The sequence below is a fragment of the Hoplias malabaricus genome, chromosome 2 (assembly GCF_029633855.1).
Source record: "Hoplias malabaricus isolate fHopMal1 chromosome 2, fHopMal1.hap1, whole genome shotgun sequence".
Lineage (NCBI taxonomy): Eukaryota > Metazoa > Chordata > Actinopteri > Characiformes > Erythrinidae > Hoplias > Hoplias malabaricus.
The window spans coordinates 20,697,134-20,769,222 of NC_089801.1; the positions used below are offsets into that span (position 1 = coordinate 20,697,134).

At 39.3% G+C, this 72,089-nt stretch overlaps 3 protein-coding genes and 1 long non-coding RNA gene across 7 annotated transcripts in view; 1 reads left to right on the plus strand and 3 right to left on the minus strand.

The window, feature by feature from the left end:
- Positions 1 to 5,486: 5,486 nt before the first annotated feature.
- LOC136687220 (PR domain zinc finger protein 12-like) lies at positions 5,487 to 13,425 on the minus strand. Its single transcript, XM_066661523.1, has 5 exons — positions 13,071 to 13,425; positions 9,845 to 10,035; positions 8,757 to 8,912; positions 8,252 to 8,366; positions 5,487 to 7,090 (listed from the first exon to the last, which is right to left on the minus strand). The coding sequence occupies exons 1-5, from the start codon at positions 13,318 to 13,320 to the stop codon at positions 6,639 to 6,641; spliced, it is 1,164 nt and encodes a 387-aa protein (XP_066517620.1). The 5' UTR covers positions 13,321 to 13,425; the 3' UTR covers positions 5,487 to 6,638.
- LOC136687221 (uncharacterized) lies at positions 13,301 to 17,459 on the plus strand. Its single transcript, XR_010800419.1, has 4 exons — positions 13,301 to 13,431; positions 14,536 to 14,642; positions 15,338 to 15,435; positions 17,074 to 17,459. It is a non-coding gene; the product is annotated as an uncharacterized lncRNA (long non-coding RNA).
- Positions 17,460 to 19,208: 1,749 nt separating this feature from the next.
- Positions 19,209 to 45,425, minus strand: fubp3 (far upstream element (FUSE) binding protein 3). 3 transcript variants are annotated; one of them, XM_066658190.1, is made up of 19 exons: positions 45,234 to 45,425; positions 36,316 to 36,427; positions 33,059 to 33,089; positions 32,250 to 32,299; positions 31,773 to 31,844; positions 31,432 to 31,489; positions 29,257 to 29,419; positions 28,730 to 28,828; positions 28,516 to 28,620; positions 28,324 to 28,426; positions 27,426 to 27,526; positions 27,169 to 27,310; positions 24,440 to 24,600; positions 23,381 to 23,454; positions 22,907 to 22,983; positions 22,419 to 22,487; positions 22,037 to 22,108; positions 21,377 to 21,507; positions 19,209 to 21,245 (listed from the first exon to the last, which is right to left on the minus strand). In XM_066658190.1, exons 1-19 carry the CDS (start codon positions 45,333 to 45,335, stop codon positions 21,237 to 21,239), a joined length of 1,731 nt encoding a protein of 576 aa, XP_066514287.1. In that variant the 5' UTR covers positions 45,336 to 45,425; the 3' UTR covers positions 19,209 to 21,236. The 3 variants fall into 3 exon arrangements, with proteins under 3 accessions (XP_066514287.1, XP_066514280.1, XP_066514295.1); XM_066658183.1 differs by having other exon boundaries at positions 33,059 to 33,092; positions 45,234 to 45,424; XM_066658198.1 differs by lacking the exon at positions 22,419 to 22,487 and having other exon boundaries at positions 33,059 to 33,092.
- A 12,871-nt stretch (positions 45,426 to 58,296) lies between these two features.
- The window catches only part of ass1 (argininosuccinate synthase 1), a 30,492-nt gene continuing 16,699 nt past the window's right edge, over positions 58,297 to 72,089 (minus strand). Inside the window, exons 10-15 of one of the 2 annotated variants that reach the window (XM_066660289.1) lie at positions 71,698 to 71,782; positions 71,306 to 71,370; positions 66,740 to 66,871; positions 64,648 to 64,804; positions 59,400 to 59,465; positions 58,297 to 58,963 (exon numbers count right to left, since the gene is read on the minus strand). In XM_066660289.1, the coding sequence (XP_066516386.1) occupies positions 58,915 to 58,963; positions 59,400 to 59,465; positions 64,648 to 64,804; positions 66,740 to 66,871; positions 71,306 to 71,370; positions 71,698 to 71,782 (554 nt within the window). In that variant the 3' untranslated portion in view covers positions 58,297 to 58,914. The remainder of the gene's footprint in view (positions 58,964 to 59,399; positions 59,466 to 64,647; positions 64,805 to 66,739; positions 66,872 to 71,305; positions 71,371 to 71,697; positions 71,783 to 72,089) is intronic. The other variant, XM_066660288.1, reaches the window with a different exon arrangement.

Genomic DNA, 72,089 nt, shown 5'->3' on the forward strand with positions numbered 1-72,089 from the left:
ATCGTATAGATTTCAGGAATAAATACTAAGTCCTCTGGCACATCAGGACCAGATTGTTATTAGTATCTTAAAGCCGAATCCGGTCTGTATGAACCCTAGTAATGTCACAGGATGCAATTAGAATTATCATGAAATTGATCGATCCGGAGGGAGTGGAATTATTATTTTATACTCAGATACATTAATGTTTTTTTTTTCAACGCTGTGGCCCTAAAACCCTGTCGTAAAGAAAGAACCGAGAGTTATTTGTCTCTCATGGTCTCAAAGGTGTAAATTCATAAATAATTCATCAACACATACAAGGTGCATTGAATAATTCCTCTTTATTGATATTATCTACTAATTCTGCAGGTACTTTTATGTTGGTTATATAAAGTGACACTTTCTGAGGGAATATAAAGAAAACATCAGCTTATTTTGATTTTTAGGGCGGCACGGTGGCGCAGCAGATAGTGTCGCAGTCACACAGCTCCAGGGACCTGGAGGTTGGGGGTTCGATTCCCGCTCCGGGTGACTGTCTGTGAGGAGTTGGTGTGTTCTCCCCGTGTCCGCGTGGGTTTCCTCCGGGTGCTCCGGTTTCCTCCCACAGTCCAAAAAAAACACACGTTGCAGGTGGATTGGCGACTTGAAAGTGTCCGTAGGTATGAGTGTGTGAGTGAATGTGTGTGTGTCTGTGTTGCCCTGTGAAGGACTGGCGTCCCCTCCAGGGTGTATTCCCGCCTTGCGCCCAATGATTCCAGGTAGGCTCTGGACCCCCCGCGACCCTAAATTGGATAAGCGGTACAGATAATGGATGGATGGATGGATTTTGATTTTTAGATTTTTAGTTGGGTTGCAGTTGGTAAAAAAACAAAACCATTCTGAGTAACAAAGTGTTGAGGAAACTTGAGCATCATGCTGTGTGACAGTGGACTCCAGGACTTTAGTCCTCCGCCCTAAAGCCCAGACTCATCGCTAAGATTCCTGAATTTGAAGAATGTTCTCCATGGAAAGAGATTTTTGAGGCCAAATTGCTAAAATAGCTAATTGCTATAGCACTGACAAATATATAGAGTCAGAACACAGAATAATAATAATATAATACATTTAATAAGTGTTTTATTTCACACTCCAACTGAAACTTATTGAACACCCCTTGTACATAACTTTTATCCAAAATAAAAATTAATCGATGTCCACTTTTCATGATGAAGCAGCGCATTACGTCTGAAATGAAAACGAGCAAATGTGTATGTGTCCAGATCCCCTTCAGAAAAAATTGTTTATCAATTATGGACACAAACAGCATGAATGTCTGCTTTAATTAATCTGAATATTCATGAACTGCCTCTAATAACTCATGAGTATGCAATGTGGCAGTATTTTTGTCTTTTGAGAGTTTTCCTGAACTGTTCACTTCTGACAGTCTTTTTTTGGAAGGTCCACTGTGGAACATCGTCGGGATGATTTGTGATCATTGTGTTATTGTGCATTTGTTGTTTGACCCAAGGTGAGACGAAACGTGCCGTGTTTAAAGTTTGTTCATTAAAACCAAAGTAGAACCAGTAGCTGGAATTACACACATTAAGAAGCTGCTTAAGACCTTCATCATGAAAACACAACACTATAGCGCAGGCGAACGATTCAAAAATATAATCCAAAGTCAATCTTAGAATTCAGTTCAGTGATTGGAGGAAAACTGTTTCAGTTCAGTTTCCATTTAAGGTCCTCACTGTAACCAAAAAAAATTTACAAATGCATTTTATTATTATTATTATTATTATTGTTATTTTTATTATTGGCGGCAAGTGTGGTGCAGCAGGTGGTGTCATTGTCACACAGTTCCAGGAACTGGGTGGCCGTCTGTGAAGTGTATGTTGTGTTCTCCCTGTGTCCGTGCTGGTTTCCTCCAGACACACACTCACACATTCACTCACACACTCACACCTACGGACATATTTGAGTCGCAAAAACACCTACCAACATGTGTTTTTGGACTGTGGGAGGAAACCGGAGCAACTAGAGGAAGCCCACGCAGACACAGGGAGAACACACCACATTCCTCACAGACAGTCACCCGGAGGAAACCCACGAGAACACAGGGAGAACACACCAACTCCTCACAGACAATCACCCAGATTGGATATCAAACCCACAACCTTCAAGGCCCTGGAGCTGTGTGACTGCGACACTACCTGCTGCGCCACCGTGCCGCCCCAATGAATTAATTAATAATTATTTTTTGTTTTCTTTTTCACATATTTTTGAAGTTAGAACATGTTTCCTCTGAGACCTGTGAACTCAGTCCTTCCTTTTTTCAAACTGTTGACAGCTCAACATACATGGAGGAGAACACTAACAACCCAGTTCTGTCATTTCTGCTTTCAGACACCTGCGTAAGCTAGGATCATGCTGAGGAATGTTAGGAGAGGCAGGACCATCCTAAACACACACAGACAGTGGAGAGATATCCTCTATGTGTGTTGTTTATATAATTTTGCAGTTTAGGGCAAAGCTATGTGAAGATGTACAAGTTGGTGAGGGCAAATGAACAAAGGAAGAACACGGCTCCTTCATCACAAGGGCATCTCTGACTCAAAGCGTTTAGATATTTTATTATTTTTTTAACTCTGTCCTACTTCTGAAAGAAAACACATACATTCTTATGTGTTTTTATGTGCAAAATAAAGACTGGAAAACATGGTTTTATTTAATTACAGAAAATTGGTAACACCTAAGAATTACTAATAATTCCAGAAAGAAAGATTACAGCTACATAGTTAGATATACACTGCTCAGCCACAAGATTAAAACTCCTGACTGCTGCAGTTCATTACAGTGGCACCTGTTGAGGAGGCATGCATCAGGCAGTGAGTTCACCAACAGTTCCTGAAGCTGGTGTGTTGGAAGCAGGACAAACAGGTGGGTGTAAGGTCTGAATGACTTGAGGTATGCAGTGATCTGTATGTGCCCTTTAGTGGGAATGGACCTGACATGTTAGATTTTACTCCTTGGCACATCCTTGGCCATGAGCACCCAGGACCCTGCCACCGGTTCCCTGGTTATCCTACATTGGAGCACTTTATATTAGGTACAAACCACTGAAAACCTAGAACACACCACAAAAAAATAAATAAATAAATAAATAAATAAGTTCCAAGTCATCTTGGGGCATTTCTGCTGTTCCGCACATTATTACATTTTCACACTGCACTTTTGAAGAACGCTAGGTACCTGCCCCTATTTACAACTGTAGGGAGGTTCATTAGTTAAAATATCAAATCTAACTTAGTGTTCTTTTAATGATCCAAGTAAAAGCCTGAATGAAACGTTAAAATAGTGTAATATTAGGTCTCTATTCTTTCCACCTCCTGCTGCAACAACCTCACCATAAGCTCCACAGTAGCTGGAATAACAGGGTGTTATATGTTATATTTGTATTTCTGTGATATTTTATGTGGGTCAGCAGAATGCGTCAGTGGTGGACCATGTTTTTTCAGCCCACACACCTTCAGAACTAGCAGAAATGAGAAAAACAAGACAGGAACTCTGAGAGGACGGCCTCCATTAAAGCCTTGTACAGTGTTATATCGTCAGCTGTAGGCTGTAGTTTGTCATTTTTGCTGAGTTCTCATCTTGTTCCATTGTGTGGACTCTTGATGTTCTTTTAAAAAGCCTTGAGCTCCAGAAAGAAAAGCTGAAACACTGATGTGAAGTGTTTCCTGAGATTCATTCAAGATTCTTATTTTCTGAAGGTCAGCACAGTGTGACCTCTAGGCTGTGAACAGATGAATGAACAGATGAGTGTTTAAGGATGAACATAAATGTTGGGGGAAATAATTTAAAAAGTAAAAAGGCCAGTTTTTCAAAGGAAAGGGTAAAGCTCAAGGTTCATTTATAGAAATGTAAAAACTTCGCTCACATCAGATACACTCTTCACAAACAGTGACTTGGGACAAGGATTGAACCCAGGAGAGGTCACTGGAGCACCTTGGAGTGGACAGAACCACTGTGCTACCTTTGTGGACACATACAAGCAAAACTTTTAATAGTAAATCAAATATAGGGTGACCAGACGTCCTCTTTTACCCGGACATTTCCTCTTTTTAGACTTAAAAAATGTCCGGGTGGAATTTCACAAACGTCTGGGATTTTGTTTTTCTAGAGCTTACATAGAACTTCGAGAAGTTTCGTTCACAAACTAGTCCCGCCCCTACTCCGATTGGTTCGCTTGAGTGAGAAGGGGGCGTGGTGAAGTAGCCTGAAATCTTCTGATTGGACGGTCTGACTGTAGAGCTACCGTTATTGGTCGATAACCTTCTCTGTAAACATTTAATTGGTCAGTCTGCACGTCAGTAGTCCTTGTTTACGTCAGACAAAGCTCCTGTACCCACCCTCATCTCGAGCAGCGATGCCGAAACGTAAATGTAAGTTCTCGGATGAATTAAAAAAGAAACTCCCATGTTTTGTGTAGCAAATAAAGGTGTAAAGGACCTAAAAGCACACATAAGTTCAGCTAAGCATACAACGGCAGCGAGGGCCGAGAGCTCATCACCGTGCTTCCTCCCAGCGGACACCAACGGGAATTACACTTTAAAAAATTATATTAAGCACAATTTCCGGTTTTTAAAATGTGACAAAAGAACAGCATGAAAAATGATTCTAGACCAGCATTCATTCTCTGAACTATAATACTGTTTACAGTCTGAGAATGAGCATATAATTATGAATGAAAATTAAAAAGAGTTTCAAAAGTTATAGATAATATAAAAATGAGCCAAATTAAAGTTGAGTGTTCATTAAAAATATCTGTTTTAAACTGTCCTTTAAAAAGAGAGAATGAAAAAAGTATGTTAGGTTAAGACTAAAATTAAACACAAATGTATACAATCTGGCAAAATGCTTGAGTTTGATGTGTAAGTAAAAGATTTACATTTTATCTGCTGTGTATTTTGAAATATGAAGGATCAAGTAATAATAATAATAATAATAATAATAATAATAATAATAATAATAACTGTTTAAGTTCAGTATTATAAACCTGCACGATATGTGATCAAGTTTAACCTATTTCAAGTTTTTTGGCGTCGCCTTGTGGATAAAACCTGTAACTGCACCTTGGGTGCTGTGTCAGCACAAGAGACGCAGTACCTCTTTATTGGGACTCGGTGACTGTTATTGATTTCTCATTCTGCTATTTTCCCCTGACACCTGGGAAAATGCACATTTAATATTATAAACTTTATAAAGTCAATAAAGTGACAAATAACCTCACTTTAATCACCTTTTTTCAGCGTTCAGTCTGAGCTCTCAATCTTTCAAACTTTCCTGTTTAATATAATTATTTTTATTTTATTAATTATTATTAATATAATTATTTAAAATTATTTGTAACGAAGGCAAACTAAATGGAAGAAATTTTGCGCAACAAAAATGAACATGAAGACAGAAGATTCATTAATTTTTATTAACAATAACGAAACCATACAAACATATTTACATCTGATACACTGTGATACAGAACAATGCCTCACAGTTTAATCTACACCATGAGTTTATGTGATGAGTCGTGTATATTTACATCAATAAACTCTCCACCTGTTGCTTCATAGGCTTGGATACATATTCACAACATATTTACAGGGTTTACGTCATTTTGTGGTCGTATTTATTTCTAACTTTCCTCATCCCTGAATTAATTAACTATGAATGTACCTTTGTTAGCGGCTGAATATGTTCCACGCAGATTTAATGATTTACATCTTTGTTCTTTTAGGGCAAATCTGTTAAATCTGGAAAAGCATTGACATAAAATGACCATTAAAAAGCTGGAAATTGCGACCACACACAAAAAAAGGAATGTAGACACCCGGTTCACAAATATCCACAAATGTGAACCGATACACTCTGGAGATTTCACAGGACAAAGCCATAAGTGTGCTCAATGCCAAGTGTAAACTCGAGGGGCATAAAGCCCCCATCTTTGCATTTTGAAGTGTATTGGAACTGTATTCTCTGAAATATTTTTTTTATCCAAAAATAATCATTACCTGACCCTTACTATTGCTCTCATGGCTGAATGCCATCAAATCCTCACAGCAGTGTTCAGTATTTAAGTTGCCACTGGGGACAAATGACCACATTATGACCACAACCAAAGGACCCAAAGGTGTTCTCCCAGCAACTATGTACCTCTCACATCACAGCTTTACTGCTCAGTTGCTCTACAGTTTTGTTTGATGTTTCTCCATTGTTTCTCATTACAGTCTGTAAATATGTCTAATGTAAACTAGATGTTCTATATGTAAACAATCCTGGGAGACATATGAAACACCACTGTATCTTTTCAATCTAATGCAACGTCAGAGGACATCAGCGTGCTTGGAGGAGGACACTAACTGTCCCCAGGGATTTAACTCACAACCTCCCAATGCCAGCAATAGGGCTGAAACTGCAGTGTGCTCTGTCTGACCCTCGGACATTACATTTCTGTGGGATTGAGGATTAACTGATGCATAATTATGTGTTAAAACAACTGAGAGATACATAAACAGATGTAGGCACTAAGCATAAAGGCCCAGTGCGTCACATGTTGCTGGGGGGTTTAGGAGGTTAAAGTGCAGTGTTTTTTTGAGCGTCCAGGCTCAAGCCCCGACTCCTCAGAGCACCATGGTTGCAATGTGGTGCACCAGCGGCAGCGGCGGGGCCATGGAGCTCATGTTGCTGATCTGCGGTGGAGAGGGGGCAGGGTTCGCTTCAGTGTTGGCTGGACGGTGCCTGGCGCTCTTCTGGTGGGCCCGCAGCCCTGCAAGCTGCGAGTATGCGCTCTGGCACACGTGGCACTTGTACGGCCGCTCGCCTGTGTGCAGGCGGACGTGGTTGCGCAGCGTGGACGACTGGCTGAAGCGCCGGCTGCAGAAGCGGCAGACGAAGGGCTTGTCCAAGGTGTGGATGCGCATGTGTGAGCGCAGGTTGCTGCGCGAGTTGAAGCCTCGGTGGCAGATGACGCAACGCATGCGGCTTGTGGCAGACAAGGAAGAGGAGGAGGAGGTGGATGAAGAGGAGGAGGAAGGAGAGGAAGAAGGGATGCCATCACATGGGTGGAGTTCATCTGAGAAGAAAGACAGAGGGAAATCTGTAATGTTTGACATGGTCTTTAGTGATATTCTCAATATTTGCATTTATGGCATTTGGGGGGGACTTGGTAGACGTCCTACCCTCCTCCAAAAGTTACACAGTGCAGTTTCTGCAGTGCTGAGCCCCAGGGAGCAATGACAGAGGGTCTATTCTCACTAATACAGGTCAGTGGAGCAGCACAGTGATTTTGAAGCTGTGATTTTAAGGTAAAAATACTATCAAGTGTTGATTTAAAATCTATATTTTACCCTCATTTTCATGGCCCACCTGAGGGGACCACTCATCTTGGACCACTTCTGATTCTACCTTGTTTGACAAGACCAGTACCGCCTTATCTTCGCCAGAACTGGACCAGGTCTGGGTTTTTTATACATGTGGCCTAATAAGAATTTTTAATACGTGGGCCACTTTCTTTTTGTTCACATGCAGTGTGCAGCCCGACAATGGACCTGCTGTATCTTTACAGAAAGTGGCCCACACCTGCATGATGTCTGGGATGGTAACTATAAAGGACCAAATACAATTGACCAAATCAGTGTCCTTTAAATTATTTAAAATAATTTAAAATGTCCACAGTATGGTATGCTATGATGTGTCATAATACACAAGTATTACTATATTGCTCTTTATCTACATTTTATTTACATATCTGGTTCAGAAAATACTGTCCAAATGACCACAGTGAACTATTCACCACTAGAGGGAGCTAGGGTACAGATTTCTGAGAAAAAAAAAAGGAGTCTTCTGTCACAGCGTAAACAGCTCAGGGTAATTATGTAATTATCGGGCAATTAAAAAACACTAATGACTATAGTTCCTAAAATGCCCACTGATTATTATCAGCTCAGTACCCACACAAGAGCTGAATATTTCAGTTTCTCTCTCTCTCTTTCTCTCTCTCTCTCTCATGGAAATAAATAATTGTATGAATTGAACACGTCATAATTAACTGAATTATGACGTGTATTTATTCAATCACAGCAATTGTACATTTTCTAAAATGCATCTGCGATCAATATCCATTATAATATATATATATATATATATATATATATATATATATATATATATATTTTTTTTTTTTTTTTTTTTTTTTTATGGACAACCCCCACAAACACTTTGTTAGATGTCTCACCATTTCTGTTCTTCTTCTGATGTTCCTCTTCAGTTCCTGGAACTCCAGGAATACCCAGGAATGTGTTGTGAGTATTTCCGTACCAAACCAGCAGCTCCTGGTCCGGAGGAATGGTCTAAATCAAAGCAAAGGACGCAAAGTCCTTTCTCACTAATAAAGTTTCTCACTAATAAATAACAGTCTTAAAATGATCAAACATTGTGTATCAAATTCCAAGTCAAACTGTTTTGTAGAGAGTTTTACAGCTGATGATGTCACAAAGCAGCTTCACAGAAGTTCACTCAAGATAAAGTTTTAAAATGAAATGTAAAAGTGTAAAGAATGTATATGAAGTAAATTCTGTATTTTCCTTTTTTAACGTGGCCTTACAGGTGGGCCACAGTAAGTAAATGTAAACCTACAAAGACGTGTACTGATATGGAAAGTGTTTTGACATGTAGGGCAATGCAATGGTATGTATACCATTATATATGTGCAATTAATTATATTTTTGTTTGAGTCTGACCTCCACGGCTTTGTAGAAGATGCTGCTGCCAATCTGCACCACCTCCAGGTTCTGCTCCTGTTCATTTCGGGCACATTTGATGTAAGTCATCCAGCTGCGTTGGTCTTCCTGACTGGCATCGACAAAGCAGCGCACCGTCCCATCCTCATTAAACACCTGGACACACAGAGGAGGAATACTGTGGTGAATTTACAATTACAATTGTAAATTCTCTGCTTCACAGTCTCAATATGAGATTAATAATAGGGCTTTTACACAAAGGTGATTTCGCAGACTATTTACACAATCATTTTAGTGAATGATATATGTGTGAGAATGAATGATACATGAAAGATATGTGAGAACCATTATTCTGCATAATCTAAGCATATAATATACTTGGACCATACTGTCACTTCGCAAACAAAAACATGTATCTCCATCTCCAGCAGCTGATATCGTGTGGAAATTTCATGATGAACGAACCAATAGAAATGCTCCAAAATTACATGGAATCATTTTTACTTTGTCTTTCTTTGGACAGCGACAATATATGATTATTTATTATATGATTATTTATTGTAAGAATATTTGTCAATGATCTTAAACAGCCCATGATTTTGGCACAATCACAACTGGAATTAGGTGCCGTCTTTATAGTTTAATTTCAGATGCATTGAATGTTAAAACAGAAACAGATATGTAAGCAATGTGGAAAGTGTCCAATACTGAACTGAACAAACAATTCAAAAAGTAATTCAAGAATCAAAACTGACCACTTATTAACTTCATTCGATAACACTATTTTAAAAGTAAGTTACAAAAAATGTTTTCAAAGATGTTTAAAAAGTTCTTAAGATAATAAATGTGGTTCTTATACAGCTTTGATCCAAAAATCCTTTTGTGGCCCCTTTAATTTTTAAGGTGTAACTTACTACAAGTTTACTGTAGAGATCGTATAAGGTACCTGTAGATTTTCTGAAAAGCTTTTTGAGCAGGAAAGTGCCCTGAAACGTTTCTATGACTCTGGAGAATGGACTATGAGTGAGGTTTTCATTTTGAAGAACTAATATAAGAGACATTTTTTTGTGTTTAACGTATTTTCTCACCTCCCACATGAGGTTGTTGTTCTTGAGCAAATCTATGTTTTCGGGGGAGATGATGCGGCCAGTGAAGGGTCCCATCTCTGTGCCAGCTTTAATCCAGGTTTTAGAGAAAATCCCCAGACCCTCACCTGGGATAGAGCTTTGAGCAATGATTACTTCACTGGGCAGCACCAGACTGGACAGCTTCTGCACTTCTGTAACAGGCACAATGCAATAAATAAATAAATAAATAAATAAAACCATAAATATTGGGTTTAATAAAATAATGATTTTTAAAAATACCTCAGGTTTAAGCTGAGGTATTACAGAGCCCAGCACCAATCATCACAATTCTTCCTCATTGTTAAAGTAATTAATTTAATACGTTTATTTAAGGTTAAAGTGCAGTGAATTAAAAAAAAGTATTTGTTTAAAAAAGAGGAGTTATTTCAATATTATTAAAATATACATATTGCTTTTGAAAGGATTTTGGTCACACATTTTTTGTCTGTTTTAATGAATATTAACAATTATATTTCTAAATGAACACATTGTGTAAGTATTAAACACTATTTGTTTTTACTTTTTTGCACATTTTAGCAGTAGTGGAGTGCGTTTCTCATTTTCGTGTTCGTTAAGGATTATTATTTTAAAACTTGAAACACTGAAACCTTAAGAAAGTTATTATTGTTGTTGTTATTATTATTATTACTATTATTATCATTGTTATTGTTATATTTCTGAGAGGAGTGGGAGCTGGGAGAGGTTAAACGGTCTCAGTGCAAAGATTAGTTCAGCTTCCCCAAGATATTCATTACCCTCCGGTGGAAAAAATAAAAAAGCGAGCGGCTAATTCCAAATTCATTATCCTTTTTAAGGACTTTGTAGCAATAAATTTGCTGTGAATGAAACGGGAGCTTGTTTAAAAGACCAGGGAATTTCACAAGAAAACAAAAGTGAAAAGAAAGACAAGAAAAGAATAAAGAAAAGACGAGAGAAAAAGAAAGTGGCAAGGCGATTAGCCGCCTGCCATAGAGTGAATGGCACTAGCATTAGCCTTCACGGTACGTTATAGGAGGAACAGGGAGCTTTATTTTATAAATATGAGAGAGAGAGAGAGAGAGAGAGAGAGAGAGAGAGAGAGAGAGAGAATGAAGAGCCTGAGAAAGAGAACAAACTCAGAACGAGAGATTTCATTAAAAAGGAGAGATACGCAGAGAGAGAGAGAGAGAGAGGCCTTCAAAAGACAAAGTAAGAGAAAGAAAAAGAGAAAGGCCTCAGCGCAGCCAGAGGAGGAAAAGAGACTGTCCAGAGATGGATGAATACCAGATAAAAAATGAAAAAAGGGGGAAAGAAAAAGGCTGGGGACATCTCAAAGAAAAGGTGGGTGTTGGTTAAGGAGGGGGGTCTTTTTTCTTTTTTTTTTCTCCTTCTTTCCCTAAGCCCTTTCCCCTCCCCTCCCGTATTTTAAGTGGAAACTTTTTCTCAGGTCAAGCACAAAGTTAACCAAATGAATTTAATGCCCTCCTTTCTTTGGTCAGCAGCAGTTACACGCCTAACAGGCCTGGAAACGGAGGGGGTCAGAGCACTAAACGCCTTAAAGGGGCTCAATGGGCCTCGAAGAAAAGAGACAAAGTGGGAGAAATGGTGGAGAAACAGTAATGCCCCAAGTCACAGAGACACTGAGACCTTGGGAAAGAAACTGAGTCCCCTCTCTCTCTCTCTCTCTCTCTCTCTCTCTCTCTGCTCACCATGAAAAAAGGTGAACCTACTCCACAGAGACCACATTTCTCTGCAGTTTACTTTTTTATATCCAGATAAATAAATCGTTGAGATATTACATGTCTTTTAGTCAGGCACTGTGATTAAATGGTTAATTTAATGTTTTGGCTGAGGACACATATAAACCTTATTACATTTATAGTTCACATTCACTATGTTCTATATTAAAGATTCAATTATATGTTAAATAAATGTATCTAGATTAGGCTCAGTGCTTTAAACAATATCATATATTACACTGTTTGTACATCATGCTCCTTTAGGTAAAAAATAACAAACATCTGATCTAAAACATGTATATAATACATATACCAGGCCCCTCCATTCTTAGTGTTTATAATCATTTTATAATATATAAGATAGAGATGGATGACGTTGTAGAGTAATAGTGTAGAATAATACACTATTTAATATTGAATTACCTATATTTAGTAAAATATTTAATAAATTAATTAAATTGTAATAACAAATGATTATTAGACGTTCAGAAACACTTGCACAGTTGATGAAGGACCTCTGTCTGAAATTTCCTTTTCTTTTGGAAACACTGTGCTACTCTACAACATTAGTACATCTACCGCTACGCTACTTTGCAGTTACTCCATTGGAATTGCCTTCACATATATGTATGTATGTATGTATTTGCCAGGAAAATGTACAGCAAAGCATTCTAAACTTATTAAACTACAGAAACCTGTAACATTTTAACCGCAGTATTGAAGCTTCATGGTCTGCTGTGATACGCAACCTGCCTTTTCCATACAGGACACATTTAAACACAGAGCTGATTATAAAACATCGAGGCTATTATATGCAGCTGAAAATAGCAAAGATGCAATGAACGTCTATTTAAATTAATATACATTTAAGATGACAAGTAGTTCAAAATGCTCAAAAATACACATACACAGTCAAAATAAAAGCAGAACTAACAAGCATAACAGACGCAGGAAAATTAATAGAACTTAATAAGACATGTATTAGACAGAAATATAAATATGCAAGACACTTAAAGGAAGTAAGTACAGATAAGTGCTGACATTTAAGAGGAATATAAAGTTAATACCACATGTGTATAACACTTAAAGGAATATTTGTTGAACTAAAGATACATATAAGAGATACAAACATTAGATCATAGATATTATTGGCAGCAGTTTGTTGTAGATTATATATACAAATATATTTAAAGCAAGGATAACTTATGATGGGACTTTTCAATAGAAATATTAATTGAAAGTTAATGAAGGTAGATACCAATATGGAATGGAAATGTAAAAACCCAAATATAGACATAAATATAGGTTTGTGATGTGAATAGAATTAGAAAGTTGACATCTATAAATAAGGGATGCTAAGTTAATAGACATTATTATGGGATGTCATTATAACAAAAGTTTAACAGAAGGAGATACAGGCATGTCATGACTTTAGAAGTGGGTTAAACTCTGTCTGTATGTGATCTCACCTCCACTGAAGGACTGTGCAAGGACCTCTGCGGTGAAGGCCGTTTTGGGGCTGATGTTGCTGTGGTGGTGGTGGTGATGATGATGTAGATGTTGTTTATCTTCGGGCAGATGTTCTCCGAGCACGTTCCTCCAGCGTCCGTACAGGAAGCTGTGCAGAATGTCGGAGGTGATGATGTCGCAGAGAGAGTGAGTCTGAGGTTTGAAGCCACACTTCATCATCAGAGCTTCAGCCGGGAAAACCGAGCCCATAGCCGGGGACTTGCGGAAAACACCTGGATGCGGACGGAGAATAAAGAGGGAAAGTGATCAGCCCTGCTCCTCTCCTATCTTCACCTCTCCTCTTCTCGGGACAAGACGAAAGTAAGTGCCCCGCTCTGAGAAGCCGCTCTTATATTGGGGTTCAGCCCCCTCACTAATGAGTTATTAATGGCCCTGCCCTCCTCCCTCTGCTGAACTGTTTCCCTTTGAAAGAGAAACTCTCTGTGGAGGGGACAGCCCCCTCTACGAGTCCACGAATAGAGGGTGAGCAAGTGTCTGTATGTGTTTGTGTGTGAGAGAGTGAGAGAGAGAGAGAGATTGTGTATGGAGAGAGGGAGGCAGAGAGAGAGAGAGAGAGAGTGAGTTGCTCAACAGATGAATCTCACTCATGAGGTGTCACAAGAATAAAAAGAATAGCTTGAGTTCATTTACACTAGTATGCAAAAGTTTGGACCCCCCCCCCCTAGTCTTGATCTTCTAAAAGAAAATAAGTAGCCTTCACTAATCTAAAAAACAAACCTATTTATGTCATTTTATTCGCTATTAATTAATTAACATATTAGGGGAAATAAAACAAATGTGAAGTTATGTTTTATAGATTTTTTTCATTTTTTTTGCAGCAGTGTTCTCGAAAGCTGCAGAGAAAGTGTTTTTTTATTTATTGGCTGAGAAAAGCAGGAAATAATGTAACTTTAAAGTAAATGAAATGTTTTATTAGTCAATCCAGTTGTAGCAAAGTCTTGGATTCTTTGTATAAAAACAATTATTGTTTTATTGTTTAAACCTGGTCAAGGTTTCATTCTGAGGGAGAATCTTTTTTTCTCATTGAGAAAGTGCCTTGTTATCACTACTGTTGTTAAAACTGTATATGTCAACCTTTCCAGTTTGTCTCCTTATGCAAATAATTAGGGAAATAAAAGGAGGTAATTCCCCGCCTGGCTGTGTCTAGTGGTGTAATGGGAATGGTTTGGGTGAAAAAAAAATACGTTTCTCTGTGCTGCATTGTTCTGCTCCTCTTTTCTCTGAGGAGATTCATATTCATAGGGTTTTGTATGAAGCCCTCACATTGTGTCAGCGTGTTTCAGCTGTGTATGTATTCATCTTTTCTTCACCTCTGCTGTGATTCTGTCCATTCCTCTGCCTCTGCTGGGCTGGTTTTCAGTGCTCCAGCGTGGGGTGAACATCTTTATTTTGTACTATTCACAGCTGCTGCAGGAAAATCAATCCTGCACGCTGTTCCTGAGGACAGACTCACTGCCCAGCACTGGAATCTGACTGACCAGGAGAAAAGAGGATGGAAAAGTGGACTTACGGTGAGTTTAAAAACACACACGAGAAAAAAAAAAGAAGAAAAAAAAACACTCCCCACTAACTTCAACAGAAATGCTTTAACTAATTAAACTACTTTAAATCTGCTACTTTAAATCTACTACTTTAAATCTACTGTTTGTTGACATTTTTAACAGCAGCAGACCTTACACTTTCTGAATTTAACCTTTAATAATAATTTTGAATGAACAGTTATTAGTTGAATTTATTACTTAAAGAATATCTTTATTGTATCACCACAATTGTAACTTTCAAGAAAATGCCCAGGAAAAACAATAAAATTAAGTTCTTAAAACTACGAATTATTGAGAAATCCTGGACTTTCGGTTTCTATTGGTTCGTGCATCACATGTTTTTAAAATATGCAAATAATAAATAATCACTGTCAGAACAAAACGTATTTCAGGAACCTGAGGAACGAAACATTCTGAAGATAATGGAAAAATAATTAATTTCTGTTTATTTCACAATGTAAAGTGCAGCTGGAACTTTTATTAAATTAAATGTTCTTAATGTCAAAAACTGTACATTCAATCATCTAGGTCTTGTTTTCCATACAGACGTTATATGTATGATAGTGAAAACGTTAAAAATCACCATTCAAACATATATTGCTCAAAGTCTACAATATAACTGGCACAATTTGGTATAATTTGAATAATTATGGTCATATGTGCAGGAGCAGAGATGACCCTCTGTCCTCTGGGAGCGCTTCTTTTTGTTCGAGCCGAAGGTGGACCTCTCAGCATGGAAGATGGGCTTAAATCCGCAGGAAAGGTGAGTGCGGCTCCGCAACACCTGCTTAACTCCACAGGACACTTCAGACGCGACTTTTTCTTCATAATCCAACAATAAATTATACAGGAATTGTCCACTGTTCATGTAGAATTGACTTTACTATTCAACCAGACATATCGCCTATAGCAGATAATAGTATTTAAAGAAAAGCTTTAAGCTTTAAGACAAGATATAACACCTTATTGATCTTGGGAGGAAATTGCAGTGTGGCTGTAGCAAGAAATATTATTTAAAATTACAGAAGCGATTGGTTACAAGGCAGTGCTGAAGGATACGTGTATAATAAGTATATACCTGAGAAATAGCAATAGATAGATAAAAAAAATTGAACCTATTACTTCCTTGTGATAGTGAGCAATTTAACAAAGTTGAAACATCCCTGCAACAATAAGTGAAATTAAAGAAACACACTATTCAGACAAAACCCGTTATATATTGTTCTTTGTAGATGTTTTCACTTAAATATAAATTTAAAAACACCGATTTTTGCATATGTCAGTAAGTTAAGTTCATTTTAAATCAGGTTTATTAAAGCATTTGTTTGCTGAAGTAACTTAATGTTACAAAAAAAAAATTAACATAAGAAATTACCTATATTTGCGCTATAAACACACCCCACCTAACAACACACACACACACACACACATACACATTCTGTGGATCTGACAGGTAGCTTTAATCCTGCAAGTGATTAAACCAACTAAGACATGTTACATCCTCCATGGATTTTATCGGAAAGGGTCATGTATAACATTAAAACACACAAGAGGATGGAAAGCAAGGCTGGATCTGTGAGCAGCTGCTTTAGAGTGGGGGGGCCTTCCACTGAAGCCCCCTGCTGCTGTGTGCACATATTCACAATGCAATGCCCAGAGATAGTGTGAATATTGCAAATCCTCCAGTACACGGTCCTCTGGGACGCTTTCAAGAGAGCATGCAGCATGAAATCAGTAGTGAGTGATAGTGAAATTCAATACAGAATAAAACAGGAGACGAGACTCATCGTTTTGCTCCATGACTGATGTATTTCAAGAGCCAAATATATGTGGCTGAAGCTTCCTACGGCTACAATATCATGTCATATAATACACATATTTTACGCTGATAACTAACTTTCCATCTCTTATCCCTTGACTTTTTAAAACACCTTTCTCTGCCGTGATTATAACACTGTGTACATAAGGTACAGTCAATTGTATGGAAGGCTTAGTTAACTTATGTGAACACAGAAGCTGGAATTCACTTAGAATTCAATGCTGTTATTTTTAATCTGTGCTCATGTGGATGCATTGTTGGCTTTAGGAAAGGAGCGTGTCCGAGTCTGTTTAAACACGCAGCCCCTAAAGGGCTATCAAACTCAGCCCTGTTGAGATTAGGGCTCTACTTTTCCCACTTCTCACACACCCAGTTTAAATCCTTCAGGCTTTGGGAGCTAGCTGAGAGTTAGAGTTGAATGTGTTGAATGAGGTAGAGGAAAGATCTGAATTATTCAGTTTGCTTGTCCCTTTAATTTTACTGTGCTTTACTCCTTTTTAAAACTGTTAAGGTTTATCAGTTGGATGTTTTTGATGATACATTGTGCATTGATAAAACTCATGGTTTTTATTTCATTAACAGGACGATCTACAAGATGAATGAGCTTCTAGTGTGTTGTGTTATCACTAAATCTTTAAGGAATTCACATCAATACTAGTAAGTAATTACTTACTGAGCAGCCTATGGTTTTGGTGAATTTTCTTTCCAGAAAAAGGAAGTGATTCAGTGACACTTCTTAAGCATCTATTAGATCTATATTGAGGTTTGGAAGCAGGTTTAGTGGATCCACACACTGAGACTAAATACAGATAGTAGCAGTGGCCAAACCCCCCTCCCCAATGGAAAAATTGTAGTGGATTGTATCCAAGTGGAATTGAAATGATCAGATGAGCTCTGAGTTAGGTGTAATACAAAAAACAGCCTGTTGTTTTTCTCAGGGTAGGAGGGAGAAAAAAAAACAATCTGTAAAAGAATTAATGACACCAGGACCATCCCGTTGGAATAGGTTTTAGTGTTAATTAAAAAGCCCATGCTATACATTTTTATTTATTTAATTTTCCCTGTCCTCTACTTTTAAAGTACGTATGTAAATGACCTCTGTTCTAATTGGCTGTTGTCTACTGTGCCTTAATTAATACGCACTTGAGCTTTGAAGGTAAATAGCTACAGTGTGCTTCAGGCAAATATGTAAATCTACCAAAATAATAAGTCACATTTATAAAGATGTTAAACCTTCAAGAATTTAGTGGTGTGGCCCTCCAGGAAAAAGATGGATGGACACACGCACACACACTAATCCAGGCAAAGCAGCCATGCTTTCCTCAGTTCTCAGTTATCCTCTTATATGCCCAGGAGCCTTCAGCTCCTTCAGGCTTCCATTCCTCATTCCTATAACTTAAGAATATCTTGGGCAGTCTCCCTTGTTTTCCATGTAATTATCACGTAATGATGTAATTGAGTAATTAACACACAATAATCCTGTTATTTTAAATAGTTAAATCCTTTAATCGCAGGCATTAATTAGTCAGGGATGCCCTCGTTTCTTGGTGATCAAGAGACAATGCTCTTGTCCTTTGTAATCATTCTCCACACAAGTTGTATGTCCTCTGTTTGTATAACAATGTTTTGTCTGTCCTCTTTGCATCTATTTACATTAGTCTTGTAATGGCAGTTTTACAATATGTAACCTTTTTATATTATGCCAAACAAACATTAAATGTCAGCATGTGTTGATTGTAACCAGCCCTTGGATGTCTAGAAAGGTTCTATATAAGTGCAACTATAAATAAAAATATAAGACTGAATTGTAGCTCTAATGAAAATACACAGGAAAACTTTCATTCAAGCTCAAATTAAATACTACTTTAATTTTACTTTTATATTTAGTGCATTAATATTTAATAGGTTTGCTGTTGTGCTCTGTTCTCTGGTGTCATGGTGTAGTCTAGTTCTCAGAAAGGAGCTGTGTATTTATTTTAAATATATGTAAATTCAAGTTAATGTTTTTGGGTCATTTTTATTGGTTGATAATTCTGAAAGAAATGAAGCATAAAATCAGGCTTGAAAGTACAATCTATTCAATCTCAGAATTACTTTTCAGATTTTAATGATTAAAAGTTTATTTTTATTCTGGAACTAATCTAAATTCTAGTCATTATTAGAGTTGAAGTGTGGACCCCCAAACACACTCTTTAAAAGGTTTAAAAGGTTAATGGAGCCCAAATCTGCTGAACTCCACTTCGCCTGCTGTTCAGCTACATATTGTTAGGCCCGAGGCAAGAGCGTTCTCCACACTGGATTAGTCCAGGCCACTCTTTACTACCAGCCAGAGGACTCAAAATTGTTCCCTTTATATAATGTGCATCACCGTTTAATTGCTCACTTTTTCATACGGAGCTGGTGACAGTGATATTTCATGAAGTTTCAGATTACAGCAGATGGACAGATGTGTCTTTTGTAGGAAAATAGGGGAGGGATGCCCACACTTTTCCTCCTTTAAAGGCAACTGGGGGCATGTTGGCACAGTAACGTAAGGGAAGTCAGTTACTTAGAAGCATGGAGCAATGTGATATTATTCCTTGATCACAGTTCGATGATGTGTGAATTAAACATTGTGTTTGAAAGTAGAAGAGTTTGTTGAAACATGAAACCACATAGTGACTAAAATGAAATAAATGCAGACTCAATGCTGATGCAGAATGCAAATCCAATGTAAATATAATTAAATCACTTCAAAATGAATTATGCAATTACATAATTACAAACAACAGTGATAGTAATAAAGAATTGAAACAAACCATTTACCGACACTCAAACGCAACTTCATTTTTAAGAAACATTTCTATAAATCAGTTTGCAACAAAGAAAACTGTTGAACTACATAAAGGAACTCTCCATCTTACCACAAGGAACTTGCGTGCCATTTATTTCAGCTGTTAAAGGTTATAAAGTAGCATAGAAAATAGATTTCTTCTTTACACACCACAAATAATACAAAGCGATGCATCACATACATAGTCATCTTTCAAAACGTGACATGAAAAGAGCTGTGGACTGTCCAGTCTTGGCTACACGGCGCTTCAAGTGAAAAGATGAACCGGAATGTGTTACAGACAACCAAAAAGAAAAAAAGAAAGCAAAAAGGATTAAAATAAAGCAAAAACACAAAAAGTAGTCTTTTGATGTTTTTAATACACGGTTACCTGTACACATGAGGAAAATAAAACACTAAAATTAAACATTTGAAATTATAATATCCCTTTTCATTACGCAATGAAGTTAATACTAGATTCAATTTGTAACTAATCATTCATACATATATTAGATCACACAGAGTAGAAAGAAAAATAATTACTTAAAAAGTTATTAGCATCGGACTGTACATGAGTCCACAGTGTGTACTGGTTGGGGCATCAAGGGAGCTGGGTGGTACCAAATAAGACAACTTTGATCTTAATACTTAGAATATAAAAAACTACAATTAATACACAGATAGGAATCTGGAGGCTTAGCAGTCTTGAACGGTTTAAGTACAGAACATACATAAAAACCTATCATCTCTCATTTTGTCCATATATGAAGATGCAACATCAAATTTCAAATTACACATTCACGATCTTTGAAAAAAATTCAGTAAGAAAACAGAACAGAAAAACAGGGACAGTTTTCCTGCAAAAATGACTCCATGAAGAAAAAAGAAAAACGTCTTTGATTTAATTATATATTTATATATATTTAAATAAAGTATTTAGTCAAGTATCTGAGTGTACATACATAGTTTTACAAGATAGCAAAGGCAATAAACTCACAATATGCAAGACCCCCTTTTCCCATATCAGATCAAGGTAATACAAATTAGCCATTACATTTCCATATGCCTAGAAAAAAAAATAAAAATAAAAAAAAAAACCCTAAAGAACTACAAGTTAAACGTCTGTCAAAATATTAGCGAAATCCATCTTTGTTTCAAATATGAAATAAGATATTGCACCTTTTTTTAAACCAGAGTACAATAAAATGACAATGAAAAACAGAATACAAAACACAAGAGGAATTAAATTAGGAATTGACTGCTATTTGCCAACATCACTCACCGTATTGTGTAACAAAAAAAAAAAAAAAAAAAAAAAAACATTTGCCTGTAACAAAACATCACAGTTTATCTCACTGAATTAAAATTGCTTTATGTAAAACGAAAAAAAAAAAAAAACATTTTTTTTTACACATTCTTAAAACATTTCATGACAAGAACAAAACAAAATATGTTCAAGACTGCTAAGCCCATAATTACGATTTTATTGCAACAGAACTAGAAAAAATAGATTATATTGCGATTGCTGAAATGTTACAATTCCGGGGTTCATTTTGGCTATTTCACTTGAATTAAAAAAAAAAAAAAGAACAGGAGAAAAAGAAAGAGGGGAGGAAAGGGTGAGGGACAAAAAAAAAAAAAAAAAAAAAAAAAAAAAAAAAAAAAAAAACACCCCTCTGGTTGTCCAAAAAGGATCCCGGAAATTGTTCATTCAAATAATGGTGTACACAAGTATTTAGTAACAATTTTTATGTTCCTGATTTAGAAATCTTTCTTTTTTCTTAAATTGTATAAGTCATTCTACAGCTAGTGTTTCTCACTAAGAAAAAAAAGTAAAAGTCTTCAAGGCGTTGCAAATCTAGAAACCTCTGTTACAAAAGGTTTGTTTCATCTTCTCAATCATTCAAAAATCTTCAACTAAAGGGTATCCGCTCTAATGATCCTGCGAGAGACAGAAATGAGAACTGCTGAAATATCCAGGTCACAATCGAACAGATTGTCTTAAATTGTAAGCTAATATATTGACCTCACTTTGCTTTGGTGATTGATTGTAAGACATGTTTGTGTGAGTACCTGAAGGCCTGGAGCCTGAGTCTGCTGAGCCCCCTGGCCGTAGTAAGCCCCTTGTTGTCTGTAGTACTCCACCCAGGCAGCGCTGTAGTCTGGAGGGGAGCTCTGCTGAGACCCAGGAGCTGCAGCCTGACCTGAGAAGGGAAGAATGAAAGAAAAGGATGATGGGAGTGACCATATACAAAGGGCATGTAAGACCTCAGTAATGGATTCCAATGGTTTCTAAAGGAAGTCATGTATGCATCACTTTCAACATATCAAAATCTTCATCTCCATAATACTGTCAATTTCTGCCACCAGTTTTATGCAGTTTCTCCAAACAAAGAAAACAATTGGCAGCTTGCTGAATTCCTTGGATAAATGCATCCAAAAAAGAAAATCTGAACGAACACACAAACTACTGCTAGTAAAATATAATAAAGAAAATAATTTATTTAACTGTTGTAACTGTCATTAAACTGGATATAGTCAATTTAGTTATTAAAATAAATAAGTAGATAGATAAACACCTCTCGTGTAGGTATCGTAACATTTAATATATAATGTGTTCATTAATGGAATTCAGCAATTAGCCATTTGCTGTGAAAGTGTGAGGTTAGATATCTATAGCACTGCTGATTACTGTACACGTCATTTAAAGCTTATAGTAGAGAACAAACTTACTTTGTTTCTTGTAATACTCCTCCCATGCTTTACTGTAGTCAGGAACGGTGCTCTGAGCTTGGCTTTGCTGACCTGGAGAAGACAAATAAAAGACAGACATCAGTACATTCAAACCTTAAGTCTGAATGCTGTAGTGCTCTGAGCATGATTTGAGTATCCCTGAGATTTAATTCTGTAAGACTGCTGCTAAAAGCGTCTATTATGCCATGTCAAGACATTTCAAATAACTCAATTCTGACATAAAAGAACATGACCAAACAGATAAATTTGGAGGTTTCCATTCAGCGCATGTCACAAACTAATTCTGAAAATGAATTAATAACCAAAGTGTTTAGCAGTACTTTTGGTTAATGGCAAAAATAGCAGAGCAAGTAACACTTGCCTAGCTTTTTGTAATACTGCTCCCACGCTTTGGAATAATCCATCTGCCCTGTCTGAGATCCATTGTGACCTGCAACGACAGAGACCAATAGCGTCACAGCAAAAAGGAAACCAACAAGTGATGCACATGAAAACAGTTTCCGTTCTTCTCTCGTTTCCGAGCAGTTATCAGCTAATAATGCCACAGAAGTTGTGAAATCTGTCAGAAAAGGGGCACAATGTTCATTTCAGTCTTAATTGCACAGGTCACATGTAGAAAGTTTCTCTATAAAGCAGATCTCTAAAATTTTGATGACTAATCAAGACTTCAGGAACAATGTGCACTATCATTTAAAAAAAAAAAACAAAAACAAAAAAAAAAACACTAAATTTAAATGAGGTCTCTCAACTTCAGCATATGACTGTAACTACATAATGATACCAAGGTATTTTTGTATGCATCATGCATCCTTAGTGAGAACATATTTACAGAACTGTGGAGTTACTCACTGGGGTCCTGCTGCCCCTGAGGCTGCCATGTCTGGTATGTAGCACCCCAACCTCCAGTCATGAAAGTCTGCGGTCCACTAGCATACCCAAGGAGGAAAAAGGGGGTGGGTGGGGGAAGCACAACGAACAACGTGTCAGTAAATGGCAACAGAACTGACAAAAACACAATCCACATAACTGGCAACATTGAAACTTATGGAGTGTGTGCCACTTGGCAAAGGAACTGAAACCTGAAGGCTTTCATGATAAAAATTTATTTCAAAATATTACAGTTTCTGTAGATATTCAGTGTTCTATAAAACCTGATTATATGCATCATGACGCGCAAAATACACTAAACACATTACAATATGTGAACACTATCTTCCCTTATATGTAAATGCATATAAATACATAATTAACCCACCACCTAACATGACCTAATTTATCACAGTAATTATAAAATAACACTTTAAAGAGATAAATGAGGCTCACTTCTGGTGTGGAGTAGCGGGTCCTTGGGTGAAAGGACTGAGGCTGAAGCTGCTGCTGCCCCCCAGCCCTGAGGCCTGGAAAACAGACAGATAGAATGAACAAACCAGGAGAGGTCACAGGTCACACACAGGTCCTAACGCACCCTATTAAGCTCTGCTGATTGATTGATAGTGGGCAGGATAAACCCTGGCTCTTACCAACGCGGCAAGCGTACCCCAAGACAAAAGAATCTGGGTTGAATTAAGACCACCTACTAGAGGGCCACAAACAGCAAGACAAATGGAAATTCTATAAGCATGCAACATACACTGACGTGGGGTATAAATCACTGACGACTATAGTAAATGTTCAAGATTTCCCCCATGTTTCAGATCAACTATTTTGGTGCAATAAAGCCAATATCAGCAAAAAGAGCTTTTAATTTCAGCAAAAAATTTGGATAAAGATTTTCTATTAAAATTAAACCTAATGCTTCAAAATCAAAGCCATCGCCATGTTCAGGCTCAAATCTTAAAACACCTATTTAAGACTTTGCTACAATCAAGCCCATGTTGACCACAAGTAAACATTACTTTGCCACCTCAGCTGGCATCAAACTACTCAGAAAAACCCACATCCTGAATCTCACAAGCTTTCACTTTCATTCTACTGCTTGAATTTGCCCAGTTCTATAAAGGATAAAATTCAAACTCAAATTCAAAACCTAGGAATCAGAAGGGCACATCTTGGAACTCTCATGGAAATGTCTTCAGAGCATTGTATCCCGAAATCATGCAATGGTCTATTTTCTAAATATGACAGTACTTTCATTTGTGGCAGCATCAATGGTGTCTAACAGATTGGCACGTATAGCTCAAGCTGATTGGTCGGGCAAAACCAGTCTACCATATTAATGCATCCATTCTGAAGAAATTGGTACATGTATAAACAGTAGTGTACAAATGCAGTGAAACTGAAGTGTACTGATATGAGGTGTAATTTATATAATGTATTTAGCCATCCAAATATTTGTCTATGGAACCTTGCTCAAGGTTTGTATTATGAATCCACAGTTCATACCCCAATCTTCTCGTCAATGAGCTGTCTGGCCATCTCCATCTGCTGCGGTGTTCCTCTGATGGAGAAGATGCGCACATTGGGATCAGTGTTGGGCGGAGGATTCCTCTGCAGCTCCACGTGAGCTCCAGACTGCTGGTTGATGTTCTTAATGGTCTCACCACCTGAGGATAAAATATTTAAAATGAATGAAAATCACTCCATATATTTTATATGTAATTACCTTTAATCACACAGCTCCAGGGCTCTTTGTTCAAACCCTGCCTTGGGCCACTTTTGGTTTGTGAAAATGTATAAAATTCACCAAAAACTTGCAAATATCACAAAAAAAAGAGGCGCATTAAAATGCTGAAAACGTGCAAAATAAATAAAATTAAATTTAAAAAAAGCAATGAAGGTGTTTTCCTAAATAAAATAATAATGAATTTTAGCTTGTTCTGTGTAGGCTACACAGTACCAGCCTCAGCACTGGACTGAACCATTGTCACTACAGCAACTGACATTTCCCCACCACTTCTTTCCTATCCATGCCTTAGGACCACTCTGTTTTCTTACCACCACTGCCAGATAAGATTCCTTTTTATGTGCATGTGTAGATTAGTGTACACATACAGCACTGCGCAGTCAAAGTCAAAGACCACACAGCAACAAAACAAAACTTGTCCAGGGTGTTTTATAACACTCATCTGCTTGTTTTGTTGGACCTGACCCAGTGTACAGGATCTTTGGCCAAATTCAGAGACTGCTTTCAAAAGATGCTTTTGGCATTCTCAAATGCTAAATACAGAGCTGGTCTGAAAAAATGCTATGAACTATGCACTGTCTGTTGCGTTTGCAAAATTGAAACAATACAATTAACAGTAACCCTTAACTAGAGGGTTAAAGCTTCAAGTAGTTCCTCATTGTTAGCACAGTTCAACTCCCCTCAGTCTAAATGTGATGCTGGTAAAGTTCAACCCTAACATATAAAAGGAGCCATGTGCAGTAAGGAGCTCCTGGGCTAATAGCACTTTTCATTTATTATTGTTTTAAACATATAACAAATCAAACTGCTCAGTCAATGGCAGACAATTTGTTTTCACAGAAAATGAGACAAGGAGCAACACTAAGAGACTGACATGGAATCAGTGTTAAAGAGGAAAAAAAAAAGTCTCCTCCGCAGCATAAGTGATAGACAAAATTAGAGCGTATCCTTCTCTGGATCCAGGCTTTTCTTCACCTTATGAAGGAAAAAGCTGAAGGGGGACATTGTCTCATGGTCCCCTGCCCAATGACAATGTCTTTAAAAGGTTTCCTGTGGGTGTGTGGGTGTGAGGGGAGGGTGGGTGTAAGGATGTCCCCAAAATCAATTACACGTTTGTTCACTTCGAGGTGACACCCGCTTGACCCAACACGACCCCAGGCTGAAAAAACCCCTCAATGAAGCTCCACCTACTTCGGACTCCTTGCCAAGGCCGATGGACTAGGCATGGGCCATTAAGCTATTGTCAAACAAATTTAACTTCTCTAATAATGAAGCCATTATGAGCTCTCCAAGCACGACAGAGAAATGAATAAAGACACTGACCGTTCAGTTCATGGACTAAGCCCGGTCCTGGCCAACACCCCAAGTCTTATTTGGGATGGGTTTATATATAGGGAATGCAGAAGAAGGGGTCTTAAAATGGCGTGAGAGTTTTGCTGGTGGTCTTAAATGCTCAGTGAAAAGGCTTACTTAAGCACTTAGAGGAAACAATGAAATGTGTGTCTCAGACCTGAGAGTTTAACAACTTGGGGAAACTGATGGGGGACGTTTTCATTATGTTTGACTACAGTCACTGCCCAAGCGCATGAGATTAGATGTGAAAGCTAGGTTTGTGCACATGAAAAGACACCCTAAAATAATAATTAAAAAAAAAAAAATAAAAAAATAAAAAATAAAATAAAATATTGCAAAGTATTTAATCACAGTAACAATAAAACTGTTACATTTTCAAGCTTTGGTGTGTATATTTCCTTCTCATTAGTACTTCAAACAAAACACTGCATAAATACTCTGATTACAAGGACACAGTACAAGTTATGTATGAAGGAGTTGATACTCTGAGTAAAATTAATGTCAGGGGGTTTTTGGTCAGTTTCTCAAATGTTAGAAATGCAAAACATTTATACATAGCTAAGCAGAGCCAAATTAACATACCAGCACCCACATTGTGATATAAATCACAGCTGGCAAGCGGAACACAATACAGGATCAGGAATAGTTGGTTTCACCTCCAAAACCCACTCTGTCACATGCTTATATTTTAAATCAAAGCAAGTTTTTTTTAACCCCTATGAATATTCCCCAAAATCCTTGACAGTGACGTAATTAGTCTCAGATGAGACAATTCCTTTCTAAATCATACTGGACACTGCTTTAAATATCACATGCAATTAGGCTGACTTTGTCAATTATTAATTAACAGTTCAAGATCTGATCATTTCAAAAAGCTGACATCACCAAAACAAAATGCATAGCAATCAAAGTTCATATGCTGAGAAAACACAAATCTGTCAGTTTTTGTGTTTTCACAGCCAGAAATAACAGACACAGTGTGCCATGTCATGCAATGCAGGTTTTAACTGAAGTAGATGATCTTGTATTGGGAAGCTTCAAGTGTTCATTTACCTTTTATGTCCATGAAATATTTTAAGTCTTTACAACTTTTTAATAAAAATGTGCAAAGCCACAAATCTGCAGGGAACCCTACCTTTGCCGATCACAAGGCCACACTTGTCTGCTGGTATCGTGTAAGTCACTTCCTGAAGTCCACCTGGCGCTCCCATGTTCCAGTCGCCTCTACCTCTTCCCCGGCCTCTCGATCCCAAGGGCCCCCCAAAACCATCACGCTCCTGAAGTGACAACAAGCCATGTTTCAGAGCAGACTACCTAAAGTCAACCTTACTTGACTTTCTGCTGATTTTGGCAAAGTTCACAAAGTATACTTAAAACAGTGACCTGTTGTACCTGTGCTGTGTGGACCAGCTCGTTGATGAGGTGAACCGCATGCTGACATCTGTCCGGCTGACCCATCACCTGAGCAATCCTGTCTGGGCTGATTCCATCATCTGAAACATTATATTAATACATTTTATTTATTGTACGTAGAGAGATTTGTTGATGTATGAAGCCAAAATACTTCATTGAGTGTCAAAACGTACTGACTTTTAGACATGCATCGTAAATCTCACACCAACTCAGTCGTCAGCAGTTTATTTTACACCAATTTGTACACATTTATTTGGCTGGACATATATAGACTTCATTAAATACAAGACTACGTTAAACACGAGACTAATGTTATTATTGGGAAACCTTGTAGAAACATACATAACCATACATAAAAGGTAATATATTAAAATATTATATATAAACATATAAAATAAAATATATAGAAATAATCTAAACTTATGAACACTTTTGCATACTCTTTAGACTTGGATTTATGATTTGGATGATGTCCCCAAGCCCTGTCCCCAAGAATCCTCAATTAAATTGAGATTCTGCACTCATTTAAACAGCGCTTCCACAAGTTATAACTATGAAAAATATGTTGTTTTTTTTTGGAAATTCCCTTACAATTTCACCCTTCATATTTGGAGCTGAGAGATGGTCCAATATGCAATACTGTCCTGTTTGGTATGTATAAATTGATTGATTGTATGTAAAGCTAGCCTTTGCTTCTTTTCAAACAGTTGCCTGCACATTATCACTTTAAGAACATGAAATGCCAAACCGCACCCTTTGCCAACAACGACTAACAATGTGCTGAGTGATTAGGATAGAGGGAAGGCCATCCTACTCTCCCTTCATCCCAGCTAGAGCCAGCATACTAGGGACACCCCCCTTCCTTGTCCACACTGACCTGGCTTGAACTGAATCCTCACACCAGCATCATTCTGGATCTTCTTTATCATTTCCCCGTTTCTGCCAATGACAATGCCCACTGCAAATCTAGGCACAGCCACCTAATCAGAAACATGGAGGAAAAACAGCTTCAAAATCAGTTTCACTGAATGAGGCCCTTTATGAGATTCAATATTCGCCTTGCTCTTACATCCAGGCTACTTCCTCCCAGTCTGGAACTGAAGTCTCCTCTACCAGTCCTGAAGTCTCCCTGGTCCTTTTCCCGGATGATCTCCACTACCAACTCCCGCGCTTGCTGAGAGACACAAAGTGTAAATCCAAGTTAGCCACAGAAAATGCTTAAGAAGGTTTTGTGGCTAAAACTAAAAGAAGGGTCACTGACAAGCATGAGGCATGTTATTTACCTGAACCTTAAAGGGATCTCCAGTGATTCTCAAAGGCTTGTCTGCTCCAGTGGGCATTGGGCCATCCTGAATCATGATCATCTTCACTCCTGTTCTCTCCTGAAGCCCACAGAAGAGATACAATAAGTTTTAATTAAGTAGAGCTCATTATCTATCACAATGAAATTATATTAATATCAGTCAGTCAAATCACACACACACAATTTGAAACTGCATCCTGCTAGTGTGAACATTTCTTGATGAAATTCAATTGCTTGGTTTAAAAGATATTTCAGAGCTATAAGATTTTGCTGTGATGAAAGATTAGTCCTAAACTGACAAACACCCTTGAAAAAAAAATTAAACATTTTTATTTTCTAAATTTCTGACTAAACAAATCACAGGATAGGCCTGGTCCAAGCTTGTCTGTATGTAATTAAGTTTGTATTTAAAAGTATTAGTCAGCTATTGAAAATGTTCACTTGAGAGGGGGAGGGGACAATTAATAAAAAAAAAAATTTAAAAAAAAAAACAACACAACATCCTACCTGAAGTTGTTTAATTGTGTCGCCTCCTTTACCAATGACTAGGCCCACTTTGCTGGCGGGGATCAGGATCTCCTGTATGGCACTGTTGCCATCCATCTCGCTGTGGAAGCCTGGTCCATTCCGACACCGGTCCACAATCTGACCAAGCAGTCGCTTCGCCTGCCTGATGGACACAATCAGCAGAGAAATCAGAACCAGAGCACTGTACTCCAGAGAAGTACAGACAGAAATAGGGGAAAAGTGTTTACGGTACATTTACTATAAACATTAAAAAAAAAAAAAGGTTGGGAAAGGCAAAACACCTGTCACAGCATTAAATATATAGGACATGAATATGTCCCACTGTCTTTAAAAAAAAGCATGGCAAACACTGAAAAAAAATGGTTATGGAAAAAAATAAAACTAATAAAATAAATACTAAATGAAGCATGTTAAAAGTTTCCCCAAAGTTCTTCATGAGTGTTTGTGTGTCACAATAGTTCAAGGAGTAATCAAATCATGTAGACTGAAAATGTAACATTACTAAGAACAGGGCTGTTATTAGTATTTATTTGTCCCAAAGGAGTGTTCTGCAGTAAAGCAGATTGGGATAGACAGTTAAAAATCATATTGATTTGATATATATATATATAGCCAAAAGTATTCAGTTGTCTGCCTTTGCATGCATATGAACTTGAATGACATCTCATTCTTAACCCATGGGTTTTAATATGATGTCGGCCCAGTTTCAACTCTTCTGGAAAGGCACTGATGTTGGATAAGAAGGCCTGGCCTGCTGTCTCTGATCTAATTCACCCCAAAGGTGTTCTGTCAAGTTGAGGTCAGGGCTCTATGCAGACTAGTCAAGCTCTGAGTGAGTTCCACACCAAACTTTCTCATCCTTGTCTTTATGAACCTTGCTTTGTGCACTGGTGCACAGTCATGTTGGAACATGAAGCATTAATAGTTATTTTCACTGGAACTAAGGGGCCAAGCCCAACTCCTAAAAAACACCACCACACCATAATCCACACTCTACCAAATGTACACTTGGTATGATGCAGTAAGGCAAGTACCATTTCTCTGGAAACAACCAAACCCAGGCTCATCCATCGCATTTACAGAAGAGTTTTCTGGCACTCCAGAGAACGTCTCCACTGCCGTATACTCCAATGGTGGCGTGCTTTACACTACTGCATCTGATGCTTTGCAATGCTCATGAAAACCCATTCCATGAAGCTCTCTACACACTGTTCTTGAGCTAATCTGAAGGCCACATGAAATTTGGAGGTCTGTAGACTCTGGGCCAGGTGTGCAGAGGTCGACACCTTTCTGCAATTTGCTGTCATTTCTAATCGCTGCCACTCTTTCATAATACTACTGACAGTTGATTGTGGTATATTTAATAGCAAGGAACTTACATGACTGGATTTGTAACAAATAACATAAGGTGGTATCTTATCAGAGTAACACTCTGGAATTCACAGAGTTCCTGAGAGCGTCCCATTCTGCGTGCCTAGGTGCTTGCATTTCTACACCTGTGGCTTGGTAAACCAGCAATGATTTAGATTGGTGAATGAATACTTTTGGTTATACATAAACAAAAAAAATGCCTATTATATATAAATTATTCCCATCACTTTAAAAGTAACTTTACCTGCATTCATTATGCATGAATTTATGAACATGCAATTATGCCCTACATCTGTATCCACCTACCCCTCAATCACTAACCTGTATCTTGAGCTATATTTAAAGCCCTGCCACTTTAGATTGACAGGATTTGATGGTTAGGCATATGATGTAAAAATCCTGGCTGCTATTCCCATGTTTCAATCCTTATTTATTTATTTATTTATTTATTTATTTTTAAAACACTTCTAGGACATAAGCAATACATGCAAATGTTTACAAGGTTAAACACTCCTATTTTATTGGAGGGGCTCTTTAAAACTCTTGATTGTACACATCCACATAGAATTAATAATCAGAGTTTTAAGAACTGACTACTGAGACTATGTTCAAATGTTTAAAATTATGTTTTAAATCATAGGCCACAATGTTCTTATAAAAGCCCTAATGTTAGGGTTTTTTAAATATTGCTGCTTTTCAACACGAGCTGGCTTATTTCTTTCATACAGAGCAAAAATCACAAACAGCTACATTACAGAATGCCTTAAAATAGTGAGAGCTTACTCAATGCTCTCTGGACTCCCAGTCAAGGTGCAAGGCCGGTCAATCATACCTCCACTGTCTATAGGAGCAACACACAAAACACAGTTTACGACAAAAAAAAACAAACAAAAAAAAAAACAAAAACAAAACTTACCTACAACAAACAGATACAGTCAAAACACACAGAAAAGAAATAAAAATATACAAAAGCAAAAAGGAGAAAAATGAAAGTGTCTAGCCAGGGAAATAACTTCATTTCTTATCTCTAAACGTGAATGGGGAGCTTATCTGCATGTGATTTACATGAATGAAATGTGGCATCTGTGTAGGGGTTGGAATCAAAGTAATAAAACGACACCCACCAGCAGCAATCTGGATCTTACAGCCCGATTCCAACTGGATTCTAGTGATCTGTTCGCCGCCTCTTCCAATTACTGGAAAACAACAGAACATGAATGAGAATAAGAAACAAGGCTGTTAAGATAGTGATTTTACAAATGTTGTGAAGAAACAAAATAGTTTATAAATTCTCTTTAAGATAATTACCCCCCAAAAAATAACCTTTTGAAAGTTAGAAACACATGGCATTTTCTCAAAACATACTGCTTACTCTACACAGTCCTTACATGAGAAATAAGCAGAAAAAAACCCTGCTTTTGGCAAATCTAGAAATGCAACACATAACACATTTATATTGAACTTGGAGCATAGCCTGACCTGTAAGTGATGCAACAGTGTTACAGTACAGCAACATATCAGTAACTAAAACAGCTTGTTTCACAATGTTGACGTCAATTTACGAACAATGTCTGTATTGCAGACCCAAACCCAATACTTACTGAAGCCCACCATCTTATCAGGCACTTTAAAGTCTTCTGTCATTATAGCCCTGGAAGTAAATGAAAACAAATTATTATTATTATTATTTTTATTTTTATTTTTTTTTTTGCTGTAATACATAACATTTTTCAATGTTTTCTTAAACATTTCTAAAACAACATTTTCATTTTTCTTAAAGAAGTTCTAAACATTATGTTCTTGGTTTGAAATTTGCTGTTACACACAGGGTACAAATAAATGTTCATCTTAGCAGCAGTATCAAAAATCGCATAGGAAACATACAAAAGTCCAAACTGTAATAATAATAAATAATTACATATGCACTGAAATTGTGGCCATCAAAAATGCATGTTTTACACAATCAAAAAAGTGAAAAGAGAAAATGGCCAAGAATCAGCAATTAATAACCAAGGAGTATTGCAGCATTTAAGGTGAAATGATTAAACATTCCATGATCATAACTGTTTCCTTTTGTTGACAATAATAGAGGAATAATTTTAGAGAAAGCCTATTTAATGTATTCCCAAGTTCAGCTTAATGTGTTCCAAATTTCAGTTTTCATTCTGGGCAAGAATTTTCACTTCCATGTATCAATACAAACAACCCGCATAAACAACTTCAGTACATTTTGTCAGGAAAGATATCTATGTGATGTCAGTTTGTTGCATCTCATAGAAACAACTGTGTATTAACTGAAAGTTACCAGAATGTGTGGGTGGTAAGAAATGTATTACATTTATACAATTTACAGTATTAAGTTACTAAGTTTAAAGTTCATTAAAAGTGTTTGTATGTGGCTCTAACTCACCTTGGATGTACCATTGCCCCAAGCTGGGTGCCTACTTTGGGTGTTGGTTAGGGGCGGGGGGAGAGAAAAAAGTGCTAAGGTTATTAAAAAAGACATGTATTTTAACTTTACAAAGCAAACCAAAATCTTATTTTTACTGCAAAAATACACAGGCTCCTGTTTGCCATGACTGAATAAAAACCTAGTAATAAATCCTCCTCTACATTTATATCGAGAGAGAGAGAGAAATGAAACCAAGAAAGATGAATGAGAAGAGAATGACAGTTAGATATAAAGAATGGCAGAGAGAAAAAAAAGAATAAAAGAGAAAAGGAAGCATGCGTGGGGAGGAAGAGTGAGAGACAGAGAGACAAGAACAGAGAGAAAGAGTTTCCAAATGTTGACTGGAAATTATTTTGTCGTTCACTTTTTTCCCTCTCACACACGATACCGACAGTGATGAGAGGAGACAGCAGAGAACTGTGTTTCCGCTTGTGTGTGCCATCAAACTCGCACAGGAAAATTTCACTCTAAAGTGAGGGAATCACTTTACACACAGATCAAAACAAATCACAATAAAACTTATTCAGCACTGAGCAGAGAGATGGTCTTTAGAGTTTGAAAGAAGTTACGCTGTAGACATAGCAACAGAGGTGGGAAGAGTCACATAAGGCTTTACTCAAGCTGAAGTATTCCAACTTGGGCAAATGTACCTTCCCAACCACAGCTGGAGTACTTTCTCATTCTGTAGGACACCTTTCAACGTCCTGCCTCAGCACAGGAATCGAACTGTTTACCACTCCATATTATTCTTGGGCCATTTAAATTTATAATAAAAAGCAAAACTTCAACTTTAGTGGTGTGACTCAAACACAAAGCAGCTCAGCAACTAAACCAGGGTGTTTACAGGTGTAATCAAGTTCAACTTTAAATTTTAATCATTTCAAATTAAATTTAAAGACAGGTACATTGTAAATACACACTCAAGTAAACACATCGACCCTCTAAAGATTAAGAACCATTGCTTGATTCATTGCCCTAAGTTTGAAACACCTATGGCCTTAACCAACACAAGTAGTCATTATTCTCATGGCATTTGTTGCTAAATTTGCATTTACTCGCATTTCCAAAAAAAGACCAGTAGGCAGGGTATACAGACACCTTTTCGCTGGTACAATATATGACTATATTTATAAATTTCAGTCCTATCTAACCTAAATTTGATAGTTTTTTTTTTTTTAATACTTTTAGAAAGATCTTCTATTAATGTATTTAAGCTATCAGCCAAGAGTTTAAAAGCAATCAATTTAAACACACAATTTGGTTTAAAAAAAATTAAAGAATCTACAGACTAAAAAGACTAATTTGGAAAGTACAAATTCATTAAAAGTTTAGTTAAAATACATGAATTTGAACCAAAGTTCCTAGTTTCTACCAGTACATTACTTAAATTTGGATACAAAAGCCTACATTAATTTAATATCAGATAACTTTATGGTGATCTGTTTCAGGGGTGTACTATTCTTATCGGCGGTTTTGCACTTTTCATATCAGTGGCTTTGGCTGTTTTTAAAATGCCATTTACTATTGTGTTTCTTGAAGCTACAGCTGAAGTAGACCACATCATTATGTTTACTTACATTTGCTTACTGCAAAACATTTTAACTAGGATACAAGTTAATCATATATACAGTTTTCCATATAAGGGCATGAGCTTCTGTCCTTCAGCACCTGCCTGTGTTTGCCTTGTGCTTTAAGAGAACCGTAAATAAGGACCCTATGCATGCTTTTAGAATTGATTTTGTAGCTTGCTGTGCAACTCACAGAGAACCCTCACTTCCTGAGACCAATGCACTCAGGGCTTCTGAGGCTTTTTTTTTGCTTCCCATGATACTGAGAATTTAAAGAAAACATATCTTTAAAACGGTGCACCAGTTTCAGGACATGGATGTCCTTACAATGACACAGACTGTGCTGAGGCCTAACAGTTAATGTACTTTGTGCTTGGAGGTGTAATCCTCCCCTGAAATAACACTAGCTGAGGAGCTCTGTCTTTCTCAAAGCATGTGCCACACATATCTAAACCCACACACACACACGTGCACACAAACGAGCGCGGTGACCAAGAAAACCCCAAGACAGTCTCTGTGCAGAGTTCACAGCACCATGTGAACAGAGTGAATTTCATTTTTTCAGCTCTTTAAGATTTCACGTTGTCTCTGTTCAATCAATTTAGATCAGCATGAGGTACACTTAGACAAAGCTTTTGCCAAGCAACATGGCAGAGATTTTAATCTCTAACACTGACGACATTTGCACAGATAAGCTACGTGCGATAACAAAACAGAAAGCCAATTCCAATCAACACAATCCTAGGTGAGAAATATAAAGACATGTTAGTAATAAATTACATCACAATATGGTTCTATTATATATACATACACTGAATCATCACTGGAGAAGAAAAACCTACACTCATTTTCTGTTTCATCAGCTCCACTGATCAGACAGGATCACTTAGTAGTCCAGCTGTTTCTCTGCATGCTTTCATTTCACCCTGCTTTTGTCAGGAACCCCACAAGACCACAAAGCAGAGCAGGTAAGAAGTGGGTGGTGGACAATTCAGTGCTGCAATGACACTGACGTGGTGGTGTTGTGTTAGTACGAGTGGATCAGACACAGCAGTGCTGCTCGAGATTTTAAAGCTCTCAATGTCACAGCTGGACTGAGAAGAGACTACCAACCCAAAACATCCTGCCACTAGCATCCTGTGTCCACTGACGAAGGACTAGAGGACAACCAACACACAGTGTGCGTCGACAGATGAACTACAGTCTCTGACTTTACATCTACAAGGTGGACCAACGTGGGAGGTGTGTCTAAGAGTGGACACAGGGTTTAAAAATTCCAGGAGCACTGCTGTGTCTGATCCATTTGTAACAGCACAACACAAACTAACCCCACCACATCAATGTCACTGCAGCAATGAGAATGAACCACTGCCCAAATCATGCATGCTCTATGAGGGTTCTGACCAGTGAAGAGTAGTGTGAAATCGGGATGATAAAATAAGCAGAGAAATGTAGAACTACAACATGCTCCTGTATGGTCAGTGGAGCTGATAAAATGAACAATGAGTGTAGATACAGGGTAGATGTCCCTAATCCAGTGAATCTATAGACTAACATCATATCACTTTATAGAGGCCAATATATACCCACAGAGAGACCAACAAACACCATACTTTTGTAGTTTTAGCACATAAAAGTGAAACGTACCTCCTTCATCTAGGGATCGTTTCTGACCTCCGTAGCCATAGAGGGAAGGGTCCACAACAGGGGACGTGTGGTTCAGATGAGTCATCTGCTCTCCCCCCATTTTAGCTGCAATCTGAAAGAGAAACAGAGAAAGAAAGAAAAAGTTTGATTAGCACAATATAAAAACACATCAGAAATCACCACATTTAGAGAAAAAGCATCTTCACCTACATTTGTGCTTACAGAACATCTGCCACTAAATTTTAATTAAGGCGATAAAAATATAGCTATTTTTATACAACTAAGAATGCAATTTTGATTTCTGTTACAATGCACAAACTTTTAAACTATTGCCTTTCTTGCCATAGTTACAGATTCTATCAGTGGCGATCGTTTGCTCACTTTTCATAAAAAAAAAAAATCATGCTGCTTCCGATCTACAATTAGCCATTCACCATCACAGATGGCTGCCATTCGAGAGAGAAAAAGCAGACACAAAAAGAGTGCACTTCTCCATTCTTTTCCATGTCATCTTGCGTTGTCCATTGAAAAGTATAGCCTTTCAGAAAATTGCACAAAATTGAGATGTCTGCCTGGCGGCCCTATTGATGCGTTTTTTTTTTTTTTTACCCACCCCCCATCGGGGAGGGAGGATCAAAATATAATATGCTCAATTAGTGCCTCCCAATTAGAGATTTCCATCACCTCTGGGGTGTCTAAACCCGTCAACACTGCATGATACAGGAGAGAAGGTAGGAAGTAGAAAATATAAAGACGAAGGGGGGGAAAAAAAAAAAAAAACCCACAGAACATGAGAAAGAGAATACAGGAGAAGAGAATGAGTGAGTGAGAGAACAGAAAACATGAAATAACTGAGTGAAGGAAAGAGTGACCAAGTGTAAAAGTGGGGAAAGAGCACAACAGGCACAGGACAAGAAAGATGGGGGCGAAAAAAAAAAAAAAGGGGGGGGGGGGGGGTAGTTGACATCGCAAAAAAGACAGACTGGGAAGGGGGAATGTGAGCGAGTGGGCTAGCTCCACCTCTTCCCTCTAGCAAAACCCTCTTTCTGGGGAATGCTGGGGAGGAATGTGAGTAATGTGTGTGGATAAATCAGCTTCACAGGGAAAAGTCTCCGCTCTGAGCAGGACGAGGTAAACACTTGCCAGAGGAATTCAGAACCAACAACTGGACACTTGTTGCCCCGTTGTTGGTATGCACTTAAGGGTAGGCGATATGGCAAAAATATAATACCTTTATATTTAAAAGATTATTTCAAGTTTAATAAAAAATGTATCTTAATTTAGTAATAAATAAATACATAAAATAAGATGATGTCATTAATGTGACGAGATGTAGTAGCTACTTGTTACTATATGGTTTAGGCAGCTAGTAAACACTGGTTGTTATATATATGCTTGTTTCACAAGTACATGCCTCTACAGGGCGAGTCAAAAGTGGCAGGACACGCTTTTATCTGAACACCCAGCATATAGTGGGTGAGGGGCTTATCTTGAAAGCTGCCATATTGGATCAACGACAAGTTTTTCCCCAATGAGAAGGTGGTCATGTAGCATTTCAAAGAATTAAAAAGATGTCCTGCAAACTTTTGACTCACCCTGTACCAGCACTGATACTGGAAGCACCAATACCCATGATATTTATCACATTAGTCATTGCCCCCCATTGTAAATGAAGAGATTCAATGTAATAAGTCTTTCAAATATTTCAAATAAACCAGTAATAATCATTCAGCAACTTTCTGTCCAATTGATTTTCAGAATGCCATGTTGCACGTATATAGTATATACAATGTAATATGTAAATATTTACCGTAACCATTTACAACTACGTAAAAATAAATATTCCCATTTAGTAATCCAAATTATTATATATCCCCAATGGTCCATGACAAAAAAAATTAAGAAATGACCAAATGTGTGTTATTTGTCATTTTTACATAAATTATGTGAAGTGCATTCCATGATACACTTAAACATGTATGTATTTTTTCTAATATTTCATTGTGATCATTTATGACAACCAGTGAGTCAGCTCATGCTCGTGGGCGCTACTACTAAGAAACAGGTGTGGTGCCTTAACAACAGTAAGCAAAATAAGGCCTTTAATTATAGCCAGGTACAGAGAATCTCAGAGCTGTACAATGCATCTGTTATTAATCAGTATTGAGATACTGGCAGCACAGATAACAGAATAGTGTCGCTGTCTAACAAACCTGCATCTAGCGAAGAGTAACTAACAGAAGCCAAAAAGTATGTGTGTCTCACTATATGTAAAAAGTAAATGTGCATCCTAGTGGTTTGTTAAAAATAAATAAAACATCTATATAGGTTATTCATTTGGGGGGGGGACGACAATGTGCTAGAGGGTCTTAGTAATGTAACCTGAATCATGCCAACAGTGACACACTTCTAAACATTAACTGTTTTAACTCAATGTTTATGATCCAAATTAGATCTTTTGTCGTCATGTTTGACTTTTGTTTCCCCCCATAAACAATCGAGTGGTGTGATAGGCAGTTAGTCCTGTGCTTTATTACATTTATTTGATAAAATATTAAAATTTATTCTTATCAAAAATATTAATTTAGTTTAGTATTTCTTATTCTGCAATGTACTACCAAAAGAAATAAACAATCACAATATTAATATTAGACTGGTGAAACCACAGTGTGACTCACCCACACAACTTTCACTACCCCAATAACTGAGAATATTTCACACTCAGATTTGATAAAAGATATTAGAAATAATGTGGTACAAATTGTTTTGGTCAAAATAACTCGGGTCATTTTTTTTCCTGTAAATGATTCACCCACACCAGAGTTTCAGTATGCATTACTACAAAACCAAAAACCAGTATTCGGTCTGTACACACCATACTACAACCACTTTAAAATGTCTGGACTAAGCAGCAAAATTGCTGATTTGCATTGTACATGACTTAAATTTAGACATCAATATTTTGCAAAGTAATTAAGTTTGGTCTTTTGCACACGCCGTGCAACAGAGCTTTTTAAAGCACATTTTCATAATCAACTATATTGCATAACCACACTGGACTGTGACAGCTTTAAACAGCCTTGTGAGAACCTGTTGCGCTTCAAAAGACAGCATGAAGTACTGCCTCTGTGTTGAAGGTTATGTAACTTCTCCAGTGCTTCATGAACCACACCAAACACTAGCACCTGACACCACAATACACAAAGATAGCACCTGACCACAGCTTCTAACTACAAAGTGACAAATAAATGAGGCCTTGGGGCACTCCTTATGTAAACCAGTAGCCACGTTGTGTTTGGAGATGTTGTTTTCCATACAGGCCATAAATTCAGACCCTGATCCTGGCCCTATGCCCAGTTCTATTTTTTCCAAGCGGAGTTGATAAAAGCTAAATGTGCGAATGGCTGCTCTGCAGAACAGGCCTACACAGCACATGGATCAGAGAGGAAACCGCAGCCAAGTGGCATGGACGAAAACTTGAAAACACTGCTACAGGTGTCCGTCAGCCCAAGCCTGCATTCTGCTGATTTTGAAAGGGGAGGGAGGGAGAACGAGCAAGGATCCCCAACCAATATTCTGATAGTTGTTTAATAGTAAAATTCACAAATGTGTGGCCTAAGCTCGAAATGAATGCAAGGTGTGCATTTCACAGTATAATCAAGTATACGGTGTATACTTCAAGTATAATCATTAATTAAATTTTTTTTAATCCTGTATTCTGGATTAAGCACTGCTTAGGTATTAAAACTTGGCACTGTAATAAGTGTTTCCTTTTTTATTATATTATTATTTACATGTATTTGCATAAACCCAACAGACAAAAATGCACCCCACCTGTTTATGGGGAAGTTAAACATGGAAACTAATTCAAAAAATTGCAATCAACTAAATACACTGAGGACAAATATATAATGTATATGTGACATGTTTTAAATTCCTAAATCGTATTATGAACTAATTCTGTTCAGTGTACAGTTTTGCAATCTCTTAAAACAAAAATGTACAAGTTTACCAATACTGTTTAACAACTTTTTAAAATCAGAGGACCGTGGCTTAAACCAGAAATGGATAATACTGGATATGACTATAATTACAATCTAAAAACAGAAGCACTGTCTCATAACAGTCCTGTTTTTTTTTTTGGTTTTTTTTTGTAAATAAGATTTCTTTGTGTATATTTTCACCACTGTGCACTCTTTGAAATGGATTTGTTACTACTGACTTACATTTTTAATTTGGTATTCATTGCTGAAAACTTGTCAGAATACAAGGCAAAGTATTTTATGGCAGGTAAAGTCAATACTGGCAGCTTTACGGTCTCAGAATCAAAAGGTGAAAAGAAACCTCAGTGCTGTACTTTTAAACTGTAACAAGATACTAAAGTCAAGTCTTTTCAGATAGTGAAAACCCCTGAAGCTCTTCATAAAAGACACTCCAGTGACTCAAAACATATCAAAAGCTAAACACTGTGGATCAAAATATTAAAATTTAAAAACACAAATGCTGTTGGTGTTAAATAAGCAGAGGTCAAAATAACCAAAAAGGAGAGGGGTGGGGGGAGCATTTTACACTAGGCAACATTAACTTAAGTTGTCATTGTTAATAAATATTGACCACTCCCATATAATACCTTAATACATTTTCCTTTTACGATGAAACCTATGTACGTCATGAAAGTAAAAGAAAAGTAAACACATTTTATATCTGGAAAAAAAATGAATGACTGACAGGTATCAAGATACTCATTGTTGCTGCACTACTGTTTTACTGGTGGGTTCTATATGTTCCAACTTGTTCACAAACGTCAAAAAAAAAAGCCCTGACGTAACATGAAAATATACTGAAGCACTGAAAGCCATGTTATATATTCTCCATATCGTCTACCCTTAAGCACAACAGTGGAGGCGGCCCCCAATGGCCTGATACACACTTCTGGTTTTTCATGTTATGCAAGCACAAAGCTTACAAAGGTAGGTCTGACAGGATGCCACAGCAAAACTGCCTTCTTTGATTAAATATTAAATAAACTATATATACATAAATATAACGTTTTCTTGGCCTGTGCTTCCAGATAAAGGCCACTTACATTTAAACAAAATTAAAACTATAAATGCTGGCAACAAAATGAATGGCACTTCTCTTGTAAAGTCTTTTTTCATGTAAATTCCAATTTAATGATTTCTCCATAAATACACTATTAAGATGTACACAATGTCAATCCAAACACTTCTATCTAGAGAACATTACTGAGATATCTGAACAGGTTAATGTCTCAAAGTCTGCTCCTAGAAAGTTGTCACAATAAACGGTAATAAATCCATTGCAGGAAGCCTGAAAGGGATATTCAGAGCCTTTAGATACGAACCATAAATGTACTTTTTTCTATTATAATTGTGTTGATTTCATATGCCCAATTTAATCTCTATGACTTTTATTATGTTCTTTTATTTTTCACAGTTCTATAATGAAATCTCACACCTATTCACATCTCCTTCTGGAGAAAAGAATGTAATGTACTTTTAGGGAACACAACTGGACTTGAAAACCACTGTTGTACCTTTAAGGGTACATTTACAGTTTGTACCTTTAGTGACCAATAAATGTACACATATAGTACCTTTTTTTCCTAACAGTGTATGATTAGGTCTCAGTTTAAAATATTTTTAAAATCTATTTATGGCAGAAAGGAACAGGTAAGGCAGGTTCACCTGTGGTTTTCAAGGGTAAATAAAATGAAGGTTTATGTTGTAAGACTTCTGGTTCCCATCGCCATTACTGTAAAGAATCAGAACTGGTAACTTTTACTTTAAGTATAATAAAGCAAACCGTTCTGAATGACAGTGAGAGCTGAAAGATTAAATTGTGCAGAAATTAAGATTTTTTTGGAATTCCCCATTAAACTAAGACTTTAGTTCCACGTAAAAATTATGCACTCAAACAAGCTAAACCTCTAGATGAATCTTGGAGGTTCTTGTAAAGATGACACCATTGTGTTTCATTTATGTCATGGTTTTCGGACTCATGAATTCAAATTAATTTTTGAAACAGGTTTAAAGAAACCATTTTTACTATTTGGTAGAGATGTTAAAGACAAATGAACAAAAGTCTGTTTAACTCAGTGGTGGCTTCAACTGTATTTTTAAAACACTATTTAGCACAAAATAACTCTACAGACAGAACCTAAAGCTGGTTTAAGATCTTGTAGAAAGAAAAGCAATACCTTTAGCTTTTCTGTAAAACATGCTTATTGCCATATATCCACTTTACAATGAAACGTCTATTACATTTTTTCTGATCAAGAAAAAAATAAGTGTATATTTGTTAAAAATAAGTGTAATCCCCAACCAAGCCCTCATTCCTCACTTTTAAAATTCCTTCGAAAAGTAAACTGTACCATGAAACTGTAAAACTGTTGCACTCAAACACTGATAAAATGTTTAACTGCATTTTATGGGTCTTTAAATATGTAAATCTGTCGATATTGAGACTCATCCTAAAAAACAGGGGGGGAAAAAAAAAAAAAAAAAAAAAAAAAAAAAAAAAAAAAAAACATACATTACATATAGCTAAAATTGGTACAGAAAACTTTAGTGGTAAAGTTGTTAAGACTTTCTCATTGACATGGAACTTAAAAAAAACAAAATACATTTCACAATTAAATCTATATTAATATATACATTAATGACTGAAACAGTTGCACTCGATCACCCAAAAAAAAAAGGATTGTTGCAAGCATTTGAGACTTCATTTATGTTTTAATTGTGTGTTTTAACATCCTTGACAATAATTTTATAAAATCAGCGCATTTTTAAAACAAGTTTAAACACCCTCCTTGTTTCTGATGTAGGCCATACAGCAAATGACTTGTCAAGCAATTTCAGAGTTTTTCTAGAGTTGTAGTGCGTGCCCGTCATCTCCATCCTTTGGTACAAGACGGTCAGCATGATGTTCTTAAGCCAGTCTTTCTCATGTTCACTTTCTGATAAAATGAACAGCTTATTATCAAAAGCCTTTAGTTTTTCCTCATACAAATATTGAACCTGAAAAGTAGCAAGTCTTTTTCAAAATCATAATCTGAACTTAAACACTGCCTTGAGATTTGAGTGGGTGATAGACTTGTCCTTTAAATATATTTAGAGTCTATTCAGAATGTTGTAGTGTAAAATAAGCACCAATATTAAAAATCACTGACTATGGATTAACATATTTTAAGTTAAAATACTTTTACACGTGAAACGAGTGCCTTTAGATTTGGTAAAACTATGAGGTAAACTACCACTTCCCAGTCAGCTGGGAAGTGGTAGTCAGTTTTTCCCCGCGTAGACATGGAGCTTGACTGAGTGTGTCCTACTTTTAAACCTGCTTTAAACTTATCAGCCCCTTAACTTGTTACTTAAGTTAACTTCGGCGGCCTGCGACGGCTGGAGCTAATCGGTGCTAGCTCACATTTCAGCAGGCCTTAGCCCTGACACACTCCTTTATTCGACGATATCCAGGGCTCAACACGGCATTATTAAGCCTTTAAAACTTTGACAGGACGCTTATAATGAGCTCTGAAACTTGTTTGTGCGATGTAAACAACAATAAACTTCACATTTGATAGCGAAATATTAACTCAGAAAAGTTGACGCCTTCACAACAGCAAACACAAATGCAAACCTATCACGTGTTCACGCACTTTATTTCACCTAAGTGGCCGTTTACTTGGCCCAAAGTTAAGTTTACCGCCTGAAAAACACAAACAAACCAACGGAAATAAATAACACGGCTGTGTGTGGAAACTAGGCCACGCAGCCAAGTCAGCGCTAGCCTTATCCGCTAACGGCCCTAGCTCTCAAACTTCCAGGTTTCTCAACATTACAACAGGTTGCAGGCTCGAGTTCGGGTTCAGTTTTGGTTTCTAAACTACAACTAAATGCCTAAAAGTTACCAAAAAGCAGTGCAAGTCTTTTAAGGAGCTGTATTTTAAATTCTGAATTATATCTGGTCGACTTCTAGGCACATGTTGGCTTAATCTGGCCCACACTGTACATTAAACTGAAGTTGGCTTGAGTCGTACGCTCAATTCCACCTTAAATGCTGCAAGCTAACTGTTGTCTACTATTATCAATACTGCACGAATTGTAACCGTCTGATTTTGGTAACATATCTAAGGAAGCTGTAATTGCTCCCCTTATTAGAACTGTTCCGTTCTACCTTAAATGGCGCATGTTACACATGTTAAAGCTGCAGCATTTAAGGTGGAATGGGTAGATTCGAATAAGAAACCATTGCGTGTGGCTGCTGCTGTACTGGAACCACTGCGAGGAAAGCTGAAATAGTTCTCATAATGGAAATACTTCGTTCCACCTTAAACTGCGCATGTAATTACTAGATATTCCAGCTGCAGCGTTTAAGGTGGAACGGACAAATTCAACTAAGTAGCCACTGTGTGGCTTCTGCTACGTGTGGTTCCGTGTGTCAACGTGCGAGTCGATTTGACGAGCTTTGTGTGTGGCACGCCATATGTCTGCGTGTTTTAGGCCTGAAAAAGTTGATGGTGCACAAGTGGCACATTTTGGAGTTGGCATGTGGCCATGTGAAGTTTATTGTAGGTACAGAAAGAGTGGAAAAAGTGTGGAGCAAGCGCGCATGTGTACTGTCAAAGTGGAGAGGAAGAGTGTGAAAACCTTGGGATAAAAGTGCACACGTCTCACACTGGATTTTGCTGTAACGTTATTTTTGCACTAACGTGTGTTAAGTTAACCTCGCGCTGAATCCGTATGCGCGCACACGAGTGGCGTTATGTTTGCAGCCGGAGAGGGAGGGCAGGGGCTTTCTTAGTAAATTAACTTGCTGTTCTCGAAGGTAAAAGCTGTAACCTAGCCGTGTTTCGGCCCCGGCGGCCGGTCTGGAGATCGGCTCAGAGAGTCTGTTACCTGTCTAGCTCTGTGGAGCGCGTCGGCGAAACCGTCTCCCTTCATTCCAGGCTGAGAGACAGAGGCCTGTCCCTGCACCAGCTCCGCCGCCGCCATCATCATCCTCCTCCTCCTCCCCTCCTACAGAGGCTGAAAAAATAAAAAAAATAACAACCACCACCGCCACACACACACACAACGGAGGGAGAAGCGAGAACGAAAACACATGCACTCGAACCCGGATTCAGAAGCCTGTGTGCCCTACGAAATATCGCGAGACTTCACGCAGCCCCCACGTATTTTAATACAACACTTTCAGCTCCGCTACAATAAACAGAGTCGCCGCCATCTTGGGAAGGTCGCTATCGAGTTTTGTAGTACACCACATGGCTAAAAGGCAAATAAAGGTTGCATACTCTAATATCCTCCAAACAGTACAATTCTGTCAGTGCCTCTGACCAAAGTGGCGAACTTTTAGTTCTACATTTACACACTGTATTACACACTGTGGGACATCTGTTGCTCTGCATACTTCATTACCTCCCTTTCACACTTTTCTTCAGTTAGAAGGGCCAGTAGAACAGATGTCACGTCTCAAAAACAGTACTTCATTCACAATTTCATGATAGTTGCGTGTTAGTGTGTTTGAATGGAACATACATACTCTCTGTGACACTGAATTCACAAGATGGAGAACTTCAGCAGCATTACTGTGTTTGATCCACTTACACCAGTGCAGCACAAACTGAGATGCCAACACCTTGTCTGTGTCACTGCAGTGCTGAGAATGTTTCACCACCCAAATAATACTTGCTCTTTGGGGGTCCCGATTTCACTCATGAAGAACAGGGTGAAAAGGTGCTACTCAGCAGAAGGAATCAGTCTATACTTGTAAACTTGCAAAGTGCACATATTGGGTCAGTTTAGCTGATTAAGTAAAGCATATTAGAATGTGAGATTTTTCATGTTCATATTAACAGAACCAACAATATTTGTTTTTGTATATTCTCACCAAACGTGGTCCAGTGTAAATATTTTCGTATCAAGGGGAAAAAATCCAAAAACATGCATTCAGTATAAAATTTAAGCAAAAATATATTCATTTCAATATTAGATTTTAGATGATGATTTAATTTTCACTCTTTCAGTTTTAGTGCATAATTTAAGTTCAACGCCTTATGTAACATAAAATATGTTAAATATATTTTTTTTTATTTCACACGTCATAAGTTCAGTCTGAGACATTTGTTAAAGTTCCAACACTTTATCTTCTGTGTAAGCCCAAGCCCATGTAATGAGTCAAAATGAAGTGTAAATTTAATAATTATGTTCCAAATTCAGCAACAAGCCAATCTATTTTATTAGAGTTTTATTTCAAGCTGTTGCTTCTATCATAGCATGTCTACTGAAATTGTTAAACATGATGCCAGTCATCTTTTGAGATATATATACATTCTACAAGAAGTTATTGGATATTCCCTCTGAAGACACATGTGGAAACCTCTAACTATAAACATCTGGAAGTGTCTCGGGTATTGGGAAAGCTGTGAGTGAAATGCGTTAAAATGACTACAAGTTTGAAGCCTGTTTATGCAAAATGGTTCTTGCCTGTTGAATTTGCTTCGTCCCTTATGTTTATTACATGGAATATGAGTCTTTGGTATGTGCTAGGAGGGTGATGGAAAAAAAAACTTAGAAATTGTGCAGGGCAAAAACAGAAGAACTGTAAAGGTTAATAGCAATTTGATTGGCTAAGAGCCATTCAAATCCATTGTAAAGTTTCCAATACATGAACATTTTGATTTCCCCACAACATTTGAATTCAGAAGGCCTGAAACAATCCAGAATATACCCTGTAAAAAAAACTTGTCATTGCTCTAGTTTTCTTTTAATTATGTTGAATCAACAAATCCCAATAGGATAGGATAGGATATTTAGGATAAAAATGTAATGTTTATATTCAACTGAAAACATGTGCATATAAAAATATCTCATATGTATTCAGTGGAGTCAGAAGCCTTATAATTTTCTCCAGGATTTATTGATGTACATGTGAATTCAGTGCTGTGTCTGGACTAAACACCGTAGATGCACACAGCTATTACCTTACCCATCAGCCCCGGGCATCCAGAAATCATTCAGAAAAGAAAAAAGACAAAAAGTGAAAAGAATCAAGGGCTAGTCGTTACTGTCGCCGAATCACGTGCCCAAATGAAGCGCTACCATTTACTGTAAGTGAAGTCTGAGCCAACAGCTAAAGTCTATTGCTAACATGTGGCTCCAGAATGCAGCAAGTCTCAGGAGCAGGTGGAGCAGAAAAGTCAAATCATGGCATCAAAGCTTCAGCAGTTACAGAGTCGAATGGAATTATTATCCAAAGCAGGTGTGAGGACGGGTCAGAAAGGCAGTGGTGGGAACGAAAAAAGGGAACCCTAGAGGGAGACGTGTGTATCAGTAATTGTGCAATTTCTGAGAGCAGTTAAACATCTGTACATGACCAGTCAAGTGTCAGACTCTAATTCAGACTCATGAATAATCTAAGTGTGTGTTTGTGTGTGTGTGCTTCCAGAAAAGGCAAGATCATTTCTTTTTGGTTACTAAGGGTAGGAGCATGCTTAGTGCAGTTTTAGGCATAGACAATTAAATTTAATCCACCTGCACAAGGAAAGTAAATAATAAAACTAGAAAATACACTGTGAAACAAGACTCCTAAAATCTCCCAATAGGAGTTGGTAAAAACAATCAAGCTCCACACTTGTTTCAGATTTAAAAGAACATACCTAGATATTTTTGTCCATTCATCCACTATGAGAAGACACAGGGTCTGGGTCTGAAAGGACATATCACTGCCACAAAGCCTGCACTGAAAATCACAGAGCCCCTAAAGGGCCTTGCAAACACAATTGCATTTTCTCACAAATACATTGTGTTCCCTTGCAAATTTTTATGATACCCAATTGCTTTTGGGCCTCAGTCAACACATCAGGAGCCAGCAGCCACTTCAAACAGGTATTATTTATGTATTTATTTAACTCTACTACATTAATACGTAAATAAGATCTGTTTGAATTGTCTGGATTTACCTGGAAGCTGCTGATGTGTTGACAAGGCAATTGGGTATCCTAAACATTTGCAAGGGAATGCAACTGAGTTCATCGCAAAAAAAAATAAAAAAATACAAAATCAACCCCGACCCCCCCCAAGTTTCCCCCAAGAAATAGAGGAATAAAAAATTAATAACGTGTAAATAATGTTAAACAAACATGACTGAAAATGAATTAGTGGTTAATGAGTATTGTACACAGAAATGTACTTATATATTTAATATACAATAGACAAGTATATATTTACATGTATTTACATATATTTGAGATGTATATTCATTCATTAATTTATTGTCTGTTAGCGCTTATCCAGTTCAGGGTGGTGGTGGATCCAGAGCCTACCTGGAATCACTGGGCGCAAGGCAGGAACAAACCCTGGAGGGGGCGACAGTCCATCACAGGGCGACACACACTCACACATTCACTCACACACTTACACCTATGGACACTTTTCGAATCGCCAATCCACCTACCAACGTGTGTTTTTGGAGTGTGGGAGGAAACCGGAGCACCCACAGGAAACCCACGCAGACACAAGGAGAAGACACCACACTCCTCATAGACAGTCACCCGGAGGAAACCCACGCGGACACAGAGAGAACACACCACACTCCTCTCAGACAGTCACCCGGAGGAAACCCACGCAGACACAGGGAGAACACACCACACTCCTCATAGACAGTCACCCGGAGGAAACCCACGCGGACACAGAGAGAACACACCACACTCCTCTCAGACAGTCACCCGGAGGAAACCCACGCAGACACAGGGAGAACACACCACACTCCACACAGACAGTCACCCGGAGCGGGACTCAAACCCACAACCTCCAGGTCCCTGGAGCTGTGACTGCGACACCACCTGCTGCAAGCCGCCCCTTGAGATGTATATGTGGCCCCAAAACCTTGATAAGATATAAAAACAAAACGTGTGTGAACAAATAGGGACTACTGTACACACAGAGTATAAGTTTAAACGCAGAGTGTCTCAAGCTGTCTGGGAAAACTGCCAACCTACAAAGTAGTGAACTTTCACGGGTCCTCTGTACACGGTGTGGGCCCCTGTCTTTTGCAGCGAGACAAGAGACTTAATGAGAACATACAGAAAGTGACCTGCTCTAGGCTCCTTTTCTATCAGAGTCTGGGGAAATGTTCTATGAAATCCCAGCTATTCTCAGTAGCTCTTCAGCAGCCTAGCAGACGCACAGCCAGAAAGAGGCAAAGGCAAATCCCACCTAAAGCTCTTTATTATTAGTCCAGAACAACTGCAGAAGGTATTCACGTACAGAGAAGAGCATGATATGTGATATGATGTTAGTTCTGTATTGTGTTTATAGCACCGAGCATATACTGACTGGAGGCTTTATGGTAGAGTGCATCTGTTAATAGCTTATAGGGTGTTTTATATATATATAAAATGCTAATTAATATATATCAAAATGTAGGTCAAATTCACAATGAGATGTTCATAAATTATGAGATATGTGGTTTCTGTTTGACAAAGAATATGTCAATCAGAAACTATACTAGAACCACAACCTTGTTTATTCAATGAATTTACACTGCCTATTAGACTTGTACAAATAGATCAGACACAGCAGTGCTGTTGGGGTTTTTGAACACTGTGCACACTCTCTGTCCACTCTGTGACACGCTCCTATCAAGTTGGTCCACCTTGTAGAGGTAAAATCAGACAGTAGCTCATCTGTCATTGCACAGCTTGTGTTGATCATACTCTAGTCCTTCATCAGTGGCACAGGACACTGTTGGCAGGACGTTTTTGGTTGTTGGATTATTCTCAGCCCCAAAGTGATATACGAGCTTGTAAAAAGAACGCAGCGGCTTTATGGCTTGAGGTTTATTCTTATTTAACCATTTCAACTACTGTGAAAAATATCATGTGTCACTTTAATTGATCATTTGATTCCTGAAGCAGAAACCACTACAACTATAATGAAGGATGTTTTATGGTAATATCAGTTAATAACCAACACATCAGGCTTAGAAGCGAGTCCTTGATTAAAATCAACCAGCTCTTCAGTGTTGACTGAGAATACATGGATTTGAAAGTGTGCTGAAACACTGGAGGCCTCTTTTATGCTCATAAAAAACTCTTCATACACATCTCTCTCTATCTCTCTCATTCTCTCTCTCTCTGTCCTTATCTCTCTTCTTTCTTTCTTTCTTCCTCCAAACCCCCCATCCACTTTGCTTTGAATCGTCCCCTAAGTCTGTGTTTTCAGCGACTCAATTACGCCGGGACCCTGCGGTGAAAATTACGGATGTTTTTCCACCATTTCTCTCTTTCTGCTGGGGCGGCTTGACCCCTCCCTGCTGTCCATCCCTCCCTCCCTCCAACTTCTCAATCCCTCCCTCCCTCTCTCTACCTCTCTCTCTCTCTCTCTCTCTCTCTCTCTCTCTCTCTCTCTCTCTCTCTCTCTCTCTCTCTCTCTCTCTTTCTTCTCCTTCCTTCTTCTTTTGCACTTACTCCCCACCTGTCTCTGTTCTTTTCCCTTTTCAGCAGAAGTTATTGTGTTGCTATCGGCGACTGAAAGGAAATAATGGGTAAATGGACTTGTTTGTGCAATCCTCTCACCATGCACCGAGACGAAGGGAGAGAGTTAGAGAGAGACAGAGAGATTTTCTCAAGCCATTTTCATTTACAACTGTCTTTTTCTTGTCATTACTCCAAATATCAGTGCATGAAGCTCTACAGGTGATGAGAGCTTTCCGTTCAGACAGAGCTCAAATAACACTCATCTCAAACACGTAAACACAGAACACAGCAGAAGACCGGGGAGATGCTCCACATTTGTGCTTTCTGAACATAGGACAAAAAGCACATTATTATAAAAAAAAAAAGAAAGAATCACTGGGATATCATTTCTAATCATTCGTTCATTCATTATCTGTAAGCGCTTATCCAGTTCAGTCTCGTGGTGGGAAAACACCCTGGAGGGGGCGCCAGACCTTCACAGGGCAACACACACACATTCACACATTCACTCACACACTCACACCTATGGACACTTTTGAGTCTCCAATCCACCTACCAACGTGTGTTTTTGGACCGTGGGAGGAAACCGGAGCACCCGGAGGAAACCCACGCAGACACCGTGAGAACACACCACACTCCTCACAGACAGTCACCCGGAGGAAACCCATGCAGACACGGGGAGAACACACCACACTCCTCACAGACAGTCACCCGGAGGAAACCCATGCAGACACGGGGAGAACACACCACACTCCTCACAGACAGTCACCCGGAGGAAACCCAAGTAGACACAGGGAGAACACACCACACTTCTCACAGACAGTCACCCGGAGGAAACCCACGCAGACACAGGGAGAACACACCACACTCATCACAGACAGTCACCTGGAGGAAACCGACGCAGACACAGGGAGAACACACCACACTCCTCACAGACAGTCACCCGGAGGAAACCAACGCAGACAGGGAGAACACACCACACTCCTCACAGACAGTCACCCGGAGGAAAGCCAAGTAGACACAGGGAGAACACACCACACTCCTCACAGACAGTCACCCGGAGGAAACACACGCAGACACAGGGAGAACACACCACACTCCTCACAGACAGTCACCCGGAGGAAACCCATGCAGACACAGGGAGAACACACCACACTCCTCACAGACAGTCACCTGGAGGAAACCCACGTGGACACAGGGAGAACACACCACACTCCTCACAGACAGTCACCTGGAGCGGGGCTCAAACCCACAACCTCCAGGTCCCTGGAGCTGTGTAACTGCGACACCTACCTGCTGCGCAACCGTGCCATCCCATTTCTAGTCTAAGTGCAATTACTGATACTACTGACACCTGCTTGTCCAGTCTTCTAAAATCAGGGGTATTAATGAAATTAGTTATTAACAGTTTGCTAGCTTTTGCTGCTTCTATTCCATACACAATGCACATGGGTCTAATGTCACTACACCTAATGACAGTGATAGAGCTGGGATGAGTTGGAGTGGTGCTTGTGATCCAGAACTAGAGCTGAATGCAATCAAAGCCTCACAGTAATGTTCCAAGTATATTAATACCCTAGATTAGATGAGCAAGTGTCTACAGACAGCGGGTGGAATTTCTCTTATAGAAACATTGTCATGTATGCAGCATACACACACACACACACACACACACACACACACACATGTAGATTAGACTGAATTGTTATTGCAACCCTCTCTCATCCAATCACTGTATTTGAAAGGATAACAGCTGAGTTAAAATGATCTCTCCTGTGTTTGGCCAGTTGTGTGGTCAGTCTTAGTCCAATGATTTTTCACAATTTTGCCCTCTAGTGGAAATCACACACATTTTACTCTAGTAATTTATGTATTCAGTGAAACACACTAAAACATATTCTACACGGTTCATATTTCATTCAAACAAAAGCACCTCCCTCTTCCATCAGAGCTCCTAATGGCTGGAGAAAGTTTTTCCAAGAGTGAATAAGAGAGAGCAACAGGGGCACAGCCTTTAACCCTTTCACTTTGGGTCCTGGACCCTGTCGGCCCTTCTGCCCCTTACACCCCTGACACAGAAAACAAATCGAAAGATATAACGAGGGCCCGGCAAACAAGCCGGCGGGCCCCAGGGAGCCAGCTTCAGAGAGGAGAATAAATCTATTGACGCAGATCAATACACTACATTACTGTTACGCCTGGGGAGAGCCAGGTTGGAGGAGTGAGGGGTTTGTGTTCAAACATGACACAGCTGGTTATATGCATAGATTTTCTTCTTTCATCTTAAAGGATCACTCTGGTGATTTTTAGCATAATCTCTGTCTGTCACATCTTAGGAGTGCAGTCGATTACCACAGGCAGTCTTCAATTCATGTCCCTGCGCTTTGAAAAGGACAGAAATTACATGGGTTCAATTCACATTTATCACAAAAACCACTGGGTGGATGCTGAAGCAGCTCATAAGAACTTTCATTACTTTCAGTCAATACACTTCCCAAACCCACTTTAGCTCATTCAAACCAGACTCAAACAGGTCTTCATCAAGGTCGCACAGACTTAGTTAATTTGCTTTACACCTGGTATTAATGAGTCCTGGGAGATTGGATCCAATATCCCATGCAGAAACATGAGCAAGGACATTTCTATCTGAATTCAAATGCAGCAGAAGGGTGACGTATCTGCACTTATTTGGGTGGAAAGTATGTACAAATCTGATCACAAGTTGTGATTCGAGTTTTGGAACGACAGGTGATTGGCTCACCTGAGATGCAAGTTAATTCCAGCTGTGAACAGGCCTAAGACTCATTGTGAGTCATAAAAGTGAATCAGATTTCACGGTGTAATGACACAAACTAGTGCACGTATCTGTTAGCTAGCAGAATAGAGCTATTAGTGTTCTCCTTCCAGTGTGGTGAGCTCTGAATATGTTCTGCAGTTTGCAGCAGTAGTACATGTTTTGGAAGCTAATATTTTAGCCTTCATCCTCCCAGCTCAGTCATACTGGGCGGGGCCTAAGGAAATAGGTGGAACTGCAGTGACTAAAACTGGGAAGAAAACAGAACAGACAACTGAACAAAAATGTAGCATGTTACTACGAAGCACGTTGCTAAGTTAATCTACTTGCTCTGATAAAACGCTATCGATCGAATGCCCAGGCCGAGTGTGAATGCTCACTGATGGCTAAAGCTCATGTAACCTGAGAAGGAGAGAGGACCAATCAGGGTTTAAGCAAGAGAGGCAAAATATTTCTATTTTTCTATCAATATTTTATCACCCGCTCGCCGGAAGCATGCACGCTGAGGATTTGGAGGTAATGGCAACCCCATCTGTTTATAGATTTGGAGAGAGGGGCGCAGAATTTGGCCTTTGACAGCGACAGATGCTTGGAGACGGCAGAGGCTTTGTACAACACACAGTGTGGAGGAAGTGCTTTTATTTGAGACATGGGCCTCTGTCTAAAGCCTATGTAAATGGCCCATGAATGGTAAATGGTCTATAAAATAGGGAAAGGCCTGATGTGACGGCTGCAATTTGCAGTCGTTTATTTATGCTCGCTCTCCACGCACATTCAATTGATCATGGTCTGCAAACATAGATATTGGTGTAACTGAAACTGAGAGAATCACTTAATTGAATTAGACTCCATCGGCTCACTGTATATTAAAGTGAACCTGGCTGCGTTTTGATAAATCTTGTTAACCAAAGCCATGAGTGCATTACCGATATTGTTTTAACAATGCTCTGGTGCCTCCACACTCTACTTCACTCTTTAATGTGTTTGCTTTTGCTCGTACGCTATAAATCCACCAGACAGGACTCTGAGATCATGAGCTCATCATCTTTAGATCCATTAAACCCACATCCCAAACCTCCAGGGCTTGTTAACTCTCTTCATATTGCTCTTCGTATCCAGGTCCAACACACTCCTAATCAACGTAGATTTACTTAAGTGATCACCTTGAATATGAGCGTGCATCGACTACATGTACAGTACTTAGCAACGATGAAATATTCATCGCTTATGGATTTAAACTTAAGAGCTGAAACAAAAAGTAAAAATACAAATGGATTTTCCATAGCATTCCTCACCTAGGGAAGACAACTTGGACTTCAGCGTCATGTACAAACCCCAGTTCTAAATAAATGCTCAGGAACCATTAAAAGCAATGATGCGCAAATCATTTCAACCCTGTGTTTATCTGATAATAATGTAAAGACAGCACCTGAAATGGTGAAACAGAGAATGTTAATTGTTTCTTGAAATAATTTAGAATTTGATGCCAGCACTGCCCTTTTGCAAATGGATAAATTGTTGTTTTTTGAATCAAATTTTTATTGCTTTATCGCTCCATGAACAATTTCCATACAAACCTAATTAGTTTTTGTAGCATTACACAGCTTTACCTGTGTTCTGTTGCCTTCATCCCAAGTGCTGTTCGAATGTGCTGCTGGCATCAAATTCAAAATGAGGGAATAACTTAAAATAACTCATTTGAAATTAACTCATTTTTACATCATTGATTCTGTTTTTATTTGCATTTTACACAGCATCTCAACTTTTGGTGGAAGAATCATGAAAAATGTTTTTTAGTTATTAATTTTTTTATTTAAAATGGCTGTATATGAACATATATACATAGAGAAAAACCAGCAAGCATACATATCGACATTGTCTTACCCAATTACAACATCCCATAGCACTCTAACTCTCTGTTCTTTGAGAGAAACCCCGTTGGCTCCGGCTCCACAGCTGTAGTTTTGGCTCTTGCTGAGTCTCAGTGTTGGGTTTCTCTAATTGTTGGTAATGGACCTGCTGCCACATTGTTCCTTTACCTGTGTGAAGTCTGGTGTTTACAATAAAGGTCAGTGAACCTAGGGAGCCAGAGGTCAGACACTTTCACAACACACCACCTTTATGTAGAGTTACAATCAGCAAAGCTTTACAGCCTAGCTTTAGAAACACTATTATTACTGACTGTTATTTTAAAGTGGAAAGAGCGGCTGAAAAAACCCCACAGTGCACCAGTTACATAATGTTAAAGCCAGAGATGTTCGTATTGTACGCTGTAAAATATATATTGGATAGTGTTTCATTTTAATACCACAAACTACTTCTAAAGGTCATTTGACTGAAAATGTAATTGACAGAGATTTTATACAGAACATATTTTAGGAATAAAATTCATTGTAGAAATATAACCTTGGTAATCATCTAACGATATAATTGTACTATATTTCCATTGGTTTCTGAATATCAAATTCACCTGTATGTAATATGGGCCTATTTCCCTGTTTATAAGTATTTCGTTCAGTGTAGAAACAGAATGCAAATATATCTGGTGCAACAGGTAAAATATAATCTATAAAATATTCAGTGTTGCATTACTGAGGTCTGTGTTTGCCTCATGTCTGACAGCTGATTGAAATGATTTGCCACTGTTGTGACCTTAGCTTTCAGGAGCGATGTGAGGGTCCATTGTGCGCTGGATGAGGAAGGCAGGCTTTAGAAAGACAGAGGAATGCTCCATTAGACTCCATTCTGTGAGACAACTTTGACTTTCATATCTTCACATTGTGTCCTGCTCCCTGAGGACAGAGCTTAATGAGAGATAATTGGGCTGAGGTCAAGGATGATTAATTTCACTAACCAGACCAGGTCTCATCGTTTTCATACCTGGACAGACAGGTCACGCTGTCTCAAGCTTGGCTTTGAGCAACATGAGACACAGAGTGAGACACTTATTTTCTGCCTTTAACATTGTTAAAGCATATGGCTTTACTTCTAGTGTCAATCACTCATCTTGATGTCATTCTGACTCAACCCAGTTTGACTTCCTCTCCATTAAAGACATCAAACAGAAGAGTCTGGGCCTTATTTCGTAAACTATCTTAGAGTAGTAACACTGATCTAGAAACCTGGTTTGTGAAAATAACCCACAACTCAAAGGTATTGACTGGAGGCCTATCACTCCAGAGGAAGTGCTGTGGGGTTTTATACCCCTCGTGGCATCAAATGTATTTGGAGATAATGGTCTTAAGTTCAAGATGAAACTCTCGGCTAATTTCTCTTTGGCTCTTGCCTCTTCCACGCTGATCAAACATGAACCGATACACTGGTTTGCTCTGAAACCTGTGTGAAAAGTATGTTGAGAACTGTTTACAACACCTTACAAAATCCAGTCCTATAGTTTGGAGCCTTCTGAGATGTCAAAGCAGGAAAAAACAAGAACCTACGAAAAAAAAGGGGTTGAAAACTCTGCTCTTGAATGTTCTTCCAGAGTCGTGGGACTTCATTTGGATTGTCACTTGTTTTCCTAGTGATTTTAAAGCCAAATTCAGAGCATCGGGTGTTACATTTCTTGTCAGATTGCTGTGGAAGCGGCTTATTATGGTCAGCAGGGGGGCCTCCTGGACCCATCTCCTTCCTCTGAAGAACGCCCAGAGAGCACGGAGGCTACAGCTAATGGATCATGCAGCGTACCCACCTAGGGAAGGTAAAAGTATTTGTTGAGGAGAGTTTAGTGGACGGAAAATGGCTTTTTCACATACTGGAAAATGACATTTGAAATCAAATATGTCATTTCTTATGCTTGCTTGTCCACTCAGCACTCAAAGTAAGTGTTGTCCGTTCCTGTTGACAGTGTGTATGACCTCTAGGCCATTATTTCATAGTTGTGATATCATACTTAAACTGATGATAATTCAGTTCTAATCCTAATATAGACCAGTTTAGTGTGTGTTCCTGCATTCTGGGTAAGACTCTGAACAGAATGAAATTGTTACAGAAGATGAATGAATGAAGGAATGAAAGATCCACATAAAATATCCCACAACAGTAAATTTATAGCAGCAGGGGAAACCTTTTTGTAATTTAATAGTATCACAATATTTGTAATTGACTGAATATTGTATGGGGCGGCACGGTCGTGCAGCAGGTAGGGTCGCAGTCACACAGCTCCAGGGGCCTGGAGGTTGTGGGTTCGATTCCCGCTCCCGGTGACTGTCTGTGAGGAGTTGGTGGGTTTCCTCCGGTTTCCTCCCACAGTCCAAAAAAACATTGTTGTTGGATTGGCGACTCAAAAGTGTCCGTAGGTGTGAGTGAATGTGTTTGTGTTGCCCTGTGAAGGACTGGCGTCCCCTCCAGGGTGCATTCCCGCCTTGCGCCCAATGATTCCAGGTAGGCTCTGGACCCACCGCAACCCTGAACTGGATAAGCGGTTACAGATAATGAATATTGTATGGATTATAGACACTATGAAGTCTCTATGAAAATCATGTAGACCAGAGGTTCCCAACCAATGGACTGTGTGTTGTTTGGTATCGGGCTGTATCAAATTCCAACTTACGACATGTAGCAGTATAACTGCTGAATTTATCTGTTACTTCCAATGAATCAGTCACAACAGGCTGGAGATGTGAGCAACATTAATAATTTAATTGGTCAAAACCCATAACACACCCTGATTGGATTCTGGCACACCTGATGTTTCTGAGTGTGAATGTTGTAAATCTGAGCAGTAGCAGCACAAATCTGAGCATGAGCTGTGACAAAAAGAAAAAATTGAGCATATTTTGCACAAATTTTTGTAGGAGATCCAAGAAATTCAGTGAGTGCTCCATAAATAGTGCTTTCAAATGTAAAACCCATCCTCTTGACTCGTTACTTAAACAAAGCCATAGGGATTTCAGCTTTAACACACACCACAACAATTTTTTTTAAAAAAAACAGGATACCAATAACTGTGTACATATCACTCACAGACATAACACCATTCTGCGTCTACCTTGTCTTCAGGAAGCCGGCCCAGAGCTTGAGTTAATGGAGCATCATTCTACCACTAACGCTGTTGTATTTTGTGGCAGTAATGCGCCATATATTTGACCACAGCTCCCACCATCAAAAAATAATGAAATCCCACCCACACTGTGCTATTCACATGTGTGAATAAAAACATTCAGACCGCATGAAGTGGTTAAAATAGTTTTAATCACCGCTAGAGTAAAAGTCTACTCCAGTGCGGAGGGGAATGCAGTGGTATAACTGTAAACAGGACATAAAAACACACACGATACTGCAAAAAGCCAATGGTGAGTCCGCAGCTTCAATGCTTCAGCCGAGCTTCTCCCTGCAATCTGTGGTGCTCTCGGAGCCTAAAAACAATTCAAACAGAGACTGTGAAAAAAAATTGCTGTGGTGCTCTGCTCATTATGCACACATCAAAAGAACCATATCCTGCATTTTACTTGTATTTTACTTTGAGGAACTCCACTTGTGTGGCTTTCTGTAGCAGAAACACAACCATTTCCCTCTCACTTTACTACTAATTTATTCATAATTAATTCTGTTATTATGCTTTAAAGGCTAATATATGTAAAACAGCACTGTTCTGATTGGCGTATTCGACTTCAACTAAAATGCAGACCAGGATGAAACACCCCTTATAACTTCAGCATAAGCAGGCATTTGCTATAGGCTTAAATCTGTTGTTATACATTAATGTTTCTGGCCCTTTAAAAATGATATGCCTAAATACAGACAAGTTAGATCTCATAAAAGACTGGACACGGTTAAAGGGATGAAACCCACCTGACTGCATTGATCTTGATGAAGCCAGAGGCGTCACAGGGGTCATAGTCTCCCTGAACGTCCATGCTGCGACGAGAGAAGGGAAAGATTATTCACAACAGCGCTTAGACTGCTCTCACAAAAGGAGACAGATTAGGATTAAGACTAAAGGAGCAGTTGAGCAAAAAATCGAATTTTCTCCCCAATTTAGTCACTGTCTGCTCCACCCACTTGTTAAGTCTCCCTCAATCACACGATACTACTATTCTGGGATGGTATAAATAACGCCCTTTAAAAAGATATATAAAGCATTATGAATACAAAATATACAGAGGAAATTCCACAGCTCTATTCCTCCTGTGTTTAGGGAGCACTGTGCACGTGATGGTGGTGATGTGAGGGTTAACACAGGGATATAACAGCAGTGTTTATATTTTTCCCGATGATGTTCCCACAGTGATACTCTCTGGACACCATTTTAAAAGTGAAACCTCAGCATAGGGGAGTGATTCAGAAGAAGAGAAGTGATTTTCTTTCTTTTTTCAGGTACTGCTTCTCTTGTGTGTTTTATAATTGCTGTAGTTTCTACCCACGGAGGGAAGAACACACAAATGTGTTCAGCTGAGCACACACACACACACACACACACACACACACACACACACACACACACACACACACACACACACACACACACACACACACACACACACACACACACACACACACACACACACACACACACACACACACACACACACACACACACACACACACACACACACACACACACACACACACACACACACACACACACACACACACACACACACACACACACACACACACACACACACACACACACACACACACACACACACACACACACACACACACACACACACACACACACACACACACACACACACACACACACACACACACACACACACACACACACACACACACACACACACACACACACACACACACACACACACACACACACACACACACACACACACACACACACACACACACACACACACACACACACACACACACACACACACACACACACACACACACACACACACACACCTGATGGTCTGCAGTGTCTCACACAACAGGTAAAGCTTAAGGAAAGAGGTGAAAGATAAACACACACACGTTACAGAGAAATCTCCAGCTGACTCAAACGACTGAACACAGACTCACATTTTCACCTTTGGGACAAGTGTGTTTTTACAGTTGTCTGATCAAAAGTGTGTGTGTGTGTGTGTGTGTGTGTGTGTGAGTGAGTGAGTGAGTGAGTGAGAGTGAGTGAGTGAGAGAGAGAGTGTGTTCGGTGTGTGTGTGTGTGTAAAACGGGCCATTGTGACATTTTCTTCAGGATCAATACGGCATGCGGAGGACACCACTGTGCTAATGACACTATTTACTGATTCCTGTAGAGACACTGCAGGGAGAGAGAAAAAAGAAGAAGACAGAGAAAGAGAGAGAGAGAGCAAGCAAGAGAGGGAGGAAAACAGAGAGACAGAAGAGAGAACAGAGGGGAAAAAGAGGGGAGAATAAGAAAGAGAACAAACATTGGTTCTTTGATTAGAGAGTTTCTTGTCCTCAAAACGTTCACACACACACACACCCAAGAGGGCCATTTGGAGGAAGAGAAGACTGGACATATGGACACTTCGCTGTGGTCACTGAGCCTGGCCTGAGGGCACACAGGGGTCAACACACTATGAATACACACACTGTTCCTTCCCTCAGTACAGAGACAGACATAGAGAGGGAGAGGGAGAGAGTTTTGCTGCATTTGTGTCCTGTCCACTTCATGTTTTGACAGTGACCTGTTTGAACATGCAGTGTTCCAGTCAACAGAACACTCAATACACAACAATAATAATAATATAATTAAATAAGTAAATACATAAATAACAAAATAAATAATTGCCTGCTGTATATGTAGGTAAATGTACAAATATTTAATAAACATTTTCTAAGTCTATTCTTAGCAGTAATCTAACGGCTGCTCTTTCATGAAAAAAAAAAGACGAATTAAACTGTTTTTTAACAATCTCTTTATGAAGTCAGAGCAAAGTTAGTCCTGTTTTCCCCCGTTATTAGAGAGCATTTGAGGCAAAAAGAAGTGGGCATTGAAATAAAAGTTTGTCTGGATCAATCCCCTCGATAGACAGGTATAATGCAACTGCTCCCTTGTGCTGGGGATGGCTGCCCACCACTCCAGGTGTGTATGTGCTCACTGTCCCTAGTACACTAGTGTGCATGTGCTCACTGTCCCTAGTACACTAGTGTGTATGAGCTCATTGGACCTAGTACACTAGTGTGCATGTGCTCACTGGACCTAGTACACTAGTGTGCATGCGCTCACTGGACCTAGTACACTAGTGTGCATGCGCTCACTGGACCTAGTACACTAGTGTGCATGCGCTCACTGGACCTAGTACACTAGTGTGCATGCGCTCACTGGACCTAGTACACTAGTGTGCATGCGCTCACTGTCCCTAGTACACTAGTGTGCATGCGCTCACTGTCCCTAGTACACTAGAGTGCATGCGCTCACTGTCCCTAGTACACTAGAGTGCATGCGCTCACTGTCCCTAGTACACTAGTGTGCATGTGCTCACTGTCCCTAGTACACTAGTGTGCATGTGCTCATTGGACCTAGTACACTAGTGTGTATGTGCTCATTGGACCTAGTACACTAGTGTGTATGTGGTCACTGTCCCAAGTACACTAGTGTGTATGTGCTCATTGGACCTAGTACACTAGTGTGCATGTGCTCATTGTCCCTAGTACACTAGTGTGCATGTGCTCACTGTCCCTAGTACACTTGTTTGTATGTGCTCACTGTCCTTAGCACACTAGTGTGTATGTGCTCACTGTCCCTTGTACACTAGTGTGTATGTGCTCATTGGACCTAGTACACTAGTGTGTATATGCTCACTGTCCCTTGTACACTAGTGTGTATGTGCTCATTGGACCTAGTACACTAGTGTGTATATGCTCACTGTCCCTTGTACACTAGTGTGTATGTGCTCACTGGACCTAGTACACTAGTGTGTATGTGCTCACTGGACCTAGTACACTAGTGTGTATGTGCTCACTGGACCTAGTACACTAGTGTGTATGTGCTCATTGTCCCTAGTACACTAGTGTGCATGTGCTCACTGTCCTTAGCACACTAGTGTGCATGTGCTCACTGTCCTTAGCACACTAGTGTGTATGTGCTCACTGTCCCTTGTACACTAGTGTGCATGTGCTCACTGTCCTTAGCACACTAGTGTACTTGGGACAGTGACCACATACACACTAGTGTGCTAAGGACAGTGAGCACATGCACACTAGTGTACAAGGGACAGTGAGCACATACACACTAGTGTGCTAAGGACAGTGAGCACATGCACACTAGTGTACTAGGGACAATGAGCACATACACACTAGTGTACAAGGGACAGTGAGCACATACACACTAGTGTGTATGTGCTCATTGGACCTAGTACACTAGTGTGTATATGCCCACTGTCCCTTGTACACTAGTGTGTATGTGCTCATTGGACCTAGTACACTAGTGTGTATGTGCTCACTGTCCCTTGTACACTAGTGTGTATGTGCTCATTGTCCCAAGTACACTAGTGTGTATGTGCTCACTGTCCCAAGTACACTAGTGTGTATGTGCTCATTGTCCCAAGTACACTAGTGTGCATGTGCTCACTGGACCTAGTACACTAGTGTGCATGCGCTCACTGGACCTAGTACACTAGTGTGCATGCGCTCACTGGACCTAGTACACTAGTGTGCATGCGCTCACTGGACCTAGTACACTAGTGTGCATGCGCTCACTGTCCCTAGTACACTAGTGTGCATGCGCTCACTGTCCCTAGTACACTAGAGTGCATGCGTTCACTGTCCCTAGTACACAAGTGTGCATGTGCTCACTGTCCCTAGTACACTAGTGTGCATGTGCTCATTGGACCTAGTACACTAGTGTGTATGTGCTCATTGGACCTAGTACACTAGTGTGTATGTGGTCACTGTCCCAAGTACACTAGTGTGTATGTGCTCATTGGACCTAGTACACTAGTGTGCATGTGCTCATTGTCCCTAGTACACTAGTGTGCATGTGCTCACTGTCCCTAGTACACTTGTTTGTATGTGCTCACTGTCCTTAGCACACTAGTGTGTATGTGCTCACTGTCCCTTGTACACTAGTGTGTATGTGCTCATTGGACCTAGTACACTAGTGTGTATATGCTCACTGTCCCTTGTACACTAGTGTGTATGTGCTCATTGGACCTAGTACACTAGTGTGTATATGCTCACTGTCCCTTGTACACTAGTGTGTATGTGCTCATTGGACCTAGTACACTAGTGTGTATGTGCTCACTGGACCTAGTACACTAGTGTGTATGTGCTCACTGGACCTAGTACACTAGTGTGTATGTGCTCATTGTCCCTAGTACACTAGTGTGCATGTGCTCACTGTCCTTAGCACACTAGTGTGCATGTGCTCACTGTCCTTAGCACACTAGTGTGTATGTGCTCACTGTCCCTTGTACACTAGTGTGCATGTGCTCACTGTCCTTAGCACACTAGTGTACTTGGGACAGTGACCACATACACACTAGTGTGCTAAGGACAGTGAGCACATGCACACTAGTGTACAAGGGACAGTGAGCACATACACACTAGTGTGCTAAGGACAGTGAGCACATGCACACTAGTGTACTAGGGACAATGAGCACATACACACTAGTGTACAAGGGACAGTGAGCACATACACACTAGTGTGTATGTGCTCATTGGACCTAGTACACTAGTGTGTATGTGCTCATTGGACCTAGTACACTAGTGTGTATGTGGTCACTGTCCCAAGTACACTAGTGTGTATGTGCTCATTGTCCCAAGTACACTAGTGTGTATGTGCTCACTGTCCCTTGTACACTAGTGTGTATGTGCTCACTGTCCTTAGCACACTAGTGTGTATGTGCTCACTGTCCCTAGTACACTAGTGTGTATGTGCTCATTGGACCTAGTACACTAGTGTGTATGTGCTCACTCTCCCTAGTACACTAGTGTGTATGTGCTCACTGTCCCTAGTACACTAGTATGTATGTGCTCACTGTCCCTAGTACACTAGTATGTATGTGTGTGTGATGCAATGGACTCATATGACAAAGCACAGTTTGGTTGTTCTACTGTGCAATAAAAACATGTTTACATTTTTTGTTTGTCAGAAAATGTTTACCTGACGAGCTCCTCATTATACAGAGAGCTGGGAGACTCTCGGCCCAGGATGTAAACATGGCCTTTAAACACAGACAGCTGCACTTTGCCCTCCACGTTCTCCTGAGATTTGGCAATGCAGTGACGAACAAACTCACACTCCGGACTGTACCAGAAACCTGACAGGGAGAGAGAGAGAGAGCACACAGCACAGTCAAAAAACCTGGCTTAGTCCCTACGTTTGTAGATATTCCAACACACACATACACATGTTTTGTTTCCAATATCCACTGGAATGTATTTGAAGCATTGTAATTCATATGAAACTGCAACTTCTTATTGAACAAAACACATTAAGGTGACAATTCCCATTTACAGTGGAATTATTACAAGTGACATGCAAAATGTATGTTTTCATTTGCATTTCTGGGTCCCCCTGTAATAGCTGCCCCACCGGGAACCACTGGCTTAGATTGATATTTCATTCTCCATGCTCAATGACCCTTTACCAGAAATGATGATGCTATTTAATAAAAATGAACTACAACGTCACAGACATGTATTTACTTATTTCACAGAAATCATTAGGCTTTGTCTAAAATTTAAAGATGTTTTCCTGCTGCTGAAAATAATGTTTCATGTCAAAATCTTGCGATGTGTATTGAAAATAGATTTCTCTACCTAAATATTATATTAGATATTCCATTGCCTAGGACATCAGGGGCCACATATTAGCTCTGAACTATTTTTAATACAAAGAAATCATCCGGCCTTCTCCAATTCCCCACTGGGTGAAATAATGTATCGAGTCGAAATCTTACGACGTACTGGGACGTAAAGATGGGAACATGCACAAACACACCCCCTCATCGTAGACAACACCGCCCTTGCCCATTGGCCTGCTATTAGTTGGTCCACCGAGGCCGGTGTGTGCAGGTGTGTATGAAGCTGTGTGTCTGATCCCTCCATGGGGCAGCAAGCCGTCTCCATTTCCCCAGCGGAAGACTCTAATGAGTTTAATCTGCTCGCCTCGTCCTGCTGTTCACACCTTTGTAAGGTGCTCTGTCCCCGCCTCAGCCCTCCCCGTACCGTTCACTCCCATGCGGCTTTAATTGCACAGGGACTGATCTGTAATCAGTCGCTAATGGAGCCAAATCCTATTATGAGTTGGGAGAGCCAGGCCAAGAGAGCCTGCTGCCTACTGCAAAGGGATTAGGACACCTGAGCCAGAGAGAATAGAGAAAATGGTGCGTGTGTAAAACAAGGAGAGAGGCTTATCTGCTCAGGAAAAGGATTAAAGGAAAAGTTTGGACAAAATTTCCCACCTTGTCTCCAACTAAGTTGATCCATCAAGATGTGTCTGGTGTGTGAAGCTTAGTTTTTTAGTTTTGCACTAGACAAAATCCCCTTACAGAAAATAACAGTAACGTAGGGCCATGATCGTTAGCCACCTGAGCTTTTCATGACAAAAGCATAAACCTACATAATCTGAAAAGGTAGGCTTCAAACTTGTCATAACACTTAGCAACTGAGGTTGCTTACTGATGCTTGTAAACATTATTCAAGTTTGATGGAATTACATTAAAGATCCAGGCTAGAGTTTAACCAGGATACAGCAACGGTTTCACAAGTCCTGCTTCTCCTCTGCAATGGTACCTACACTATTCTACTCGACCTACTAGGCGAATTTGGTTCCTAGTGCCTGGAACCAGGTTTTATTTTAGCACCTGGTCTCTCGTGGTTCCAAGCGAGCCGAGTAGGGACTGAACTGTGAAGTGTAAAACCTTGCAGAGGGCTGACCGGCCAGAGACAGTTGTCAGTCACCAATGAAATGCAGATATCCAACAGAAACTAGGCTCTTTATAAAGTCTCTAAGCTCACATTTGTCAGTCACAACTGCAGATTGTAATATCTCATGTGTTTTTTTTAAGAGATCAGTGGCTGATCCTTGGATCGGTGGCTGAAAAAAATATGGATCGGTCTGAACTGATGTCATCTGCTGTATTTCAGATGGGAGCCTTGGTGATGTAAAGTGAACCAGGTAGAAGAGTAAGCCAAGTAGGGTAGGTACCATGCATTAGAAAAGCTCCATAATTGTAATAGGTTCTTCATACCATTATATATCTGCTCTGAGAACTTGATGCCCAGGCCTTGTTTGATACGTCTGACCTCTCTGTCCATGGTGAACGCCTCAATATCCAGGTGAGCGTGGTGGAGGATGGTGCCTCCAGGAGTTTCATAAATACCTGTCAGGTGGAAAAACAGACAAGAAATGAGAGTTTTAGAGGAAAACAATATTACTCAGTAAACAGTATTCACAGCACAACACTTATTTTGAACCAATTCTCTCCCCAAATTTAAGTCATTGCCAACCCCACCCATTAGCTACTACTCCACCAATGGAGCTTGGTGGGGTGAATGCTAGCACAAATGCTGCATACCGTTAAGTATCTAAGTAGCTAACAGTTTCAGGGGGATAAACAAAAACAAAAACAAAACCAAAAAAAGTTTCCAAAGAAATCAAGGTGTCACCAAAATCTGGATGGCCAATGTACTGAAAGGACACACTACAAATCTAAACATGTGTCAACTCCTGCTTTAATAAGCACCAAAGAAGTGGACTGTTTGTAGCGTAGCCCAGGCCTGGCCTCGTGTCCCGGCTTCATCAGCATTGTGACGGAGTGTACTGACCACTGCACTGTCCATCAGCAGCTGAGGACAGACTGATGAGCTGAAATGACAGGGTAAGAGCCCTCGACTGCCAGGATTTACTGCCCTGACTCTCTCTAACCTGCAATTTACACCCCCCTGTGTGTGTGAGTCAGTGTGTGTGTTGGGTGGGAGATATTTAACCTATTCAGAAATGAAGCTGTCCCTCAGCTGTCTAAAAAGAGAGGAAAGGAAATAAGAGATGAGGAAGGAGTTCTTCCTTTTGCAGCACATTTGGCACAACTCAGAGAATACAGAAACGTATTTACAACTACAACAGCAGTATCTCACATCTTTCCTAAAGTAATCACACATGTCTTTACATTGAATAGATGATGGTATCCTGCTTTAGAAATTATTTCTTCCTTTAACCTTGTGTTCGTCCGTCCTTGTCTGTGGCAGCTGCTAATTTTCTTTCCCTTAATTTTACGAACTCATAACTTTTCCGCAGCACTGTATTACCATATGTGCTTCTGTCTAGTTTCCATTTGTTTATGTGAGAATATAGAGATCTAGCTCACTTGCAGTAACTGCCTGAGTTTAGCAGGCTTAACAGCTTGGTATCAGCCATTACCCTCTAATAAGGACACATTAACTAGCTCGCTAATTCACTAATTGAAAAAAGTCCCCAGGCCCACAGAGAGAATTCTGTCCTGGTCTGAAACAGAATGACCACAGACCCTTCTGGCCAAACTTAGAAAACCACTGATCTCTTAAGCACTAAAAGGGTCTGATCCCAAAAGCAATCTGATACATTAAGACGGCTTGGATTTAAAACTAAAAGGAGCTGAAAGGGCTAAAGTGGTTTGTTTCCGAATGCAGCACCTCATAACCGTCTCTATATTAATCCCCTCAAAAGGAACATGTGGGACAGATTAGCAAGCATTGATCTTTTAAACAGTTTTGTCTTCTGAGTTGAGAGAGAAAGAGAGAGAGATACAGAGAGAGAGAGGTATTATTGATCCTGATCAGGTTTTATGCACCTTTGGGGCATCCCAGCAAATCAGCAAACACAGGCTGAGCTTAGTAGCCTAGCATTCTTACTCCTATACCTCCATTAACACTAGGTTTAACACTTCAAAGCCCCCCCCCCCCCATACACACACACACACACACACATACAAACACACACAGATGCATCAGATAACTGGCCTGACTTAAGGGTTACTCAGAGCCAGCAAAACACACAGGAGTTTCACTAAACTGGTCCTTCTTAAATGCATTTTGGAGTTTGGAAATCAAATTAAAGGACACAGACTACTTTCCATTTTGGACACATTGTTTGTTTCAATTGCACATTTGTTTTATTATAATCATATCACACTGTTATTAAGGTACTAATGTACATGGGAGTTCATAGTAGATAAGTTGCTGATATATGTGGCCTCACTGCTGCAAAATGGAACGTCCATAATTTGCACCTCACTTGGTAATCATCCTTAATAATCTCTTTTAGCAAATTCTTGAACTCCTAATTTTTACCTGCTTATTTTCCTTTGAGTTTCTTGTCCCTTATGCAATGGGAATTCCACAGGAATATCCAGCGTTCAATAAAATTACTTGTATTTAGTAGACATTAATTCATTCATTCATTGTCTGTAAGCGCTTGTCCATTTCAGGTTCACGGTGGGTCCAGAGCCTACCTGGAATCATAGTGCGCAAGGTGGGAACACACCCTGGAAGGGGCACCAGTCCTTCACAGGGCAACACACACACCTATGGACACTTGAGTTGCCTACCAACGTGTGTTTTTGGACTGTGGGAGTAAACCAGAGCACCCAAAGGAAACCCACGCAGACACAGGAAAAACACACCACACTCCTCAAAGACAGTCACCTGGAGGAAACCCACGCAGACACAGGGAGAACACACCACACTCCTCAAAGACAGTCACCCGGAGGAAACCCACGCAGACACAGGGAGAACACACCACACTCCTCACAGACAGTCACCCGGAGGAAACCCACGCAGACACAGGGAGAACACACCACACTCCTCACAGACAGTCACCCGGAAGAAACCCACGCAGACACAGGGAGAACACACCACATTTCTCACAGACAGTCACCCGGAGGAAACCCACGCAGACACAGGGAGAACACACCACACTCCTCACAGACAGTCACCCGGAGGAAACCCACACAGACACAGGGAGAACACACCACACTCCCCTGGCCCCTGGAGCCCCTGGAGCTGTGTGACTGTGACACTACCTGCTATGCCACCGTGCCGCCCTCTATTTAGTAGACAATTTGACTGAAATTTAAATAATGGTTTATATTTCTGTGAAAATCTACATATTAATAGCACACAGAACTATGTAATGTCTGAATCTGAAGAGCTGTGCATCAAATAAATGCCCATTGACCATCCTCTAGCCTTTGTCATGAGACCCAAATCATATTCAACCTGAAATATAGTGAAAACCAAAGGGAGTTTCAGTTAGTTAATATTGCCAACAAGCGGTTATCAATTTGTCCAGTGTTCTCCTTCCTTGATTCATTCTGCTCAACAAAGCACAAGACTGTCTTCTTCACAAACGAAGAAAGTTGCCTGACACCTGTGCAAACATCTGTGTGTGAAGTAGCACATGTTCAAAGATACGTAGACACAGCCCTAAGGCTGCCGTCTTTTATAGAAACAGAATTACAGGTGGAGATCCTTCTGTAAAGCAGCTTGTGTGAGATCGGTCAGTATTCTCCCCTGAAACGTCCACTCTACCGTCCTATACACACCCCGAGTGACAGTGTGACAGATGACTGGTAGCTCAAAGGACAAACAAACCCAACAGTACACTAATGGTCAGAAAGAGAGAGGTTGCCAGGTCCACCGCAAATCTATTCGGTATTATTCTGTTGACAACTGTCAACTGACAAGTCATTTCCAGTCTGCCACTCAGATGACCTGCAGTGTCGCTATCTCATCTGAAACACCACACACACACACACAGTCCCTGACTACACTTCATTCCTCCAGACTTTGTTATAAACACAGGCTGTCAGTGCAGTTTCTGCACCAAAATGCCCTCGCCTCACTTTCCCCACCTCTTCCCAATTCCCTCCTTTGAGGAACCATCAGAGCTTTTGTGTACGAAAGACCATGACAAAAGGATAAATAAATAAATAAAAATAAAATAAAATATAAACTGAAAAAAAAAAACCACATGTTCCGGATTTTCCAATTTCTACCTGCCACTCTGCAGCGAAAGGAAAAAAACTGGGCGGAGAGTCAATTTGCCAGTCAAAGCAGCGTGATGGAGATGATTACTGGGACAAACAGAGTTTGCAGGCTCCAGAAGAAACACTCCGAGTCAAGAATCAGCTGTACAAAAAAAGTGTTAAAGCAATAGCTCTAAATCTAATTTTGCCTTTGCTCAAATGTTTCATGTCGGCTTCTTTTGTTTTGCACAGGAGCTACATTACTGCGTAAATAACTGCATACACACCTCAGAAACTGAGCAACTGGATGGAGTTGTTAAGTAATCTCTGATAAACTTGCTTAGGTAGTATATTTTTATCTTTACTTTTATGCATTTAGGCAGACGCCCTACACAGAGTGACTTAATACAGTCAGGATTCAGGAGAATGTAGAGTTAGGAGTCTTGCCCAGGAGCTAGTATATCATCATTAGTAGAAATCCTTAATGGCAGCTGCATTTGTCCATGTCTGTAGTCAAAAGTGTGTTATAAATTTTAAGAAACTAAACAAAAGCAAGTTTATTTAAGAAAACACTTCAATATAAGTGTGTTTTTTTCCCAAAACTATTTGCCCAGCTTTTACACTGTACAAAGTTAAGTTATATATTCACATAAGAGATTTTGGTGTCCATGAGTGTTCTCCTGTGGATAATGAGGGATGACTGTACTACATAACTCTAGAGTTTGAAGGGAAAATATGTTTAGTATTTGGCTGAATCATCACTTTAAATCCACATATTTCAGAAAAGAAAGAACCAAGGATCCATTACATTACCTCTGGACTTCATTCCAATGAAGCGATTCTCAACAATATCAATACGACCAACTCCATGCTTTCCTCTGAAAGAAAGCATTCATGAAAAAAATAAAACATTATTATTAGTAGTAGTAGTATACTGTGGTAGTAGAATTAGCTGCAGCATTGATAAGATAACATGAAAACACAATTAAAAACATTATTTAAACAGCTAGATGATAAGAATATGTTTCTCAAAGTGGGAAAAGAAATGGTGCCCTGCCCTGGTTTGCAGGACATCTAAACTAGCAAATACTAAAACTGTCACTGACACTATTTTCAAAGCTAAAAATTCTATTTTCCTTTAATACTGGTCTGTATAAGTTCAACCAAACCCTAAACAGCAACTTTACAGTTCTACTGTAACTGACCCCACTTCATTAACGTAGCTGAAGATTTCCAGTGCTTTTTCTTTGGTCTTGCCCTCCTTCAGGTTGCTCACTTTGACTGGTACTCCTGTTGGAGAGAAATGAACACAAACCTAAGCCGAAAAAAAAACCCCACTATGTAACAGAGCGTGAACGTACAGAGTGAATGTAGAGGTGGTGATGTAGAGCACGAACATACAGAGTGAATGTAGAGGTGGTAATGTAGAGAGCGAACGTACAGAGTGAATGTAAAGGTGGTAATGTAGAGAGCGAACGTACAGAGTGAATGTAGAGGTGGTGATGTAGAGAGCGAACGTACAGAGTGAATGTAGAGGTGGTGATGTAGAGAGCGAACGTACAGAGTGAATGTAGAGGTGGTGATGTAGAGAGCGAAC

What these genes read in the sequence shown, in the direction of transcription:
- fubp3 (XM_066658183.1), bottom strand. Translation starts at nt 45,335, where the DNA reads ATGATGATGGCGGCGGCGGAGCTGGTGCAGGGACAGGCCTCTGTCTCT. An exon ending in ACGATCCCTAGATGAAGGAG is followed by an intron (nt 33,093 to 36,315) that starts GTACGTTTCACT and finishes CAACACCCAAAG; the next exon opens with TAGGCACCCAGCTTGGGGCA. An exon ending in GGGAGTCCAGAGAGCATTGA is followed by an intron (nt 29,420 to 31,431) that starts GTAAGCTCTCAC and finishes TGTGTCCATCAG; the next exon opens with GCAGGCGAAGCGACTGCTTG.
- LOC136687220 (XM_066661523.1), bottom strand. Translation starts at nt 13,320, where the DNA reads ATGGGCTCGGTTTTCCCGGCTGAAGCTCTGATGATGAAGTGTGGCTTC. An exon ending in TGCACAGTCCTTCAGTGGAG is followed by an intron (nt 10,036 to 13,070) that starts GTGAGATCACAT and finishes TGCCTGTTACAG; the next exon opens with AAGTGCAGAAGCTGTCCAGT. An exon ending in TCTTCTACAAAGCCGTGGAG is followed by an intron (nt 8,367 to 8,756) that starts GTCAGACTCAAA and finishes GCTTTGATTTAG; the next exon opens with ACCATTCCTCCGGACCAGGA.